The sequence below is a fragment of the Helianthus annuus genome, chromosome 5 (genome assembly GCF_002127325.2).
Source record: "Helianthus annuus cultivar XRQ/B chromosome 5, HanXRQr2.0-SUNRISE, whole genome shotgun sequence".
NCBI lineage: Eukaryota > Viridiplantae > Streptophyta > Magnoliopsida > Asterales > Asteraceae > Helianthus > Helianthus annuus.
In genome coordinates this window covers 1,974,720-2,046,808 of record NC_035437.2, presented here as the reverse complement: position 1 = coordinate 2,046,808, position 72,089 = coordinate 1,974,720, and the positions used below count along the sequence as shown (strand labels likewise).

The 72,089-nt window shown below is 36.6% G+C and overlaps 4 protein-coding genes and 1 non-coding gene across 5 annotated transcripts; 1 reads left to right on the top strand and 4 right to left on the bottom strand.

The window, feature by feature from the left end:
* Positions 1 to 10,379: 10,379 nt before the first annotated feature.
* Positions 10,380 to 11,824, bottom strand: LOC110878127 (scopoletin 8-hydroxylase). Its single transcript, XM_022126386.2, has 3 exons — positions 11,273 to 11,824; positions 10,855 to 11,200; positions 10,380 to 10,759 (listed from the first exon to the last, which is right to left on the bottom strand). Exons 1-3 carry the CDS (start codon positions 11,773 to 11,775, stop codon positions 10,517 to 10,519), a joined length of 1,092 nt encoding a protein of 363 aa, XP_021982078.1. The 5' UTR covers positions 11,776 to 11,824; the 3' UTR covers positions 10,380 to 10,516.
* Positions 11,825 to 30,857: 19,033 nt separating this feature from the next.
* LOC110878126 (scopoletin 8-hydroxylase) lies at positions 30,858 to 32,686 on the bottom strand. Its single transcript, XM_022126385.2, has 3 exons — positions 32,135 to 32,686; positions 31,393 to 31,738; positions 30,858 to 31,298 (listed from the first exon to the last, which is right to left on the bottom strand). The coding sequence occupies exons 1-3, from the start codon at positions 32,638 to 32,640 to the stop codon at positions 31,056 to 31,058; spliced, it is 1,095 nt and encodes a 364-aa protein (XP_021982077.1). The 5' UTR covers positions 32,641 to 32,686; the 3' UTR covers positions 30,858 to 31,055.
* A 10,750-nt stretch (positions 32,687 to 43,436) lies between these two features.
* Positions 43,437 to 43,781, top strand: LOC110876064 (uncharacterized protein PB18E9.04c-like). The gene has a single exon (XM_022124242.1). It carries the CDS (start codon positions 43,437 to 43,439, stop codon positions 43,779 to 43,781), a length of 345 nt encoding a protein of 114 aa, XP_021979934.1.
* A 10,814-nt stretch (positions 43,782 to 54,595) lies between these two features.
* LOC110878125 (scopoletin 8-hydroxylase) lies at positions 54,596 to 56,524 on the bottom strand. The gene is made up of 3 exons (XM_022126383.2): positions 55,964 to 56,524; positions 55,234 to 55,579; positions 54,596 to 55,138 (listed from the first exon to the last, which is right to left on the bottom strand). The coding sequence occupies exons 1-3, from the start codon at positions 56,467 to 56,469 to the stop codon at positions 54,896 to 54,898; spliced, it is 1,095 nt and encodes a 364-aa protein (XP_021982075.1). The 5' UTR covers positions 56,470 to 56,524; the 3' UTR covers positions 54,596 to 54,895.
* A 3,932-nt stretch (positions 56,525 to 60,456) lies between these two features.
* On the bottom strand, positions 60,457 to 60,563 carry LOC118492614. The gene has a single exon (XR_004894619.1). It is a non-coding gene; the product is annotated as a small nucleolar RNA R71 (small nucleolar RNA).
* Between the last annotated feature and the right edge of the window lie 11,526 nt (positions 60,564 to 72,089).

Genomic DNA, 72,089 nt, shown 5'->3' with positions numbered 1-72,089 from the left:
GCCAGATATAATGTACCCAACGTGCCTACTTGCCAGATATCAAGTTAACCCGAAGGCCTCACATCTTGCAGCTGTAAAAAGGATTTTTCGTTATTTGAATGCTTACCCCGACACCGGTCTGTGGTATCCTAGGGATAATAACTTTGACTTGGTCGCATTCAGTGATTCTGATTTTGGCGGATGCAAAATCGACGGCAAATCCACAACGGCTGGATGTCAGTTTTTAGGAAATCGCCTAGTCACATGGCAGTGCAAGAAGCAGACGTGTGTCGCTACATCAACATGCGAAGCTGAATACATTGCTGCCTCAAGTTGTTGTTCACAAGTTCTTTGGATCCAACAACAATTGCGGGACTACGGTTTTGAATTCCTAACTACTCCTATATACGTTGATAATTCTGCTGCTTTAGATATCACTAAAAATCCTGTGCAGCATTCAAAGACCAAACACATTGAAATCAAATATCACTTCATACGTGATTGCTTTGAGAAAAGGCTAATCGATGTTGTTAAGGTCCACACCGATGACCAACGTGCCGACTTATTTACCAAAGCTTTTGACAAATCTAGATTTGACTTCTTATTATTGGTAAATGGCATTAAGGTCAAGCAAGAGTAAACCAACATCGGAAAATCATTTTTGTAAATATCTTTGTGTGTTTTTAAATTTCTCTTAGTTTATTGATTTTAGGGGGAGTAAATCCAAAAATCTGAAAATCCAAAAACATCGAAAAATTTCAAAAACACAAAAACCATAGAAAAACAAAAATGAGTTTCCTGGCGAGCAAAAGAGAAAATGATAGTACATCAGTGGTCTATCCAAACCTCTTTAAACCTTAAATGCAAAACGATAAGCAGCTCTATATAAGATGTATCGGTAGGCTCACAATCATTTTAAAGTGTGCAGGGTGATATAAATCTTAATCGACTGAAGACCAGGTGGGAACCATTCATTGGCATATGGTCTTAGTACCGAAATTTCGTTTGATAGATTGCCGAGGTTCTGAGATATTCGGTCTTTATGCTGCTTATCATCTGGGTATCATGGTTGTATCTTTTACCGAAAAATAACGGGGACGCAAGTCTAGATCTTCCATGATACTATACATACGTGTACATATTACATACTGCATTCGACCTCAATAAGTGATAAACAATCACATTTTTCCGGGTGTCAAGTTCGTCTCTCTGCTGTACGGAAGTACTGACCTGTTCACGGACTTGCACCTGTGCCCTCATGCATACGAAAATCAAGTTCCTCATCAATAAGTGATTATATCACAAAGGGCTTGTTTTCAAATCAAAATAAGTGAGTATCTCACATTTTATACGGTCAAACAGATGATAATCGGTATACTCACCGGTAAGATGAACTCTCGTGCATACCTTGATACGGGAATGTGTCGTGATGTGGATGAACACCGGTCGGTAAGTATAAATCATACCTTAACGTATCCCCTCGCCATGATTACATCTGATAAGTTGAGCTTAAGTGGACAACAATACCGATAATTGTTATAGGATGCTTATCTCAATGTTAACTAACTGAACAACAAGAGTGTTTTGGCATGACCGTACACTGATATGATTCTCTTACCCTCGAAACTCGCAAAAAGAATGTCTGTATATATTTTTTTTCTGCTTAACTTTTATTGTTTTTCTTTTAAACAGCTTCGTCGTTTGGTGCATATCAGCACGACATTAGCGGTGATGTCGTTTGATAACACTCAAAGGATTTTAAATTGTTGTCTTTTAATTTCAAAAATACCAAAAAGATTTTAGGTGTGTTTTAATATAAACTTTATAAAAGCCAAAAAGATTTTCTTTCTACTTTATTTTCGATCGTACGATGTTGGAGCTCGAGTCTTCGTTACCTGAAACCTGAACGAAAACCGAATTGACTAAATCTTCATAAACGGTCGAAATTTGCAAGTTTTGAAAGTTAAAGTAAAATTGACAAATTTATTAAACTTTCAAACTGTCGGACGGTGTTTGATTGTGACATGGTCATTCGTGTGTCATTTGTTTATACTATATTCCAAGCAGTTGTTCTCATTACGCGTTTAGATTTCTTGCATGTGCAGATTCTAAAGGCTAGGAGAACATGGTCGATGACAAGCTTTGGAATGAAGACACGACGAGAAGGCGCTCAAAAGATGAAGATGATCGAGTTGCCGCTGGCCATCATCAACACCACAAGGATCTCACTTCATAAAGATAAAGTATTTCACGAGCATAACTCAAGTCGTACGATGTTGGAGCTCGAGTCTTCGTTACCTGAAACCTGAACGAAAACCGAATTGACTAAATCTTCATAAACGGTCAAAATTTGCATGTTTTGAAAGTTAAAGTCTAAAATTGAAAAATTTATTAAACTTTCAAACTGTCGGACGGTGTTTGATTATGACATGGTCATTCGTGTGTCATTTGTTTATACTATATTCCAAGCAGTTGTTCTCATTACGCGTTTAGATTTCTTGCATGTGCAGATTCTAAAGGCTAGGAGAACATGGTCGATGACAAGCTCTGGAATGAAGACACGATGAGAAGGCGCTCAAAAGATGGAGATGATCGAGTTGCCGCTGGCCATCATCAACACCACAAGGATCTCACTTCATAAAGATAAAGTCCATTCACGAGCATAACTCAAGGGGGAGCTTATGCCAAGGGGGAGTTTGTCAACACACTTCCTACATGATACGGGTAGTTTGTTGATACACTCTCTGCTTTCAAGACGTGAAGACTTTGAAGATCCTCCGACATTGAAGACTTGAAAGGACATCAGAGTTTTGGTAACTCGAAGACCAAAGACCGTCGAAGTTCGAGACGAGTCTACAACTATAGAAGATAAAGACAAAGCTACAGCCAAGGGGGAGTTTGTTGGTGCACTTGTGTCTGTACTTTGTCTGTATTCGGTCTGTATATAAACGATGTCCAAAGTTAGTCTGCAAGTTGACCAAGTCAACTATCCTCCTAGTTTGACTTGGTCAATCTGTTTGTAATATGCTAGTCTGAATCGAAGGATAGCCTCGAAGGATACTGTTGATCCTTCGAGGTACTCGAAAGATATGCTTCGAATTGTAGAACCTCGAAGGATCATCCTTCGAGGTCATTGCTTATCATTCGAACATGTTGTCTTCGATAGATGATCCTTCGGACCATCTATCGGATCCTTCGACCAAGACCTGCTGTGTATGGGTATATATACCCATGCAGTGTGTTGTATTTCAGTAAGACACCAAGAGAGAGCACATCCGAGAGATAGAGAGGATACTCTGCTGAAAACACACACACACACACTTTGAGAGTTTGCAAGTTAGGTTTGTAAACATTGTGCTTGTAACCGGAACCTTCATACGTATTAATACAGTGGTGTTAATCGGTGAATCTTTGTGTGTTTGTGTTTGTTCTTGCTTCATCCCGGTTTGCCTACTAGCTTGGATTCCGCACTCGCTAGTGGGTTAGTATAACAAGGTTTAGGTTCGTAATCCTCCGCGAAAAGGGACCTACAACGTCTTATAGGACCATGATGGTGGAGTTTCGGTCCACGTTCGTGTTTCGTCCACGGTCGGCTGACCGACCGAATTCGGATATGGACGATCCGAACGTGGAACCATCGCCTCCTGAGGTATCTTTCTATTTGTTCGGGCAGCAACAAAATATGTCGATGCGTCAGTTTTCTGTTGCCACCGGGTTCTACACGGACGATGAATTGGTTTAGGACATTTATACCACCGCGATCACGGCTATGTCTAATGATCAGTTGTTTGCTTGGTGGCCCACCCTATGTCCTGGACCCTTCGGTAGGAGGGCCCGAGTATCGACGATTCCTGACCCTCTTGTTCGTTACATACACCACTGCATTGCCACATCGATCTCTGCGCGTGGCAAAAGCAACGAGTGGGTCACGAAAGTCGACCTGTTCTTTCTGTACTGCTTATATACAGGCACACTGTGCGGCCTCCATCGCTGTCTGGCGGAGTATTTCGCCTCATACGACAAACGACAGAGGCGTAGCCATTTGATTGGAGGGGCGTTTATCACGCGTATTGCCCATCATTGCGACCGGTATTTTTCATTCCTCGATGATATGCCGCCAGCACCTTTCGAGCCCTTAGATCTTAGGACGATGATAGGGATGAAGATAGCGGTGAACTTTTCAGATATCGGGCATCGGTTTGTTGGCAATGACCAACAGATTTTTGTACCCGAGCCGTTAGTCCACCAGGCACTGCTCGAGGCTTGGGAGGTGGAGATGCCGCATGTTGCTGACATGCCTGTTATGGATGGAGACGCGGAGCCTGAGGTTGACTAGGGGTATCCGCAAGAGCCGCCATAGATTCCTCAACGTGTTTATCATGTTGTGAGGTTGCCTAAGTCCACCCAGCGTCTCCTTGAGAGGCTAGTGGAGGGTCAGACCGATATGATGGCGAGCGGGACACAGCAGTTTCAGCGTATGGACAGGCGGATGGACCGGATGAAGGAGTTGATGGAGTGGGTGATGGCTAGTGAGGCCGAGAGACGTACCCAGGCGGGGTTGGCGGTTCGACCTCCCCCTCACATCCACGAGTTTATCCGGGTACTGACATGGAGGCAGGCCCGTCCGGGACGCAAGCAGGCATGTCCACTACGCATATCCATATGACAGGTGGTGGTGATGATTCTGACGACACCGATGATGACATCGAGTTGTAGTATTTCTATTTGTTGGGTGAACTTTATTTGTTAAACATTTGTGGGCATGTATGAACAAATATTTATTTCTTTTTATTTATTTTGGTTATGTGTTGGGCATCTATGGACAAGAATTTATTTTATTTTGGTATGTTTAAGCATCTGTAACTTGATGAGTGTTTGTTCCTTTTGTTATTTATGCTTAGTCGACTTATTAAAAAAACAACATTTTTTTAAAAAACTTAATATTTATAATAATATTAAAAAACGACACTTATAATTAATATTCGATTACAAGTCTTGCATAAACTTAAATACTAAAAATGAAAAATAACAAGACAAACAACACAAAAAAAAAATCCAAGTGGTTATCAAACAACTTTCCGTCTTACGAACAACCTGTGAATAATTATCTTCCAATTCCGCGACTTGCAATTTATACATTTGAACATCCTTTTTCAAATACTTGACTTCGTCTTCAAGCATAGCCTTCGAATCCATCAGTCCTTTGATGACCACACATGCCCGATGGCAAATGGGAGGATCGTGCCACGCAAAGAAGTTGCACCTAGAACGTTGAAATGGAAGACGAATTAGTGTTTCAAAGTAGGGATGGCAAAAATATCCGACTATATACTCGATCGTATAACCGTTTTTTTTAATTTATATTTTTATTTTCCATGAATCCTTGTCTATTGGTGATTTATTTTAGTATGTTCATAAAGTAAAAAATAATAATTTTTCTTTTAGTATATGCATTCGATAATAGTATTTACATTTTGTATATTGTGAAGTATATACATGTAAGTGTATAAATATTATAAAGTTATTATTACTTTATGATAAAACTTATATGTATGTAATCTATATTTTTAATTCATAATAGTTGTTGTATCAATAAATTATATAATAATTATAATAGTTAAAAAATATATTTAGAAATCCCAACGTATATCTTTTAACAAACTAATGGGTATACTCGATAACCGCGGGTATACCCGATACCCGACGACAAATACCCGACGGGTATTTGGTCGGGTATGAGACATGATTTTATAACCGGGTATGGGTATGGGATTACCAATACCCGAACCGAACCTGACCCATTGCCATCCCTATTTCAAAGTGTTAAAAAAAACTGACGTCCGGGATTAGCTTCAGTCCAAGATGTTCTTAGTGCAACCGTCCTACCACATTTACAAACAACCATTGTGAATTTGTGATTGTGAAGATGGTTATGGCTCATTTGCAACTTCTTATACATATCACAAGCTTAAAAAAAGGTGATAAGCCGCTCATAGGGCAATATAACGCGTATGATTGTACGGATTCTGACACCTTTTAAGCTTATACGCTGCGTATAGCCTGATGAGCCATATATATATACTTACTTTTTCTAAAAAGTTGGCAGAAAGTTAACTTCTATATGCCTCTCATTGAGCTATGAGCGGCGTATTGAGGTTTTGTCTCCTTTTATAGTTAAAACGAAGATCCCTTGTGAGAAGTACACATGAAAAAGCGAATTTTTGGACCTGAGCTCTGGACCACACGATGACGATCCGGAAGGGCACACACACGCACTGATTCTTTGTCTGTCGTATAGTTTTCGCTCTCGTATCTCTCTATACGGTCGGAATATTCAAGGTTAGTTTTTTTGTGGTTTTATTTTGGCCGTTTGTGGTGGTGTTGGAGTTGTGGTTGTTGTTTTCGGTGTTGGGGTTTGACGTTGGTGGGGATTGACGGGCTTAGGGTTTGACGGTGGTTAGGTGTTTGATGGTGGGTGGTGGTGGTGGGTCGGCTGTGGTGGTGGTGGTAGTGGGTCAGATGGGGTGGTGGTGGTGGTGGGTCGGCTGGGGTGGTGGTGGTGGGTCGGCTGGGTGGTGGTGGTGGGTCGGCTGTGAGGGTGTGGTGGTGGTGGGTCGGCTGTGGAGGTAGATGAGGTGGTAAAGGGTGGTGGTGGGCTATGGTGGTGTCGTGGTGGGTGGTGGTAGTGGTGGTGCTTGAATTTATTTTTTTATTTTTAAAATATATTTTCGAATGCCGAGTCTAATGCTATAGTTGTATTTTTTATTAACAGGATATCGAAAGTCAGTGTTTTGATGGTGGTGGTAGGGTAATTCTTATGGAGAAACTGCGTTTGTATTTCAGATTCATGCACTAGAACGCCAATCTAGGATTACGTGTGATCGGAGTAGCCTGTGGCGTTGTCAGCTCCCAGTGACGCTAGCCAACGTGGTCTGCCCTGTCGCATGTCCTTCCAAGAAAGGAGTTCATTAGTGTTATCACGAGTCTTTCACCAACGGGAATGACACTGCGTTCACCAACCCGAGGGGGTGTGGAAGACAGGACGGTGGTTAACATAGGAAATCCCGACTCCACTGCTCCAACCTCCTGATCCCTTGTGCCATTGAAATGTGATAGATGGGAAACAGAAACCCCGTTGGAAGGTAGGCTTTGGCACACAATTTCGAGACAGTCGGCCTGTCTTGGTGTTTGTGTGTAACAACCATCGTTTTCCTTTGTAAGAATTCTGGAATATGTAACAACTAACGATTTAGGGTTTAGGGTTTAGGGTTTAGTCGTTACATTTTGTATGAAAGTGACATGTTTTGTGTATTAATATAAAACGATGTTTAATTACATTTTGAATTACGTTTTTTTGTTGCGTTATGGTTAATAAATAACAAGTGAAAAACAATTAAAGACATAATAATAATTGATAAATAAAAAAATTGACATTTAATAAAATGTTATAATATACTCGTTTAATATAATTTGACATTTAAAAATTTGACAATTAAAGACATAATAATACTCATTTAATAATATTTTATAATAATACTCATTCAATAAAAATTTGACAATTAAAGACATAATAATAATTCAAAAATAAAAAAACTTTATTATAATATATACAATTCGTTTTATAAAAAAAACAATTTGACATTTAATAATACTTATAAAAATTTGATATCTTACTTCTTAATCTTAATATACTAATAAATGAAAATCTTTTTGGGACACATGTCACTTTCTCATGCCTCTTGTCATTATTTTTCAATTTTTTTATTTTCTATTAAATAATAATTTTTAAACTTGTCTCCTATTTTCAATGATAATGATATTAAAATTAAATTAAAATAAAAAAATATCGAAGATGTCAATAGTGATCATCATCAACAACAATATGAATATTTTATAAAGAATTTTAAGATTACCTTACACTATTTTAGTTAAATAATATATCTAAAAACAATTTATGGCAATCGTTTTAATTATTTTGGAAAAGAAAATATTAAAAAAACAATTCGTGGCATTAATTTAAATTTATATTAATTAGAAAAACAAAATCACACATATTTAATTTATATCCGTCTAGATTTATCAATAACATAGTTTTTAGCATGTGATTTTTAACATGTTCTATTATATCTAGGTTAATTAATAGAACAACTTTTAGTATATGATTCTAACATATTCTATTGTATTTTTTTCTTTTATAATTACGCGAAGAGGTATAAGCCTAAAGTAGTCTAAGACTAGCTAATCTTGCACTGTGAGATACTCTACCTTAAATACTCGACCTTAAATATCCTAAATTCACAAATAATTAAACAATTAAATACCAAATCCTCCACTGATACATTAAATCTACCTTAAAGTATCCTAAAAACACTAAAGGCACATACTCTAGAGTATCCCGAAACTCTTTTCTAACATAAAATAAATTAAACATATAAATACCAAATAAACATAATTCAACTATATAAATAAATTATTCAACATAATACAAAATAAAAATAAACTATTCCTCATCTGAATCTTCTAAATAATGTGGATCTTAAATTGCAATATGTGTCACAAGATCAATGCGAAGTCAGAAATGCGTATGTGGATCCATAATCTCACCAATGGCATCATTGTCCAAAACGGGTTAAACTAAAGAATCCATCATGTGTACTGGTGAGAAGACATGCCCGTCATCCTTAAAAATCGTGTTGTACAATATCATGCACGCATATGTCATGCTCCTAATCCTGTCAACATTTGTGGTTCGCATGTGTCGCCTAAGTATGCCTCATTTTCCCTTTAGAACACCAAAAGCGTGTTCCACATCTTTTCTTGTCCCTTCTTGCAATTTCTTAAACTTATTTGCATATCGGTTGGATGTTGAAACGTTTTCATAAACGTTGACTAGGCAACCCATATCCCATTGGTTAAATAGTACCCACGTTTGTATAAGTGCCTGTTGACATTAAATGCCGAGATCATCGTTTGAGAAATTAGTCATAAAGAAATATGGGTATTTGAGAATATGGTGGAAGGTTTGATAGTTTGTGAATGCTATAAAAAAATGTGTGAGATGAGTATTTATAATGATTTAAAATAAATAAATTAACTTTTTCAATAAATTTAAGGGTCATATGATTGTTAACAGGTCACAACCCCCCCCCCACTTCACCTTCAATAAAGAGTAGCCGAGCTTCCCTAGCCATTCGCCTACCCGAATGAGGGGGTGGCGGGGGTGTTTCGCATGCGGCTTCGTAGCTGAGCACCCTTAACGGAGGATGCCCCTTCCCCCCTTATAGCCGAAAGTATTCAAGTAATTAATATTTTTTTATTCCCAATTCGATTTATATCATGGCTTATTTTTGCTCTTTGCATATGTTTATATATGTAATGTAGATGTGATAACTTCAAGTAATTTTTTATGAATAGATTTGTTCGAGTTATGTTTGATATCTAGGAGGTCAAATGTTAAAAACACTTATTTTTTCAACTATTTATGAATATTTCATTTATTTAATTATTATTTTTAAACTGCGGCGTATATTTTTCCGGCTTATTAATACCTATTTAATAATTTATTAATCAAACCCCGTGTAATACACGGGTTTTTAAACCTAGTTTTATAATATACACAATGTGTTATGGTTAATAAATGACAAGTGAAAAACAATTAAAGACATAATAATAATAATTGAAAAATAAAAAAACTGACATTTAATAAAATGTTATAATATACCCATTTAATAAAATTTGACATTTAAAAATTTGACTATTAAAGACAAAATAATACTCATTTAGTAATATTTTATAATAATACTCATTTAATAAAAATTTGACAATTAAAGACATAATAATAATTCATAAATAAAAAACTTTATTATAATATATACAATTCGTTTTAGAAAAAAAATTGACATTTAATAATATTTATAAAAATTTAACATTTTATAATATACACAATTCATTTCATAAAAATATGAAGGTTTTAATAATAATCCTTAATAAAAAAACATATGCATATTTTTTTATTAAAAAAACGATGATATTTTCTTCTAATAAAAACATGACGTTTTATAATATTACCACATTTTTATAACATTTTATAAAAAATCTATTAATTTTCTTATTTAAATATTTCACAACTTACTCATATTAAAACATCCATCAACTAAAATAAAGTTCCATATGTACATTCTAATCATTGGGTAATCATTGGCTGACACCCAATGATTGGCATTAATTAGATGATAGGTTCTATTTTCAAACGTATTGAGCTATGAGGGGCGTATGTGGAGGTCAATTTGTGGCGTAATAGGTAATTAGGAACGTGTAGAGTTTGGGGGATATGTAGATACTTTTAGGGGATGTGTGGATACCCTGTCCACTTTCATAAACTGTTTAAAAAATAAGAAAAATTACGGGAAAATTAAGGAAGACTTTGTCAAATTTCCAAATACTTATAGGCTCGCTTATTATTACAAAGAAATTGTTTTATTAAACATAAGAAAGTCTTTATGAGGAATAAACTTGGTCTCAAACGGTTCCGTGTTAATCAAATCGATGCAAAATCAAGGGACTTCTTTCCATCAAGAGACTTCTCAAAGTAGTTTTTCAGGTACTCTCCATATATGACCTCCTTATATCGAGCCACCCCATCACGAGCCACCAGCTCAGGAAACGGTCCAATTTTTACGGTGAGCAGTGGTGATATGAATCTTGGGACCGACACCCTTGACTCTACATCCGTGGTTCGCACTCTGTGTTCTGCACTTATGTATCTCCCATTGCTCAAAATCTAACATAAAAACATCAAAATACTAAGTTAACGACAGATTGTTCAATTTGTTTGGTAAGGACTATTAGTTTTTGCATGACTTCTATGTGTCTAACCTGTAGAGAATCACCAACATTAATGACCAAAGCACCATGCATGGGTGGAATCTCAACCCACACTTCATTTCCCACCGATGCATTTTGATCACCTTTTTTCACGTATAATCCACCAATTCCATCTTGTAGAAGCACTGTTAGCATGCCTGCATCCGAGTGACTCCCCACGCCTATGGTTAGGTCCGGGTTCGGACAGGGTGGGTAGAAGTTCATGTTCACCAGATTAAAACCCATAAGCTCATGGAGTCTTGAGTCGTCTAGTTTTACCCCAAGGCTCCCGATGAGTATTTGTAATAGCTTTTGCACCATCTTCGTTGACGTATTTATATACTCGAGCACCACCTCCCTACGGATCATATATACAAACATTAAATAGTTAATTATAACATAAACATAAAAAAAAACTTCGGATTCTTACTTGCAGTCATTAGGCCAAGACTCACGAGCATCCGCATCATTGGTATACATCATGCTAAGATAGTCTTTCCACTCCAAACTTTTTTCATTCTCAGGAACAAAACTAGTACCATACTTGACCAGGGGACTAGGGCTAACCTCCTTGAGATACACAGCCTTCTTTTCAGCTGGTTGACCGAAAAACTGGTGCGCTGTAACTTTAAGCGACTCCAGCACTTCCAAGGGCACACCATGGTTAACCACCTGGAAGAACCCTACAGTTTCAGATGCATGGACAATGGCCTTCACCACTTGTTCATGGTTAGGACCATCAAGCTCAGATAGATCAATGGTCACGATTTCAAGTGAACCAACAACCTCTTGCTGGTTGATTCGGCGGTGTGGTGGCTGGATGTATCGACCCGGTACCTCGGTAAGGCCCAAGTCAACCAGACCTTTGACACCATTGCCTTCTTTTACGACAAAGTTGAAGAGTGAGTTATCATCATCAAAACTGGGAGCCATTTCAAAGCTGCAATTAAATAATAAGTTTCTTAAATTGTTGTGTTGATTGAGTGTCTCAAACATGGCCATATATATAGCCATTCTTGGGCAATGGTCAGGAGAGACTACCACTTGTAGTTTCAACATTTTGTGAGTTACGTTTGTCAACATTCAGTTTCTTTTTTTGAATCCTAGATTTTCTATCTTTTTTAACGGTTTATTGAGTATAAAGAAAACTTTTTGTTTTAACATTTTATTGATGATAAAAAACGAAACGAGGGGGACCAACTGGCAACTCGAAGACCAGAAGCGGAAAACAAACATTAAAAAAACTAAGAAAGTAAAACGCATTATAGCCTAATGGCATTATATCTCCATTAGGTCTTGGGTTGATTCTCGCAAGGGCTTTTTCTCGGGTTTTCTTTTGAATTAGTGTATAGACGTTATAGTCTAAGATGGATATAACCGTGTGATTCCGCTGATAACACCATAATATTACAATGGTCTGTCAAGTTTGTCGTTAAAAAAAAAAACTAAGCAAAAAAACACCAATATCTCTAATATCCAATGGCACCATCTCACCCAATTTAAATTATGGTTTTTGCACCTACTTTTTATCCAAAGAAAAGTCTCATCTTTAACAAACTCCAAGGCTTTTGCAGCTGTGAGATACTATTATTCTTGAATTCCAACTCATTTCTACTTTTTCAAATGAGGCACAAAGTAGGTTACACCTAATTGTAGTTAAACACATGTTATTTAACTATTTTTTTTTACCGACAAACACAACAATTTAGTTAGATAGTCATCAAAAACTTATATTCTATAATAGTTTAAATTAAAGGGTCCATCTTTAAGTTTGTTCTTTAAAAACTCAAAATTTATAAATAAAAATTCAAAAAGTTCTTATGACCGGAGGGTCAACGGACCCGCTTGACCCCCCTCTGGTTCCGCCCCTGGGCGTACGGTTAGGATATCGCTAACTGGCTTAGTAGTTAGTATGTTAGTATCACCAAGTAAGTATTAAAATCCCCCTTGCCTGAACTTGATCTCAAGACCTCGAAGAGAAGCAAAGCTTCTCACCTCTCCCTTAACCACTAGGCCAAGAGATAACTCGTTGTTGTTTAACTACTAAATAATAATCCATCATTATGAATGAATGAAATGCTAGACTCGTTTAAAGTTACAACTTACTAGTTTTTCCCTTAAAGATATAACTAATGGATAATGGTAGATTACAGGGCTAACCCACTTGATAGAAACATATATCTGATATTCTTAACTATAAAACTTAAAAATGTGGAAAAGAAGCTCAATCAATTGCTTCAACCTTCATAAATCTATCAAGTACAAATGCAAACAAAGGTGGATAAATCTATCAAGTACACTGCCAGCCACTGCAAGTGTTATCAAACGGTGTAACTCCAAAACCCCACCTGATCGCAATAATAAAATCAGCTAAGAAAGTACACTCCATGTCAATAAAATTTATTGGATTGTTTATGTATTGAGCATCGCATGAATCAAACACGCAAGGTTCTATACGAAGTCCGTATGATATCGTTGCGCCATATCATTCTCTAGAAAAAATGACATTTTCTAGGAACACGAATTTTTAATTTGAGTATCACACTTTCCTTTGAAATAAGGTCATCTAGAAGAACTCGACTTCAAACTCATGTCGAAGATATATCAACCAAGCATTAGTTATGACAAATATTTTCCCTCACACATCTATTATTCAACTTTATTGTGTTTTGTACTCCTTATTTTTCATTTCTTTCCTAGTTTTTCATTTTCTTTCCTTAGAATATTAATAATTTTTACTTTTCTTCCCTTAAAATAAACACATAGTCAAACCTGAACAAACAATTTCTCTAGTGAGCTTCAACACAATCGCACCACCGCCAACGATTTATGTTATCATAACCCATCATCGATGTAGCAAAACCCTCTCACCATAATGGTAGTGCTGGTGGGTGTTGCAGAAAAAGTCAAGTATAATGGTGAAGCAAGAGTTAGGGTTTTATGTAGTTTATTTAAAAAAAAAAAAAAAAAACTAATCTTAAAAGGATAAGTAAAAAGACCAAAATGCCCTCACATGCTTTGTATGTGAGGTGACTTAACTAAAAAATTTAATGTCTTTTGTGTTAAAGGTTATACTCTGTACCAAAACATGAACATTGGGTATCGTGGATTTCATAATGAAAGATATGAAGTGTCGTTTAGATATAACATAAAGGTTGATTTGTGCAATTGTGTCCTTAAAGTATTAGTAAAAACATAATATAATCCTTATGATTTAGTTTAAATTTTAATAAACCTGATAATTTAAAAGTTTATTTAACTATTATTATTATTATTATTATTATTATTATTATTATTATTATTATTATTATTATTATTATTATTATTATTTTATTTAGAGGTTTTTATTTCTTTTTTACGTGGCTTTTAAATCATTGACTTAATTATTCTTTTTACGATATGTTTTACGCTTCATTTTAAATTTTGCGAGTTTATACGTTGCAACGTGCGTATATGATTCAACGCTTTTACGTCTATCTTTTTTTCGTTTAATGACCACGTCGCAACATGTGGGTCACTGACTTAGTTATTATTTTCTCTGTTTTACGTTTTTGTCTAAAACCGTCTATCTTTTTTTTTTAAATCATTTGTTTTTAAAATCGGTTGTTTATTAAAATCCTTCTTCTTAAAGTCGTTAATTTTTTTAACAATTTTTAAAGTCATTTGTTTTTTAAACTGTTTTTAGACAGTTCATTATTTAAAATCGTTCATTATTAAAATTATTCTTTTTTAAACTGTTCCGTTAAATCAAAGGAATAAAAAAGCGAACTATTTTAAACAAACGAACGGTTAAAAAAGACGTTTGGAAAAAAATATTAAAAAATGAATAAGTTTAAAATGTGAACGATTTTAATAAACAAGAGGTTTAAAAAGTGAACGAATTTTGAACAAACGAATGTTCTGGAAGATTTGGAATAAAGATGAACGATTCTAAAATAAGTTTGAAAAATAAACAATTTAAAAAAAGACATTTATAAAAGATAAATGCCTTTAGAAAATACATAGTTATTTGTATATGTAAAAGATGTTTGTTAAATAATAATTATAAAACTTACAAAGTATTTAAGAAATGGGACTATGTAAAATGGACGATTTTAAAAAAGAAGAACGATTTTAAATACAAATTAACTTATAGACGACATTTATAAAAAAAAACTATGTATTTATTTATATATTTAAAAATATATTATTAAATAATAATAGTTAAAATAAAAATAATAAAAAATAATTCAAATATGAGCAATTACAAAATAATCTTTTAATATTAAATAACTTTGTAGATTACAGAAACAACTCCTAAAGGAGCAAAACACCCTTACATTTAGCTAGAAAAATTAACATTGCCAATGTTAATGTTAGGGGCCAAATGCAATATTAGAGTCTCATATGTTATAAGATTAACTTCAAGGCTAAAATGGTTAAACCACATCAGCCAATATAGCCTACCATTGTTTTTTAAAGTTTCATTATATTTTAAACGTTTATAACTTTTTATACTATATTATTTAATATATATATATATATATATATATATATATATATATATATATATATATATATATAGAGTAAGGTTCATGCGAGAACCATCTTTATTTTTTCTACTAAAAGTAGCGATTTTTTTTATAAAAAACATTAAAAAAAATTGTGTATTTTTTAGCTATTTTTAGGCATTTTTGGTTGGGTTCACATTGGTTCTCGCAATAAAGGGTGGTTCCTTACGGATCTTTGTCCTATATATATATATGTATATATATATATATATATAGGCCGGTTATCATACAAATCCCCTAGTCGTACATTATGTACGCTATAAGCACAACCGTCAGATCATCTCATTTAAACCGTGTGTTTAACTATTAAATTAATCAAATTAAAATAAATAAATGAAACCGCCAAGGTTAAAATCGTCCATTGCGAAATCAAAACCCCTGATAATCAGCAAACAATAACTCACAATCATACCGTAAACCCAAAATCAACATTGCATTCTCCTTCCCCCCAAGTTCCCTACTACTTACCGTTGCGATTCAACGAAGATTCATGATTTTTTAGAAACGAACGGCAGACCATAGGCGAAGAAGATGAATCCAGGTATCGATTAACATTTGCGATTTTATAATGGGATATACAGGGACTTAATGACATATGTGATTTTGTTTGTTTATTAAGGTTTTTGACTGAAACCTATAGTTTTATAAGATTACGTATTGTTCATAACTACGATTTGGTTAGGGTTTATGTCTGGTATGGTTTTTTATAAGGTTTTATATGATTATGCAGTTTTGATAATGGTTAGCTGATATATGTGCGATATTATAGAGGGTTTTGTATTACAAATGCGATTTTATATGTTAAGTTTTGTTTGTTGAAGGTTTTTGTCTTAGGTTAGCTTGTGCATGCGAATTTATAAATACTCCATGCGATGATATATAATTAGTTAGTTTTGGTATATGCTTAAATTATACATGCAATTTTATAAATGTTTTTTTTTTGTTTAAAGCATGCGATTTATAGGATTAGCTAGTTTTGGTAATGCTTAACTAATACATGCGAATTGATAACTGATTCATGCGACTTTATCAACTTAATGAGTTTTTGTACATGATTAACTAATACATGTGATTTCGTAATCTTTTTAACTGATAGCATGCGATTTTGTAGAAATAGATTCTGATGATGACCATGGTTGCAAAAGTCGCTAGGCGCTCCCTAGTCGGTCGACCGGGGAGTTGAGAGTACTCAGCATATGCGGAGAGTACTCGAGGAGTACTCGGACATGTTAAATTATAAAGAAATTAGTTTCCGGAAATTAAATATATGTCTAATAACATTAATTTACTAATATTTATAACAAAATACGTGAAAATGATATTCAATATTTAATATGATAGTCATATAAATTATGTTTTATTATTTTTTAAGCCAAACTCGGCCCGAATTGACCTACTAGATCCGATTTTGGCCGAGTTTGACCGCGTTTGATCGATTCCAAGTAATTAGGCGGAGTTAGAGAAAGTCGCCTCGGCAACCTACCTTGTAGCGACTACTCGGGGACTACTCGGCCTTGGAAACCTTGTTTTACAACCATGATGATGACTTTGAAGACCCAATATCAACATTGAAAAAAGTTAACAAAAATAGAAAAAGGATTGTTGAAGGAAGTTCTGAGGAGGATGACTTTGTTAAGCCACTGCCGAAAAAGAAGAAAGATGACAAGAAATCTAAAATACAAACAAAAAAACCTTCAAAAAAGGTGGAACCACCTAGAACAGTACATACGGATTTCTTCGAATACAGCAACGAAGCAATACTGCTGAGATGCTAACCTAACTCCTATATGGATACTGTGAAAAAATTTTCAAAAAACCAGGTTGATGAGGTGAAGAATATGGAATTTGGAGCTATTCTAGATATGAATATCAACCATATTTCGACACGTTTGGCATATTGGCTAGCAAGAAACTTTGACGAGATGTTCAATACGCTAAACGTAGGTAGACACCAAACAAAAATTACATCGGACACAGTTTATGAGGTATTTGGAATACCAAAGGGGTCAAAGCCAGTTGAAATAATAGTCGATAAAAGAAAAGTAAAAAAGGTGGAGAAAGTTGAAAAGAGTAAGGAACCAGGAAATACTGTCATGGATACATTCACAAGTCAACGGGGGAAACGCGAGAATTACCCATGGCTTGATTGCAACTGCAATAGATAATCAAAGAGATGGGGGAGCCTGTTTAGATTAAATTTCCTGGTGTACTGGATGACGTTTTTTGCGAAGATTACAAAGGCAACAACTGCAAATGATAGATGTTTGCTTGGTGTAGAGACAGTTGAGGACATACCGCATCTAGATTGGTGCTCATATTTACTTGACACTTTGCGTCGTACACGAGCTGGCTGGAAGAACTATAAAATACAGTTCGTGGGACCTGTTGTCTTTCTTACTGTATGCATTACTACATTTGATAACATATTTACAAGACTAGTTTGTTTTGTTATATAATTAAATGATACATGCGATTTTAAAAATAATTTTGTTTGAGCCTGCGATTTATGAAATTATATAGTTTTTAGTGATGGTTAACTGATATATGCGAAATAATAACTAATTCATGCAATTTTATCAGATTAGTGACTTTTGTAAAATGGTATAAGAATACATGCGATTTCATACTTTTTTGTCTTCATAGCATGCGATTTTGTAGAAAATAGTATGATAATGACTTTGAATATAAAATAAATACACATTTTAAGAAAAATATCAACTCCTTTGTATATTTATACAGCTTCTATACACGCATGAGTACAACAAGAGGCTTAAACTGTTTGAGAAAGTCGTAGAGATACCGGTTATTCGTTATATCACATCTACGAAGATTGATAAAGTCGAGGAGCATATTTCGGATAACGGACCTGTGTGGACAACAAATGAGAGTGAAAATGAAAAAAAGAGGGTCGTTCAAATGAAAAAGAAGAGGAGTATACACTACCACCACCCGTTGACAACACAATAAGCTACAAAAGAAGGACTGCACGTGCAGTAAAAAACGTAGAAACCGAGGAAGACCCTAACGATAACGAGAACATTGATGATATGATGGATTTCAGTTTTGAACTCCATGAAATGTCTCAGTTGAACCTTGTGATGGGAGTTGGGACACAGGCACAGAAAATGATGGACTATTGCAACACTCCTGTTCAACTTTCACCGTCGGTAGTCTACGATTCAGCCCATCAACAAGCTCGAGAGCCTTTGAAAATCAACAAAAAGGTAAGCCCAAAAAATATTAATTTCACTTGATCATTTATTTTTAACATCTGGATTGATAGTATCTTAACTCGGAAAATATTACAGAACCTATTGAAAAAAATGAAAGCCAATGTCAAAAAATACATTAAAATGGTTCAAGATGTTCAAGGGATGAACAACTTAGTTTCAGAAGCAAAAACCAAGTGTTTTTGGGATCCGGAGATTATGGAGGCCTGTAAGCAGTAGGATGAAACACTTAGGAATAATCCCATTTGTGTGCCGCCTGATTCCGTTGAAGAGCCTGAAACTGCACCCTCGGATGTTCATCAACAGCATGAAAATGCAGCTTCTAAAGTTCAAGAGCCTGGAACTGCACCCTCTGATGTTCATCAACAGCTTGAAAATGCACCTTCTGAAATTCATCATGAAGATAATACAAACGAAGAAAGTAGACCGAATGAAGAAGCTCAACAAGTAATATCCAATGTTTTGGAACACATGGCATCAGAAGGTAAACATGCGATTTCAAAATTAACACATGCGATTTTATGTAAAAATTGAATTTCATATACACATGTGATATCTTAAAATACACATGCGATTTCATGCATACACTTGACATTTGATTTCGCATGCCATATAATGTATAACATGCGATTTTCAATCTGATGTATTAAAATTCAATAATTCATATCTATAGGAGTACTGCAGCCAGATGATTAAGGATTGACAAATAAAGATGATGGAGGAGTGACAGACACCCTTATTTCAAACATTCAAACTGTCGAAACGGGTGTATACGCTTACAAACCACCTCTCAAAAGTAAAAAAAGACTTTATATTAGAAAAAAATAAAAAGAAAAAAATATTACATTTTTTAACTTACTCTGGCCTGCAGAAAGTGGTGAAAACAAAACTGTTATCGAAGAAACAGTGAACTTGGCAGAATCTACACAAAACATTCAAGAAAAAGTTCAAGAAAAAGAGCCAGAAGTGGAAGCAGTTTCTTTAGGAGAAACTACACAAAAGGACCCTCAACAAACCGATTCAAGTATCGAAGTTGAGAAGGAACCAGAAGTTGAATGCCCTCAGGTGACGGCTGAGGAATTGCAATCAGTTGAGTCGCTTTTGAGCCTGGGACCCAACCTAGAAGAAAATAAGGAAAAAAACAGCTAGGGGGAGAAAAAACTCAAAGCCAAAACAAGTTATAGCAAATGGGTTAAATGAACTCCTTTATAAGACAATAGAAGCAGCCAAAATTCGAGCTGAGAAAAGATGTGCAGAGCTTGGAGACGCATTTTGTTCCCCTTTCTACAACAGAGTGGTAAACATGCACGAAGCACTCTTGAATTAAGAATTGAGTGTGATCCGATATACATTTGCTACATTTGCAAATATAGAGTAAGTAAAATGGTTATATCAACTAACAAACATCTAAATATATACACTCAAAATATTAGTTATTTAATTTTTGCCTGGAAGGGATGAACTTTACCTATCAAAAACTGGGGTTCACACGGTCAAAGGTATCTTTGAAAGCTTCTACAGGGGTCAGTACGTAGCATCAAAAGGAATAGATGCATTTGTGGATGTTCTAAACCTTGAAGAGAAGAAGAGGGATAGAAAATCATCACCATACAGACTCTACTTGTTTAACACAATGATAGTATGATTTTCTAAACATATTGGCATTTGAGATTAAAACAGAAAATGAATAATCAATGATTTCACATACTAATTATATTTAAATCGCATATAGAATATTAGATAGTTTTACTATGAAAACAAAAACAACATTTCGCATACTACTGTAATTTCGCATATGGTATACATACAATTCGTATGTGAAAATTTTCACACATTATTTTGCACGTACTAATTTCGCATGTTGAAATACCTTTTAATACATTACGTAACTTTGATTCTAATTACATAACATACAGCCGGATATGATGTACAACGAGGAGAAATACACAGACAACAAACGTCTAAACGTATTTGCCTCAAATTTTGAAGACATCATACAAATATATGAGGTAAAAAAACTTGATTCGGTTGACTTGGTGTTTATTCCGGTACTTCAAGGTGACCACTTCTATGTCTTGTGCTTCCACTTGAAAACCGGCAAAATTGAGCTGATTGACAATTCAGCTGCTGAACAAGAGTCTAAGGATAGATACAAGGGGCTTCCAGACATACTGGTAATACAAAAACTTCTTCATATACATGTTATATTTTATGTAAAAGCTACCGACACAATATTGCTATGTTACAGAGAAGGGTATTGGTTTTATACCTACAAAAGGCTTTAAAACCAACACCAACTATAAAAGAACTTGAAACATCAGAGACATAAAGAAAAGTGATGGAATGGAGGACGAAGAATAACGGAGTAGACTGTGGAGTGTTTACTATGCGTCACATGGAAACATACAAAGGAGAGAAAACACTATGGGTGACTGGGTTTATGAAAGAAAATGAAGTAAACAACAGACAGAATTCACAACTTCATCTCCTGAGGCACAGATATCTAAGTAAAATCATTCTATCCGAACACAATGTGCATCGTGAAAAAGTAATTAAATTGGCAAATGCTTTCGATAAAAGGCCAGACAAAGAAAAGTATATGAAAGATTTGGAGAAAATAATCCCAGATAGGTTGAGAGCATTTATTAGAAAGGACTAGTAAACTTGTTTGATGTTGGATTTCTGTTTAATATTTAGACTTGTTAGATAACATTAATGTTTTTAATTTCGCATATATTATGTATAAAATCGCATGTTTGACATTGAATTGCTTAAAATATGCAAAATGGGGAATATAAACATACGAAATCAAAAATCCATTCCATAACACAACATGCGAATTTAATGGAACATGTAAAGCTTGAATGTTTTATTAAAATAAAGCACTAAAATAAACAAAGTTCATTCAAAAGATGAAAGAAACTCCATTTTCATCTTTATCGAGCATTTTAAGATAGTTATTGCATCCGCCAACTCTTTCAACTTCTTCTCATCCCTCTCACCCAGATCAACCATGAACATAACAGCAATTTCTTGAAAACTACTCACTTGCATCTGAGATAGCAAGTTCATAATTTCTTGTCTTCTCTTCATGTTTTCTGTTACACGAGAAATGTTGGTTTCCAACATCTCTTGACATGATCGATCCTCTTGAATTTGTTCCTGAATCCTTTTTCTCAAAAACTGCTTGATACTTGATTCAGAAGAGGATGTTGGTAGGTCTGCCATTTTTAATAGGATGTTTGAAATGGTGATAAAAAGATAAACTCTACAATAAAAGAAAAAAGCACTGAAAAATTATTGATATATATGAATTATTGAAATCAATTATTGAACTGAATTATTTGATTTGAATTATTGAACTGAATTATAAAACACACTGTGCGAAAATACATATAATTACTTTTAAAGCGTGCGAAATATAGAGCTAAATATGTTAAATACTTTCTAGTCTGCGAAATGTCCAACTTAAACATGCGAAATTAAATATTAAACTTCATTGTGTGTGAAATGTCCAACTTAAACATGCGAAATTATTCATATGATCCAATCTTAAATACCTGGGATATATTAAAAACACAACATGCGATATTTAAAACAACACATGCGATATGATAAACTCAACAAATAAAACCAGAAACATCTTATCTTCAACCTCGTTACAATCTAATAAAATGAAAATACCTTCAAATCAAATAAAACCCAAACCTCAACCGTAACCCTATGATGAAAAAGCCAAAACAAACATCCTAAATGACGAATCCAACATTTTCGGAATCGCCAATCTGGGTTCGGTACATGAATCAATCAAAAAGCCTACAAATTGAATTGATACGAACAATAATTAGATGGACAGTTATGAAACGAACTCGTAATCTGCTTCCTTGTTGACGGAATTCCCTGATTAGCCCTTAGATGTTTGAACAGAATGTCTGATATACCCTTATCTAATTATATTGAATCAGGACACGTGTATGGCTGTGGGCATCACGTACATAATGTACGATTAGGGGATTTGTATCCTACACTTTACCTATGTATATATATATATATATATATATATATATATATATATATATATATATATATATATATATATATATATATATATATATATATATATATATATATATCTAAACGGTATCAGGAGAAAACGTCTAAAAGTATGAGAATGGATTCTGGTCGAACACGTGGCGCGCGATAGCGGAGGGGTTTTTTGTCTTTTCAATCTTCTTTTTTTCCAATGCGTGTGTCACAATACTGCTTCATTTTTGGCGTCTAAGATTTTTTTGGCGTTTACTTAGATTCAATAACTACCTGGCAATTTACTGGTCTTTTTGACCTGTCTCGTTGAATTAATCGTTTTTGTGTCACATAGATAATATTTTGGCGTTTATGGCGTTCCCAAATTCATTAAAATTAATTAATAATTCTAACATCTTGGCATCCATGGTGTTACCAAATTCATTATACACTTTTAATAATTCAAACTTTATAATTTTTTGGTGTTTTGTAGATTTTACCAGTTGAATTAATTCCATATATGTTTTAAAGGTAAACTTTTTGGCGTTCATGGCATTCTTAATAATTCAAACGATTGCAATAAGACAAAATCAAAACAAACTAATAGTCTTCTATGTACAGGATTACATCAGAGATGTACCCATCGCTATGTTCATCACTTTCTTCAGATTCATCATCATATTGCGCATTGGCGTATAACGCCATTATCTCGTCTCATCGTTACTGCAACCTATGCTTAAATATCATGACAACCCTGGATCTTGCATCGTTCAAAGGTGCTAAATCACAGAGTTATTCAAGAAGATGTAGTCTCTCTGTCTTTAGCATTTCGTCCATCGACAATGAATATTCCACCCCGTGTCGCTAAGTCACTTTAATCAGTATCGTCAATATCATCATCATCATCATCATCTGCTGAAAATTTTTTCTTCAATCTTCTTATTACCTTTCGAGTCCTTTCACAATCGTCGGCCCTTGGAATCCCAAGGGCCAGAATATCCCTTTGAACGGCTTCATCCATACTAAGTATGGTCTTGATTGTCTTGACCTTCACCCTTCTCCTATCAGAGAACTTTAGGACGAAACGTCTCTCCGACCTCTCAAACCTCCATGAAATAACCTGAGCCATTTTTTTAAGTTGTATGGAGTGTTAAGTTTTGTTTACATGTTTTACTTATATAATGACTTTTTTTGCCGCCATGTAGGATGCAATCCTATAATGTGACAGGTAATTTTGGCGTTTTGAAAAGATAAATAAAGTCAAGTACCCATGGAGTGGCTTTTAATATAATAAATGTTAGTAATAAAGTTTTCGTCGTTTCAGTTTACTATTTGTAGTTACTGTTTGTTCAGCTTCATCTGTTATGACTGGAACACGTCCCATCTTTTAGATTTTGGCGTTTTGTATTTTTAATGGCGTTTAGATAAAGATGACACTTTGTTCTATTCTCTTGCACATTGTTTTATACATTTTTTGGAGTTTTTAATAATACTTGTCCAAAGTAATTTTATTATAGTTTTGGAGTTTGGAGTTTGGCGTTTGTGTCATCTTGGCATTTTACAAGCATTTTTTAGGGAAATAATGTATTTTTTAGCGGAAAATTAGATAACAAACCACAGAAAAAAATAGAAGCGAAAAAAATAAATTAAAAATCCAAATCCAATTTATCTCCCAAATCTTCACTGTCATTAGTCTCTTTCTTCTTTTGAAACTACAAGAACTGTCACAAATATATGGCGTTTTGGTTTTGGCGTGATTTTATTGTTGTTCGTCGTTGAAGTAGCTTTTGTGGATGTTGGAGATATAGATCGACGCCGTGTGGGTGGATGCTATTTGCTCATAATCTTCCTTATCATCATGGAGTCCAAAATAGCATTTACACTGGGATCGGTCTCTTCTTCTCATCCAATCCTTCTTCAAGAACACAAAATGACATATGACTGTCATCGATCTCTTTTTCTTGATGATTTGTCCATCTCATGCAACAAAATCTTATTGAGTTACCCCCCTCATGTAACAATCCATTCAGTGAAACTTCACGAAGAATAATACTGAATATCCAAGAAATGATGTTTGTCATCTTTGATTTTTTAAACGTTTTTGGCGTTTTATAGTGAGTGGTATTTATGAAACATGGCGTTTGTTTTTTGGTGTGATCAATGGAAGGTGCTGAGACATTTCTCTTTATAGGATGTCTTTGGCGCGTAGTTTAGGCGGAATATTATTATAACAAATGCAATTAATAAAGTAACCGTCGTCTCAGTTACTGTTTGTATTTACTGTTTTGTTCAGCTTTATCTGTTAAGTCTGTAACACTCTCATCTTTCAAGTTTGGCGTTTTATATTTAGTGGCTTTTTGTAGGCCAAGATGATAAAAGACACTAACTAAAACACAGAAAAAACTACAGAGGAAAAATAGCTTTTATTATTTGGCGTTTTGTATTTAGCTGGCGTTTTATATTTAACGGCGTTTATGTAAGAAACGATGTTTACCTTTTTACCCTTAATGAAACACGTTCCAAGTAATAAAATTGATGTTATTTACGAAAACGCCACCGCGCCAATCTTGTCCATAGATTGTTTTGATCTGACGGTCCATAAGCGTTCTCACACTTTTCACCGTTTTCCCTAAATCCTGACACTATATATATATATATATATATATATATATATATATATATATATATATATATATATATATATATATATCTTAAAAACGAGCACTTTTTTCTCTTTAATACGAATATATACAATTTTTATAACTTTAAAAACTATAATTACACTGTGCGTGTAATAATGATGTTATGAGTTAATACGGTATTGAAATGTACCTAAAAGTATGATTGTAAAAATTCCGAGTAGGTGCCAATTAATCTGTAATTAATTATCAATTAATTGAAATTATATATGCATTTAATACTTTTAGTTTTCATTTAAGTTTGATTTTTCTATAGTAACTTGTGTTCGTTAATCTTTTTAAAAAAGTTAAATACGCAGGTGTGTTTAATTTTTTATCTCGACATTCTAGTATAATTTTTGTTGAAATATATATAATACAAATGATGATGAATTGTTTTTGTAATTTTTTTAATTAGTTATATACTATTAAATTATATATATTAAAAAAATTATTAAATTGTACTTTAAATTATGTATGCCCTTAATACGTTTAGTTTTCATTTTATTTGATTATTCTTTAATAACTTGTGCTTGTTTACCTTTTTTAAAAGGTTGAATACGCAGGTGTTTTCAATTTTTATTTCTCGAAATTCCAGTATAACTTTTTGTTGAAATGGAGTTGTATTGAAAATAAAGTTTTTTTTAATCTTAAGCTATAACAATTGGCAGTAGTGTAGTAGTGTACTGACATTCATTTTTATGATCGGTGCCCGTATTGTTATTATTGAAACAGGTGATGGTATTTGTTTTTAAGGTTTCCAATATATATAAAAAAGATTCATTGTGCATATCATGACTTTAAATCTGAGTGTCAAATACCATATTGAAACCGTCACGAACCGAACCGATACCAACTGAATTCTCCCGCATCGTGCGGGAAAATTTCACTAGTTAATAATTAATAGCAATCGTTGAAAAAAATAAAAAAGAAAAAAGAAAAGAAGAATGGAAATGCAAATGCACAATAACCTTAGACAAACTAGGCCCTTAGGTTGGGCGACTGACAATAAACACCAATAGGTGGTCGGCTTCCCCATGTATCTTTAATTTCAGGCAAGTCCAACGTGGCTCGAAAACGATGAACTCGGGTGCGTTTGAGTTAGTCTAAGTCTACTAGTATAGACCTAAGACACGTACCAACTAATTAATCAAGTCCGATGAGATCACACATCAAAATATATAAAACTTGAACTTTATTAAAGGTTTTAGCTATTCACACATCCCAGTTGGCCTTTTAGACACACATATGTGCTGCGCTTTGGCCCAGCACATAGGTGGTTTGTTTGTTTTTTGATAGAAAAGTTGGGGTGTTGCTTTGTTGTTCGGTTGTGTTTTTTTGTTGAAAAGTTGTAGATTTGAGTTTTATTTTTATAAAACATATATATAATTTAAAGTTGATTTATAACGGTCGTTTAACGTGAGTGTACCAGTTGTAGTTGATTTATAAAAGTCGTTTATAAGATACGTTTCTTTATGCCATTGTTTTTATAAATGTTAACCAATCTTATTTTCTTAAATTACACGAACATGTTTAATAAAAACACCGTACAATAAGTTGCGCAAGAGACGTATGAAATAAGCACAAACAAACATGGTATACATATATATATATATATATATATATATATATATAGGGGAAGGTTCATTTGAGAAGAAGTTTAATGTGAGAAGAAAAAGAAGAAAGGGCATATTAGTAAAATACTATTTCATTTATAACCCATATCATTAATTTTTAACTTTTAATTAATTAATCAACAAATCATTAATTATCCTACATATAATCTACAAAACCTACACATATCAAAATTTTCCGACATATACCCTACACATTATAGAATTTTATCCTACACAGTCCAAATTATCCTACACACCTCGAAATATATCCTACACAACTCGTAATTTATCCTACACAACTAGTAATTTATTCTACACTTTAAATTAAGTTATTTTTTAATTTGGAAAAAGTATATATATTTTGAAAAGGAGTTACAAATTTAAATTACTTAGTTATTAAAAGGGAAGAATACGAATTAATGATTTTTGTAAGTTTACCAAAATACCCTTATATTAAAATTAAATGCAAATATTAAATAAAGTAAAATGAAGCATTCTTATTGGTTTTTCTTCTTACAAAAAAATTCTTCTCATTTGAACCCTCCACTATATATATATACAACACATGTAAAATTAATTTGTACACACAAAACATAAGTACAACTGAATGTCTAATACAAAATAAATACGATACAAACAAAAGCTACTGATCCTCTGGCGGTAGGGACGGTGGCAGTGGATGGGCGACAATCCCGTGGGAGAGCCGGGAGCTCCATGAGCGTCTCAATGATCCACATCTGGTATCGCTAAGAACGTTAGAGGCGCCGATCGAAATCCCGAGCCACCGCCTACGCAGCAGAAGACAAGTCGGCATAGACGTGTTGTGGGTACGGTGGCGGCTGCGGAGGTGGCGGTGGCGGGATATCATCACCAATGACGTGATCAGCCGGAGGCGAATGCGGAGGCGGAGGTGGAGGCTTAGTCTGAGCCTGGGCCTGACCCAGAGCCTCAAGCTGAGCGAGCTGAGCCACATCCTGAACATGTGGTGGCGCTAGTACTCCGTGCCTCAGCTTAATGACAACTGATATCACCTCCGGCGACACCTCTAGGTGATAAACCTGGTAATCTCGTGTCCGAAACCGCACACCAATCCCGTCAAACGTGTGCGTCAGCTGTGCTTCAATGTTTGCTAAATTATACTTGTATATTTCCTCTATCGAAGACTCACAAAATGTTGAAAATGAATGAAGAAATTATTTCCACTCCTTTTTAGTAAATTTCTCCCTGTTGTTCTTATTAGTATCTTGATTAATATGGAGTCGACAAAGAAACTTGTACGCTTTTGGGAAAACTTGTTCACACGCATTCATTAGCGTCAAGTCCCTGTCTGTTAAAATGAGACGCGGCTCCATACAGTCTACCAACATAGACTTTATCCTCTCCAACACCCATATGTAGTTTTCTACCTTCTCTGCATGAATTAATGCATGAGCAACCGAAAATGGTTGGTTCGTCGACGTCATACCTAGGACCTGAACAAACGTAAGATTGTATAAGTTTGTTTTATAGGTGGCGTCAATCATTAGCACATGCGGGAATGCACATCACATAGTAAATGAAAGTTTGTGGACAAAGAAAATATCTTCAACTACGTTCGTGGTCTGATTCCCGCGTATGTAATAAGTGAAATCTTTTTTGACAAGAAGGTTTTTGAGTTATTGCATTGGAGATTCACCGACCCTCATTCCGGCATTGATCTTCTGAAAAACACTGTGTATATCTTTCGGAATAATCTTTTTATCTGGGTTCTTTTTCGTCAACGTTCGACAGATGCTACAGTTTGGAATATCTTGATTTGCGAGCTGCAATCAGTCTTTTATCCTCCGAAGAAAGCCTTCTCGCATACGCGTGACCCTCTAAGTTTTCAATAGGAGTGTGGTTGTGCGTCGACTTCATCACCTCTAACCTCCAAACACTTCCCTTTGATTCCGTAAACCTTATCAACTCAAACGGGCAACCTATTTTCTTGCTACCTGTTTTCCTCACTGTAGCTACACTCTTATACTCTCCACCAAGAGTGCATTAAAACCAAACCTTGAAATTATTTCCTCTTTTATTCGATCTTTTAATCACCATAACGTAACTGTTGTCCTTTCCCGTCTTTCGTACCCAATCCACCAACTCATCACGTGACGAAAAGGTCCGGTTTGTCTTAAATGAAAATATAATTGGGTAAGAGCCTTCCTCATCAACTAACAGATCCTCCTTCTCACCATCGTCTCCCTGGCCCGGATAGTCTTGTTGTACAAAGTTCTGGTCACCACTATCTCCCTGGTCCGGATAGTCTTGTTGTACAAAGCTCTGCTCACTACCGTAACCGTAGTCGGGATAGTCTTGTTGTACAAAGCTCTGCTCACCACTATAACCGTGGTCGGGATAGTTTGGCTGACCGTACGGGTATTCAGCCTGAGGATATGGTTCACTTCCGTATTCGTAATTCGAATAGTCGTGTTGTGTGTACGAGTCTTCCACAGGGATATTCAAGTCTAGCTGCACCGTATTGTAACGATAACGAATGCTAAAGACAACCTCCTCCTCCCTCATATTGGACGGGACCGGTTTCTCATACGAGTCAGAAATAGCGGTTCATTCGTAAAAATCTGGAACAACGGACTCGTCAGAGTATTGATTGAAAAGCTAGTTGCTAAACCACGACATCGTATTTTGAAGAAACGCCACTAAAACAACAAAACACACGTTTGTTTGAAACACTTTTGCTATTTGGAATTTGAATGAAATGTCGAATGCGTTGTCTGCCTTCTTAAAGCACCAACATTGGGGTCCGAAGCGTCGCGCTTTGACCAAAGCGCAGCGCTAAGGGTTCCTTATGACCCGGCTGACAACATCATACCGAATCAAATCCCGTATCAAGTCGTATCAAGGTCACATCTCCTTTTTTTCTGGAAAAGAACCCTAAACGTCGCGTCTTGACCAAAGCGCGGCTCTTCAAGGGGCGTGGAAATAAGGATGCGTATGTGAATATCATATTCCTTATTAAATTTCGTATATGTTGTTCATCTTATGTATTGAAACAAAACGCTCATCGTTGTGTTATTATTGCAAAAGTTATACTTAGACCATGCGTAGTGGGCAATATTCACCCTTGGACGTTTTGCGTCATGTGACAGCCCAGTCAGCAATGCGGCATTATTAGGCGTTTTTTAAAATGGGTGTAGTGGGGATGTGGAGATTGTGGGGCATTATGTTTGTAATAAAATAAAAAAACATGCAAAAAATCTTATTGGCCAAATAATAAAAACTGAAATGTGATTGGACAACAAAAGCCCCCTTAGGCGTGATTTAAAAAATGCCCATACAACAAAACTACCAAACACGCCCATGCGTAGTGGGGATGAGGTCGATATGGACGTGATTGAGCCTCAAAAACGCCCAAATTTACAACCACTACAGGTGGTCTTACGTGTGATCATAATGATGTGTATAAACGATTGAATATACAAGAAATGCAAACAATTAAAAAACCTAAATGTGCATTCAATTGTTGTTGATTTAATTATACAAGTAAAGCAGACGATTAAAAAAACTAAATGTCCATTCAACTGTTGATTACAGTTTTGTAAAGAGTTTTTTTGTCACTACCAAATTAATAAATAGTCATTTTCTCTTTGGTTTAGCCACGATGAATTGATACAAGACAAATTTACTAATGAAATGTCGAAAATAAAAGATGAAAAACTAATTATACTTTTTTATTAAAATATTACGTATCATTTATTATTTTAATCTGGAAAAAGGGTACTCTTACATATAATAACTCGTTTAAATAATAACATCTTCGTACATTTTGAAAAACTTCACTTCCATAAACTCTTGCAGTTTAGCAATCTTTATTTCACATACTTGTATATAAATTTACATCGAGATAGTTAGTAAATGGATAACAAGCTGCACCACTACTTTTTTTTAAATAGCAATCTTTATTTCACATAAACTTGTTTATAAACTCTTTAAAATAAGAAAAATGATGGAAAATTAAAGAAGACTTGTGGAACTACCAACTACCTGTAGGCTCGCTTATTATTATTATATTATATTATATTATATAAGAAATTCTTTATGAGGAATAGAACTTGGTCTCAATCGGGTCCTTGTTAATCAAATAGATGCAAAATCAAGGGACTTCTTTCCATCAAGAGATTTCTCAAAGTAGTTTTTCAAGAACTCTCCATATATGACCTCCTTATATCGAGCCACCCCGTCACGAGCCACCAGCTCAGGAAACGGCCCAATTTTTGTTGTGGGCAGTGGTGCGATGAATCTTGGGACCGACACTCTTGACTCGACGTCCGTGGTTCTCACTCTGTGTTCTGCACTTTTGTACCTTCCATTGCTTAAAATCTAACATAAACACCTCAAAAGACTAAGTTAACGACTAATTGTTCATCTATTTGGTAAGGAAGATTAGTTTTTGCATGTCATCTAAGTGTCTAACCTGCAGTGAATCACCAACATTAATAACCAAAGCACCATGCATGGGTGGAATCTCAACCCACACCTCATTTCCCGGTAGTGCATTTTGATCACCTTTTTTCACGTATAATCCACCAATTCCATCTTGTAGAAGCACTGTGAGAATGCCTGCATCTGAGTGGCTCCCCACGCCAACGGTTAGGTCCGGGTTAGGACATGCTGGATAGAAGTTCAGGTTCACCAAGTTAAAACCCGTAAGTTCCTGGAGTCGTGAGTCGTCTAGTTTTACCCCGAGGTCCCCGATGAGTGCTTGTAGTAGCTTTTGCGCCATCTCCGACGAGGTCTTTATGAACTCGAGGACCACCTCCCTACGTACGGATCATACAAACACTAAATAGTTAGATGATGCAATTCCAACCCACACCTAAAAACATCTGGATGTTGTCACATAAGTAATCAGACTAAATTAGCAAGATTTTACAGCTAGTGGTTTTGGATTCTTAGAATTTTTTTTATGTGTAGCTACTAATTTACGAATTGATGTGTTTGCATGTGGTTTTTGGATTATTTAGGTTTCTAGGGAGTGCTACTTTCATAAGGGGACTCACTGTGTTAGATCTATTTAGACTCCCACTTATAGAAACAAAAAAAAATCTCAAAAACCACCTACAAACACTTTTACAAAACCCTAAACCACCTACACATAAAAAAAAATAAAAAATAATAAAATAATAAAAAAAAAAAAAACCTTTGGATATTCTTACTTGCAGTCATTAGGCCAAGACTCACGAGCATCTGCATCATTGGTATAAATCATGCCAAGAAAGTCTTTCCACTCTAAAGCCTTCTCATTCTCAGGAATAAAGCTAGTACCATACTTGACCAGGGGACTAGGTCTAACTTCCTTGAGATACACAGCCTTCTTCTCCGCTGGTTGACCGAAAAACTGGTGCGCTGTAACTTTAAGCGAGTCCAACACTTCCAACGGCACACCATGGTTAACCACCTGGAAGAACCCTAGAGTTTCAGATGCATGGACAATGGCCTTCACCACTTGTTCATGGTTGGGACCATCAAGCTCAGATAGATCAATGGTCACGTTTTCTAGTGAACCGGCAACCTCTTGCTTGTTGATTCGGAGGTCTGGTGGTTGGATGTAACGACCCGGTACCTCAGTAAGGCCCAAGTCCACCAGACCTTTGACACCATTGCCTTCTTTCACGACAAAGTTCAAGAGTGAGTTATCATCATTAAAGTAGCTGGGAGCCATTTCAATGTTGCAATTAATTGGTAAGTTTCTTATACTGTCGTGCTTCCTGAGTGTCCCAAACAGGCAATATATATGGCCATTCTTGGACACTGGTAAGGGCCGCCACCTGTATATATTTTCAACATTTGTGAGATACGAGTCAGCATTTTGTTTCTGGCCGGGTTAATAAAATACGGTAATTTGGAAGAACCCGGTTGACTTTTAACTCATATATAACGTTACTAGGTTATCACCCGTGAATACTTACGGGTTGTGAATCTATTTTTCTCGCAAGGGATGTGTCATATTTACCAGAGGAGAACCGAGTCATTTTGGAGGTTCGTAAGGCACAAATTCGAGCTAAATATATGTATTTTTTTTAAGTATGTTGTCTTTTTTCTTTCTAGTATGTTATGTTTTTTTATGACCCTGTAATGTTTTTTTATGAAATTATGTTTTTATTTTTAATTTTGTAGTTATTAGAATTGTCATTTAATTTTAAAAAATAAATATTTAAATAAATAATTAGTTAATCAGGACATGGGCTCCATCCATACCCTCCAAATTAAAGGGGGCACGATAAAGCCCCCATGCTGACATGGCAATGACGTGGATCCTAGTTGGCATGATAAAGCCCAAGGGGGCTCCATCCACACCTCATAACCTAATAAATGATAATTGCATAATGAATAACGTAAATTAATCAAATGATAACGTCTGTAAAATTAAACAATTATAAAATGTAATACTGACAAAAATAAAGTTGTTTTACATTCGTTCTATATCATAGCTTAAGGAATACTAAATAATTTAAGCGGCAACTTCTTCATTAACTTCTTCTTTAACTTCTACTTTAACACGTGCAAGACGTCTAGGAATACGGATCATAGTTTCTGCGCCTCTAAAAACCATCATATCAAATTTTGACTCGGAAATCATGTCGAAGATAATAAAGTGTTCATCTTGAATTTTCATGTCTTCTTTAATGCGATTTCATCCTTTAGTCATATAAAAATTTTGACCATATTTTTCCATAACAACCAATCATGTACGGTTAGGAAAAACGGTTATAGTAACATGTTTCGTAGGTAGTATGTTCTTCAACTTATATGATGAACAAAAAATCTATCGATAAGCTGCAAGTACAAAAATAATTATTTATATTAAAGAAAGTTTTATAAAATTTGTCAAATACTACTATAGTACAAACTTAAAAAAACAAATAAAATCTTTACCAAATGTTCTTTATGTTCAGAGAATTGCGATGTTTGGCAATATAAGAAATCACCTTGAGCAAGTGTCAAATCTTGATAAAAGTATATTAATCTAAAAGTTAGACTACTTTCGTACTGAAACAAAAGCAATGAATTCTTTGGTAGTATTAGTGACTGAATCATATTGGACCATCCGTCGTGGAAAAAGTATGAAGAACCTGCTTTCCTAATTTTGAGTGTAAAAATTCTTCCATCCATCGTAATGATTCGAACCATACCATTAAGAGCTAACTTATAATCAGTTACCCAATTGTGGTAACTTCTTAGTAAAATCTGTATACAAAGTAAAAATTAATACAAACATATAATAAAGAAATAAATTTGATAATAAGATCTACATACCCAAGAATTCATCTTGTTGTTTGATAGATGACGTAAAAAACAATTAAGCATCTTCAATGATATATGAACTTCGAATTGGATGAAGATGATTAGGTATGATGAATATTTATAAGACAAACTTATTTATGGTTATAATAATAGGCTCAATTATGGTCCAAGTAATTGTCTATTATTTGCACAAATATATCATGATTCTATAAAAGAAAATATATTACTAAATTATAATACATAAAATTTGTAAATACAAATTTAAATATATAAATACAGTTATTCACGAAATTATGTATTATATGAAAATTTATAAAAAAAAAATTCGGATTGTGTTTTTTTTTCGGATTGTTTATTAACAAAAAAATAATTTACAAATTTGTTATTAAATGTATTTAATACTTTCTATATATTGATTATATTTTATATTTAGAAACAGTTTTATTAACTACATAAATATAAATTGACTATCTATTTAATACTTTTCATAACAGTGTTAATAAAAAAAACAGTTTCCAAAAATACTCATACAAGTTTATAATCAAACATAAATCGTGTTATTTATGAAGAGAAAGGCATCCATAAGTAGATTAATTGCCATATAATTTAGTCTTTTGAATGTTTAAATTTAGATGTAATTACATAAAAAACATGGAAACTATTGTATGACATACAAATTTAATTAATGTAATAAAATAAAATGATTATTTTATATTTTTAAATTTTAATATTCAAATAAACATAAAAGTATTGACATATTAATAAACAACCGAAAAAAGAATCATACAATACAAATGCATAAAAATTTAAAAGAAACGTAATGCATATTAAACAATGGCCAGGGGCCGCCACTTGTATATATTTTCAACGTTTGTGAGATAGAGTCATGGTCAGGGGCCACCACTTGTATATATTTTAAACATTTGTGAGATACGAGTCAGCATTTTGTTTCTGGACGGGTTAAATAACGTTATATTTCATTGTCTTCGAAGATTTAGGAATAGGTAAGAGTTTTTTATTAAGTGCATAAACACACCTCTCTTTCATAATAAAGAAGTCATTTTTCTATTAAGCATTATCTGATCTCATGTAAACATTAATCTCTTATACAAAAAGCAACTTGCGTCTCTTCGTTAATATATCCTTTTTTGACGGAATCGTTGTGACGTTTCCTTTTTTTAAGCACCGATTCACCAACAATTTACAGTTATCTGTTAACAACACCGTTTCCTTCTTCCCACATCCCAACCGCCCAATCTTGCCATCCCTATTTTCTCCCAGCCTTCAAAATCTTTGATCCAAAAACTTCCGCGTTTGACATAAAGGTACGTTCTTAATCTGTACAATTTTGCATCCCTATGTGTCTCCTTCACATCGCTTCTCTAACTCCTTCACTTCTCTATCCCCTGTTTTGTTCAAAACAACACTTTGGAATCGAAAATAAATTTTATAAGCATCATACATCAGCTAATATAATATGAATTAACGGTTTACTGGACTGATTTTGAACAAACATTTAAAACATGTATCCCAAAATCACTGAACAAACCCTTAATTAACATGTATCCCTTAAACCAATTCATTCTTTGTAATCATCGACCAGTGATGAACATCCAACCAATCGCAAACAGTAATCTATCAATTTGTGGCGAGTCAAAAATGATAAATAACGGCAAACAAAAGAACCCCAACATCGCTCTGTATATTCAAGAAGGAAATAAAGAGATAAACATGGAAAACTCAATATCTTAGAGATGTTACCATGATGTAGAACTTGTCTGATAACTTCTACAAAGGATGGATTCGATTTACGACTGGAAAATGGAATCAGAAAGGAATTTAGGTAACCGGATGAAATTGATTAAGGTTGAAGCGGTGGACCGGTGGTTGTTGACAGAATCATGGTGTTTTATTTACTATTTCATAGTTACTAAACTTGAAAGATGATTTTTGATCCACAATAGCTATTTATTATTTGACATTTTATTTTTTATATTGTTTATATTAATACGTATGTAACAAATAAAGTGGTTACAAGAGGAATATTTTATTTCTGTTAAAGCATATCTAACAAACACATACATATTAAAATCTATGTTCCTTTAGTCTTCACCGTCACAAGATATGATATGATCATATGTTGTATAAAATCCCAAAATAATGACTTTCTTCATCTTCGTTCTTTTGATTTTGATGAAATTCTTTTTTTGTTTGTATACGTATTAGTTTGGAATAACCATATAAAAAGAAATGCAAACACACCTGTTATAATAAACTAATGGACGCCTACTGCTTTTTTTGTATGGATTATATTTTTTGGGATTTTATTAACAATAATTTATCTAATAGTTAGCATTGTATGCTTTCTGTGTTCAAGTTTTTGGACCCACAATCATATTATTATACATGAAAACTAGAAGCATAGTCAGAAATGTAAAACCGTATAACTAAATCAGAGCCAAACCATTACTAACGATTTGGTTTGGTTCGGTTTTAGTTTTGTACAGTTCGGTTTCAGGTTTTTTTTTTTTTTTTTTTTTGTAAAAAACCATTATCAATGGTTTGGCTAATCACGGTTTTAACTAAAACCGTCAAAACCAGATCGTGAACACCCCTATTAAAGACATTCATAATTAACGCCCCGCCGCAACGCGCGGGTTAACGTCGACTCGTTATATATAATTAGTGTTGAGCACCTCGCGTTGCGGTGCAGGTGAACACCAATGCCACACTACTGCCAGCGACTATCAAAACTTAAGTTACGGCGTGTTAATGCGAAAGAATTAAACCGAACGTATCTAATACTAATAAAAGAGTAACTTTAATGCCACATGGCATTTTCTTATATCAAAGGATTTCACCAAAATGCCATATGGCAATTTATCATGCTACCTCAACAATATAATAAATAATAAGTAAACTAATATAAAGAATATTAAATGGTTGAAGTTAATATATATTAGAAATAATCTTATATTCATGAATATAGCTCTTCATTATTCTTAATTCTTAATAACTAATATTAATTATCTACTTACCTATACTTTAGTATAATATCTTTACTTTAGTAAATAAAAACATACTTATCAAAGGAAGAGAGTAACTTTAATGCCACATGGCATTTTCTTATATCAAAGGATTTCACCAAAATGCTATATGGCAATTTATCATGCTACCTCAACCATATAATAAATAATAAGTAAACTAATATAAAGATTATTAAATGGTTGAAGTTTATATATATTAGAAATAATCTTATATTCATGAATATAGCTCTTCAATATTCTTAATTCTTAATAACTAATATTAATTATCTACTTACCTATACTTTAGTATAATATCTTTACTTTAGTAAATAAAAACATACTTATCAAAAGAAGATGAGATAACCAAAAATTTATATACCCGTCACTATTTGACGTAACCAAAAATTTAAAACCTCATCACGTTTATAATTTGTTATTATCGTTTTCACAAATGTTAAACATATGTATAAACAATATATATATATATATATATGTATGTATATGTGTGTGTATGTTTAATATATAATCTTAGATCATTAACTAATTACATTCTATCTTCTACTTTGATAACACTTTTAAAATTAGAAAATATTAATTTGAAACAAAATATACTAATTATTTTGTATTAAAAAACAACATTCTTACTTCGTAAATGCATCATTTAAAATGAGTAGTGTTATATTTTCTTTAATTTTGTATGTATAGTTCATATTAGGGTTATTTGTATTCATATGAAAATTTATATTAATTATGCATGATGCAAGAAATAATATGAAATATAAAAAATAATTTAAAACTTATAATCGTGATATCCTTCAAACACAACCAACCTCAACAATAATATATATTTTAAAAAACTCATTTAAGTTTATATAAATAGAAAACACACTTATTTCCCTAAAGAATTCGATCAACTCCATGATTATTTTAAAGACTTTCATTTTCTATCCTCAAACCCATGTAATACATGGGTCTATAAACTAGTAACATATAAAAGAATAACTAAGTCGATCTAGGACCCTTGTGCTACGATGAACCTGTCAAACGGGAAAAATAGACGATGTAGAAACGTTTAACCACACAAGCACGTTGCGCCGTGTTAACTCGCAAAATTTAGAACGGAACGAAACGAAAATTTTGCGAAAAATGAAAATTATAGAGGACCAAAGTTTTGGGGTTAAAAGTAAAATAAAAACAAATACTTTTGGTTTAAAAGTAAATAATCAAATGGTTTTTGGTTAAAAATAAAAAAATCAATTTTTTTTAAAACTCACAAAGCATAAGTTACAACACTCCTGTACCTGAAAAATGTTGCAAATTATTGTATTAGGTAATAGGTAATAGGTAATTAGGTAATAGGTATATTGTTAAAGCTATTAATGCACTCCATGTATATATAGAAAATTGATTAATGTTTAAAAATGTTTGTAAGAAATACTTAATTTTTTTATAAAATTTTGCTAAAACGATTAATATTGTATAAAATGTTTGTAAAAAAACCCTTTATATACACCGCATATAGGCCTATACGTGACGTATAGGAGCAACCAGACCAGAACTGACACAAATTATAAACTGATTTTTATGCAACCCTACGTGATGTACATAAACCCTGAAGTGTGCAAATAGACACTTTGGTTTTGACAATAGTGTGAGCCAAAATTAAATGTAAACAATATAGACTTTTTTTAGATTAAGGGAAAAATTAGCAGTTAAAGAAAAACCACTTGTGGTTGTCGGCCCCCCCCCCCCCACCCCACACTTGATTAGCATATAGAGGTTTGACCAACTTGATTATCATGAACGTGGTTGGTTGTACGTGGTTATTTTCATCATAACAGAAAAGCAATAATTTATGAAGAAGAACACCGGGAACATGGGCGGCTGTTTGACTTTTTCATAAGAGACGGGGGAGATGACAAGAGATATGTGGGCTTGATAGAACATCAAGTGGAAAGGAGAGTGTGGTACAAGTTGAAGAAGACAATAATGGTAGGTTTATGTTTTATGGTAGGTAATACTATGTTTCACATAATTTCTTTTTAAATATAAATGGCCCCGCATTTTCTAATATCTTTTTTGCATATCTTAAAATTTGGATAGAAAAGTTAATGGACATATGGAAAGGGGAATAAGTGGCAGCCCGATCGGGTGGCAGCCCGATCGGGTGGCAGCCTGATCGACTGGCAGCTCGGTCGGCTGGCCACTCGATTCGAGTGTACGGCGCGATTAGTTTTGCGATTTCGGTTCGCGTGCTAAGCGTTGCGATGCGACATAGTTTCCTATTTAAATTACTTTTAATCCCAACTACTATATCAACATACAATCATCCTATTTTAACTTGCATTTAGCGTTTGCGATTCGATTGCGATTGAGTTTCGATTGCGTCTCGATTAATCACCACAACATAAATAAACATGCACAAGTAACACATAAAAGGCACACACACAAGTAGTCAAGTACCATAATCAGAACGCGTAATTCGAGTTGCGAGTGCGATTGCGATAAGCGATAAAGCGATAAAACACGCGATAAATATGGATTAAACCTTGATTATTAATAAGTACTCCACATAATACAACTAACGTAAAAGCATAAAAAGACTATCTACAAGTCAAAGAAGTCAAAACAGGAATTGAGCAAGGAGTAATAGATCGCAATTAGCAATCGTGTCTCCCTTTGACTTCAATCTTGACTTTGACTTTCGAATCACGGGGTGTTACAATTAGCATTGGCAACCTTGGGGCAGTTTTGCTTGAAATGATTTAAATCACCAAAATTGAAACATGCTCTTGGGCGAGTCTGAGTAGGGGTTGCTTGACTCTGGATACAGCAGGTTGCAGCTGGATGTCCAAATAGACCACAGATTGTATACTGGCGATATGGAGAATTTATTGCATGATGATACTCGCAATGGTTGCACCGAGGTTGCTTTCCATGATAAAATCCTTTAAAGGGTACCGAATTTAGTGGAACAGGTGCAGGAATTGCAAAACTCTTTGAAGTCTTGCGCTTCCTAGAATTTTTTAGAAGATTCGGCCTTTGTTCTTTTTGAATTCTCATTAGTAGTTTTGGCGTTTCGTTTCTTGTACTTAGAAAATTTAGCGTTAACTTTGATTTAGTCAAATCTTATAAGTCTCGTTTTTGTATTTAGAATATACAGTGTTGTGGTTTTTGTTTTGAAATAAGAGTTGTTTGAAAATAAACTTTTGTAATATTTTTGGATAAGAGAATACAAACCGAGATAATGGTTTGTATTATAAAATTCTTTACCCGTTAAAAATTTATTGTTTTTAAGACAAAATATTTTGAATTAAATTTTTAAAACAAAGAAACTTTGTGTTTGAAATTTTGAAAATTCTCATCCAAATGGTAAAAATTTGAAATTTTGAAAGACAATTGTAGTGTTTTGAAAATGAAATAGGATCTCGTAGTGTCGTGAAATGAAATGAGATTTATTTCAACTGTATTGAATCAAACATATCACCGAAGGTAATATGATGAAATAATACTGGGAAAGGAAAGTTGTTTCGATTGTCGCGAAGAGCAAACATATTACCGAAGGTAATATGAATGAGTAGTGTTACAAAGGTCGCTTAAAAATCATTCGGTAGGGTCAAGATTGATAGGTCTTTATAATGCTTCACGAAGACATGCTTTAGCATATAAGTGGACACTCACCCTAAGAGTTCCCAGGTAAGAGTGACTGGTCCGAAAATGCGGATTTGTACGAACACTCTAGCTAGCCTTAGACAGAAAACTCGGGGTACAGACATCCACCCTTCCAGATTGCATGTGTTCACATTATTAAAACCCAAGATTTTGACGAAAACGTTTGAGGAAAACATTTAAGAAATCTTTTGATACAAATCGTTTGAGATAAAACATGTTGTAAAATATTTTGACAAAAACATTTAAGAAAACATTTTGAAAAATATTTCAACGAAAATGTTTTGAGAAAACATTTTGAGGAATACCCTAAGGCATGAAGCCTAAGGTTCAGGATAAATCATCTAAGGCTAGATGATTTGTAATTCATAGAATAGTTATGGCACGAATAAAGATGAGGATTTAGGACAGAGTTCCTGATGGAGAGCGTGAAACCCGAGCTTTAGAGTGGTTAATTATCATGTTTTATGTGTATTTGATGTGTTTACTTGCTTAGAATGAAGTAACTATGAGATTTTGGTGATTTGTAGGTAAAACACATAAATCGGTGCATTTACGATGGTTTAAGATGAAGTTGTGAGCTTTGGATGGGATATTGCAGTTCGAGGATGAATATTGAAGTTGTTCTGGTGATATGAAGGTTCACGAGTGAAAGGAGTATGCAAGAACAAAGTTCAGGAACCATTCGGTACTTAATTGGAAGTTGCTTTGTGCCTTAATATGCACAGAAACACTATACCATAGGCCACAGTGTACACCGTGACCCACAGTTCAGGACATCTGTTCATCAGCAACACTACACTGTGACCCTCAGCATACACCGTGACCCCCAATTCAAGGTCCCTGTGGTGCACAGTAACATTACACCGTGACCCACGGTTGGGAACCGTGGCCCCCAGTTCAGAACCTCTGTTAGCGCAGCAAAGGTAGACCTTGACCCACGATGTGGGACCGTGAGCCACGGAACGGCGTCAACATCATGGCAGCATTGGGTGACTTATTTTGGAGCATCACGTGCACTGGAGACCAAGGGGATTGATTCATTTATCAATTGGTAACATCATATCAATTCAATACACACATTGACTTTGGCGATGCATCTTAGACTTGTTGAGAATAAAGTGGGCCGACATAAGGGACACACAAGTCAACAAGCATCACTTTTGGGGCCTTGGGGAGAAGTAATTAAAAACACGTGAAAGTGGGCTTTGTGTGCACTTGAGAGGTTTGGAGAGGAAATTAATTAACTATCATCACACTTGGGCCGAGAGGTGCACTGGAGAAATAATATCATCACAATATCACGTGAAGGTTTTTGGGGTCTTTGGGGGTCTTTGGGGGTCTTTGGGGGATCGATCACATCATCATAATCATCATCGGTTTTGACGGCTGTTGTGGTTGACTTCTTGGAACAACATTAACAACATCAGGAACATCATCATTATTATCATATGAGCCATCATCACGACATTAGCAAACATCATCATCATTGACATCGAATTGATTTTTGGGGGAACGAAATTCTTAATTATTATTATTGTCTTTATTATATTATAATGAGGAGGATGATTTTAGTTATTATTGAAGCCCTTGAAGATCATTCAACCAACATGAGCGGCTAGTCGTTTTATGGTTTCCTCCGGATGGAGGGTTTTGTAAGTTAGATAATTTTATGTGTTTGTGACAATCGTATAACTCGGTGATCTAAGCATTCGATGATTTTCACCTTGATTTGATTTATTGGTTGTAAACAATTGCATTTATTTAAACCTTAATTTCTAAGCATTCAGTTCCCGAGAGTTCTAGTAATTAGGATATATTTGACTGGGGTTAGGGTTTGTAATTGTAATTGATAATCATTCGATAACCTCCCGTTATGTATTGACCGGAGTACTTAGTCGTTGGTTATCACAATTGATGAATTAGGTTAAACATTTATGTCTATGTGAGTGTTTCGATTAAACACATAATTGAATCTAGCTATAAAACTTGAAATCTAGAGGAACCATCTTTCTTCCAACTCATTTAAATCACACTTTTTACTCGTTAATTTAGTTCTTTCACATAATCAAACAAACCGATTTCTCAATTCAGTAACAGTTAATCAATACTTAGCATAATAACGCTTTCCACAATCCTCCTCTGGTTCGATATCCGACTTACTCTAGCTACTAGTTTATTTCGGTTTTTGCATGTCACTAACGACAGACATCAAAATGGCGCCGTTTCCGGGGAGGCGTGCGCAAAGTGCTTAGTGTTAAGTTCTTGTTAGTTAAATATACAAAAAATCCAAAAATAGTGTCTTTTTAGTTTGTTCTGTTTTGTTCGGATTTACGCGAGGTTTTCTTGTTTTTGTTTGTGCAGGTGATCTAGGAAGTGTATGCATCACACTCGGAATTCCAGGAAGTCATCACCATTGGTGTTCGACCTAGAGATCGAGAGAACAGTAAAGCATACCAAACGAGTACTACATCGTGAGAACAAGATTCTACAATCACCTATACCAACATCTAAAACAATGGAGAACTTAGCAACAACGGAGAAACAACCCGCAACTTCACAAACGCAACAATTCTCGCCAACACCTATCCAACCTTCACCAAACACTACCATACCACCACCACCACCACCACAGTCTACACAGCCTACTTCTACATCTCCAATACCGTCATTCTCAACCTTTTTCCCAAACCTTGATAACATTCAACCAACTTCTACCCAAGCAACATCTCTTCCACACCCAACTACGACCCAGACTGTTAATTTACAGCAGTCGTCTCCTTACGTTAGAATCATTCCTGATGACACTCCATTGAGTCAAACTCAAGCACCTAATGCAACATCAATTCCGCCAGCCGTCTGACAAGTTATTTCACAGCAAAGTCAGCCAATGCCAAATCTTTATAGATCAACCATCTATGATCAAGGAAATAACTCAGGAGATTTTGATGATGGCTATGAGGAATATGATAACTACATGGGTCAAAACGAGAGACAAGTGGTTAACACGGGTAACTATGAGAGGCAAACAGTCGGATTGGGTGCGGCCGAGAGAGTCAATCAAGGGAACGTAGGGTATCAACAATATGTGCAACCAACGCCAATACAACAACAGATACCACAAATATTATCAACCTGACCCACTCAATCAGCAGCCTGCTCCGAGAAGGCCGGTGGTGGACATTCCATTACCACCACCAGTACCTCAGATGCAGCGTCAAGCAAGACCGCTACCACGAAACTTACACCGACCGGTGATTTTACCAGAAGGAATTCCACTACGAAATAATCAAGGTCCAGTTCGAGGCATAGAGAGCCACTTCAGGCCTGCTATAGTTAACAACCCATCACCGGTTGTGATCCCGCAATTACAAGGGGGCGGTCATTCGAAGTACGAACACAATCAATATCCAGCTTGCCTAAGTTTCATGGTCACGCACATGAAGAACCATATCTACACATTTCTGCATATGATGCATGTTGATGATGTGAAATTGGTACTTTTCCAATTCACACTTGAAGACAAAGCACAACAATGGTTTCATTCGCTACCGTCAGCTTCGATCTTCACATGGGGCGAAATGCAGCAACAGTTTTAAGATGAGTTCTATACTCATTTGCGTACTAACAATTCAAGGAAGGATATTCGAGCGTTTCGACAACAACCCGGTGAGTTATTTCACGAAGTGTTCAATCGTTTCAAAATGATGCTCAAGAACTGTCCACATCATGAGATATATCTGTGGGAGCTTATTAATACATTCCACGAAGGCCTAACAGATGAAGATGCCAGGGATGTAAATTCAATATCCAATGGTACTTTTGGAATGAATTACGAAGAAGATGATTGGGAATATTTGGAAAGAACCGCAAGGGCGTCAAAGCGCAAGGCTCAATCTTCTAGAAGTACACGACAATCGGTAGTGAGAGCGGTGGACAATCCACCAGATTTTAGTAGACAATACCCGTTGTGCGGTCATTATGGGGATATAGGGCACACCGCTGATCAGTGCCCTAATATAATTGGTAAGCAGGATGATGTGAATATGCTGCAAAGTAGTGGGATCAGGTATTCGTGTTCCCAAGGCAACAATCAGTATTACCAGCCCCGAAATCAAAATAACTATCAGAGGGAAAATAACATCGGTTATCAAAGGAACTACCAGCAAGGTAATGGTCAGGTGAATAATGATATGATGGAGATGTTGAAAGCAATTCAACTTGATTTACAAAATCAAAGGCTTGAATTGAAAAATTTTGCTCAAAAGGAGGAGATGCGAGATAAAGCCCGTTCAATCATTAACCACACAAATGGCCCAACTTGCAACCGATGTGAAGGAGCTGAAGCAGCAACAAGGGAAACTGCCAAGTGATACTCAACCAAACCCCAAGAATCCACGGAGCACATTGATCAGTGGGGTAAATCCAGTTCCTAATAATACTTGTTATGATAATGGTTTTTCTGCTTCGAATGTGATTGCAGGTCTACATGAAGCGGTTGTGGAAGAAAGTGGAATCGATTTGGGGGAGCCGGTTGTCTCCATCGGAGTTGGGAAGTTCAAAATCCACAAGGCATTGTTGGACTATGGAGCAGGAGTGAGCGTGTTACCTGGTAGCTTGTATGACCAGTATGACTTCGGTCCGCTACAAACGTGTGATAGCATGGCCATGTTCGCAGATGCGAGTTTGAAACGACCACGGGGGGTTGTGAAGAATGTGGTCATCCAACTTGGCAATTTTTACTACCCGGTTGATTTTATGGTGGTCGATTATGCACCATCGCTTACACACGAGCAGCCACAGGTAGTTTTGGGTCGCCCATTCCTATATACCGCGAACGCCCAGATTGATTGTCGAAGCGGAATGGTCACCATGAGCTATAAGAATCGTAAGTTGTACTTTAATGTGTTTTTAAAAACTATTTCTTACGATCCTGTTAATGATGCTTGTCACACAGTTGCTACTAATGAACATGATTCAAGTGTGACAAGGGACAGGTTAGAGGCGAGTGGATATCGGGTGAAGAAGTCAAGTGTGAGAAGGCCATTTGGCGGAGGAAAACCACCTGATGGTGGGTTTGGATGGGGTAATGAAACTGTAGTTAACCCCAACCGAAGTGAAACGGTGACCCTCCCTAAAAATTGGATGCATATGTGTGGAGAGACATGGGAGGGAAAACGTGCAGCTGAACCACCTTGAACATCAGGTACGGTCTGGCTGAAGACCTAAAACTTAGCGCTCTCGGGAGGCAGCCCGAGGATGTAGAGTAGTGTACCTTGTTTTGTGCTGTTTTGTTTTGGTGTTGTGTTTGTGTTTTGACAGGTTCTTGATTCTATCTTCACGGATGCAATAATTCAAGTGTGGGGATGTTTCGCAACATCCCCGGTAAGATATCAAAGAATTGATGGAATGCGTCTATTCTGGTTAAAGCACAACAACAGCATCACTACATACACGCATGATCAGGTGCATGTGTTTATCTATCTTACCTTATTTTTGGTGTGTTTTGTTGTTTTTGGTGGTGTGAAACTTTGTTTTGTTTAGGGGATGTGTTTTGTTTGTTTTGTTATGAGTTAGCCGCTCATTTAGGATAGTTGGTTTGTTTTCCCGGGCTTATATTTTAAAAGCACCATACATTGGGGACAATGTATCCCAAGTGTGGGGATGGGGGAGCCTGGGAAGGGATTTGTGGATAAAGCTTGAAGAGATTGAAATGTGATTGAAATCCATGAAAATTGGTAAAAATTGAAAATTTTGAAAATTTTAAAATTTTTCATTGCCTTAAACAAGCTAATTGGATACGAAAACCTAAAGTTTCAATCACTAATAGGCTTCTTACCGGTAGTAAGCTAGATTAGTCCCTTGTCATGGTTATCCCTTTAAGTTTCATGAGAGTAAGTTCGACAAGTGTTTTATAGGAAATGAGTTAAAAAGAGATGTCTATCTAGGGGTAACATGTTTTAATTGCATATGCTACATGTCGTCAACCTTTTTACCTTTTCTTGGTGAGATCTTGAGCCTGTAGACGGATAGGATACATCATATGATGAATTCGTTTGTTGAGTGCAGGCTACGTGTTATTCTGTGTTAGAACTTGTGTGATTCGATGCATGCTGAGACTGGGGGTTTGACATGTGCACATAGATGATAAAGGCATTAGGATTTCCCTGTTACACCCTTTTGTGTTTGTGTTTCGTTCGTGTTATTCACCAATTTCCCTTAGTAGCCCTGTTGAGCCTAAATACCTTTTGTTTGTTCGTCCATTATGTATTGTGAAAAACCGACCGTGATAATATTGCTATGAAAAAGAAAAGAAATGAAAAAGAAATGAAAAAAATAGAAAAATATGTGAAAAAAAAAAGAAAAGAACAAAAACAGAAGTATTGTGAATATCGTCTATGTTCTTGGGTAGAAACCAACCCAAAAGTATAAGTTGTGTTTGAATAAAGTATCACGGTTTGGTTATTGTTTGTGAGCCAATTAGGAAAGAAAAAGAATCTAGAAATATATTCCTACCTTTACCTTAAGCCCAAAACCCGAAAGTCCTTTTGATATGTGCCATGTTAGATGATACAGTGGAGGTGTGATTGTCATACAAGCCTATGATTACAGGATTTCATGTTTGCTTTTTGAGTGTTTATATACTAGCACATTACACGCTAGTCCAGATATTAGCCCGAGAGGAGAGTACATTGTGAGGGGTGTGCAGCATGTGTCCAATTGTAAACATGTTAGTTTTAGATAGACAAGTCTTAAGTTTTTAAAAGTGCATCATTTACTTGTCAAACTGTCAATCTCGATTGTGTCAGTCTATGGGATGGGTATGACTTGGGACTGAACAGGTTGAACCGGTTAGGAAGTTTAGAGGTGTTGTTGCTATGGTGACTAGTTCTAGTTGGTTTGCTTGGGGACAAGCAAAGGCAAGTGTGGGAATGTGATGGAGAGGGTGAAACCCGAGCTTTAGAGTGGTTAATTATCATGTTTTATGTGTATTTGATGTGTTTACTTGCTTAGAATGAAGTAACTATTAGATTTTGGTGATTTGTAGGTAAAACACATAAATCGGTGCATTTACGATGGTTTAAGATGAAGTTGTGAGCTTTGGATGGGATATTGCAGTTCGGGGATGAATATTGAAGTTGTTCTGGTGATATGAAGGTTCACGAGTGAAAGGAGTATGCAAGAACAAAGTTCAGGGACCATTTGGTACTTAATTGGAAGTTGCTTTGTGCCTTAATATGCACAGAAACACTATACCATAGGCTACAGTGTACACCGTGACCCACAGTTCAGGACATCTGTTCATCAGCAACACTACACTGTGACCCCCAGCATACACCGTGACCCCCAATTCAAGGTCCCTGTGGTGCACAGTAACATTACACCATGACCCACGGTTGGGAACCGTGGCCCCCAGTTCAGAACCTCTGTTAGCGCAGCAAAGGTAGACCTTGACCCAAAGTGTGGGACCGTGAGCCACGGAACTGCGTCAACATCATGGCAGCATTGGGTGACTTATTTTGGAGCATCACGTGCACTGGAGACCAAGGGGATTGATTCATTTATCAATTGGCAACATCATATCAATTCAATACACACATTGACTTTGGCGATGCATCTTGGACTTGTTGAGACTAAAGTGGGCCGACATAAGGGACACACAAGTCAACAAGCATCACTTTTGGGGCCTTGGGGAGAAGTAATTAAAAACACGTGAAAGTGGGCTTTGTGTGCACTTGAGAGGTTTGGAGAGGAAATTAATTAACTATCATCACACTTGGGCCGAGAGGTGCACTGGAGAAATAATATCATCACAATATCACGTAAAGGTTTTTGGGGTCTTTGGGGGTCTTTGGGGGATCGAGCACATCATCATAATCATCATCGGTTTTGACGGCTGTTGTGGTTGACTTCTTGGAACAACATTAACAACATCAGGAACATCATCATTAGTATCATATGAGCCATCATCACGACATCAGCAAACATCATCATCATTGACATCGAATTAATTTTTGGGGGAACGAAATTCTTAATTATTATTATCTTTATTATATTATAATGAGGATGATGATTTTAGTTATTATTGAAGCCCTTGAAGATCATTCAACCAACATGAGCGGCTAGTCGTTTTATGGTTTCCTCCGGATGGAGGGTTTTGTAAGTTAGATAATTTTATGTGTTTGTGACAATCGTATAACTCGGTAATCTAAGCATTCGATGCTTTTCACCTTGATTTGATTTATTGGTTGTAAACAATTGCATTTATTTAAACCTTAATTTCTAAGCGTTCAGTTCCCGAGAGTTCTAGTAATTGGGATATATTTGACATGGGGTTAGGGTTTGTAATTGTAATTGATAATCATTCGATAACCTCTCGTTATGTATTGACCGAAGTACTTAGTCGTTGGTTATCACAATTGATGAATTAGGTTAAACACTTATGTCTATGTAAGTGTTTCGATTAAACACATAATTGAATCTAGCTATAAAACTTGAAATCTGGAGGAACCATCTTTCTTCCTACTGATTTAAATCACACTTTTTACTCGTTAATTTAGTTCTTTCACATAATCAAACAAACCGATTTCTCAATTCAGTAACAGTTAATCAATACTTAGCATAATAACGCTTTCCACAATCCTCCTCTGGTTCGATATCCGACTTACTCTAGCTACTAGTTTATTTCGGTTTTTGCATGTCACTAACGACAGACATCAGTTCCTAAGTCTACTCATGTTTGGGTCCTAGGAAGGTTATAGACTAGGTTTAAGGCATGCTAATAACCTAATTTCCTATAACCAGTGCTCTGATACCTATCAGTAACACCCAATCGCGTAATACAACAACACGCGGCGGAAATATCGGGGAGTCACGTTACAAATTGCTCACAACTACTGGTACTAAATTGTTTCAATATCATTAACATTGTTTTACAAACAAAGAATACATGTAATTGTTCTTTTATTTTAGAAGCCTAAGGCCCGTATGCAGTCCTATGCGTTGCATGCTTGAACAGTCGAAAACCTGAAACATATGTGAAAAATAGTCAGCATAAAAATGTTGACGAATACATAAGTTTTATTAGCCAAGTACATGGCAAAACATTTGGTATTGCAATACTTTAAGTCTTTAACAGCTACGGAAGCTGTCAATCGAAAATAAATCTTGAAGCCAAAGAATGGAAAAATTTAGTATTGCAATAAATAATCTTAATTGTGAAAACTCGTGATAAAATAGGTTTGTATATGGCAATATGATTATTACTAAGTCATTTTATGCCTTACATCTTAATCTCGTTTAAAGCATCGTAAAAACTCGTTAATATGTTATTAGAAATCCAATCGAAGATTAATAATAACTGTTTTGAAATAAATCAAAACTAATGTAAGTATTATATAAATCAAATCAATGAGTCATGATAATACTTCATATATCTTTCTAAGAAACTAACATATAAAAATATGGGAAATTCTACGAAGATTTCGATACTCGAATATTGAAACAATCATACACAAAATCCTAAAGTGATCTAGATAACGCTACAAGAATAATAAAATAAGAACACTTATATATAGTAAGTACCAGCGGCGTATCCACCATGTTCTTATTTTATTACACCCGTTTCGTTATCTAAATCACAACTACCACATAAACACATAATCGCCAACTTGTTCCATCTCGTAAACATGCATTAAAGTACACAATGAATCCAAACAAGGGCTCCAATATTAGTACTCTAAACAACCCATATAGGTCTAGCTATGAAGATAGATAGATACTACAGGGATCAGGTTCTCGTTGCCTTGTCTAATCTAACATGCATTAAAGTACACACTGAGTCCAAACATGGGCTCCAATATTAGTACTCTAAACATCCCATATAGGTCTAGCTATGAAGTGTTAGTGCATTCGTCTGTCGACTTCGTCTTGTATCGAGTCTTGTATTTAGATAGATAGATCAGGGCACGTTGTACGAGAAAATGTCAAAAATGTTAAAGTGTATATCTTGCTGAATTGACCTTGATACGCTTGTTTCCGCCTCTCGTATCAAGCAATAACTCTTCTGATCGACTCGTTTGGTCGGCAAATCGATCCTACATGAAGATAGATAGATACTACAGGGATCAGGTTCTTGTCACATCGAATCACTGTATCACAACATCCTACATCCTAATGGTGATTCGGGATAACGCCACGAAAGGTAATATAATAAGCACACTTATATATAGGAAGTACCAGCGGCGTATCCACCATGTGCTTATTGTATTATCTAGTTTCGTTATCTAAATCACCAACAATCTACACACAACCAACCATCGAGTCGCAAAGTACTTCTTAAAAACCTTACTATGAAGATAGGAAGATCTAAGACTGTACCTCAAATATCTTATAAGAATCTAACTATGAAGATAGGTAGATCACTTAAGGATTCAGATAAACTTCGCATTTGCATAATCAGAATAATACACATAAAAGCACTTAGTGAACACATATATGCCATACATTTTGAAAACCAATCGATTACACATATGAATCACCCCAAAACATTTGAAAACGGTAAAAGAGGGGAACTATGTACTCTCCTGGGATTGCATATAGTTCCGGTTCAAAGGATATAACAAAGCTCAAAAGACCAAGAGTTCAAGTGTTGAAGCGGTTCCTAGGGTAATGGATACTATGTTTGCGAATCGACACCTAAATCGGAAGATCGGGTAGAATGAGGTCTTGTAAATCGGATGAGTATTGGAACTCATGTGATATGGTTTAACAAAGCCTACATTCTAAATCGGAACCTATCCTAAGTGCTTACGACCCATTACGACCCATTAAGGTTGCTAATGCTACTTTAACGCGTCGTTTGCGCAAAAGCGCGTTCGGACCGCCTAACTAGTCCTATGACAAGTATTATATGCCTCAACATATCTAATTAGGTTATATAATCAGTTTAGATGTCAAGACATGTGTTACATATGCTTAAAATGAAATTATGCGCAAAAGGGCATTTTGGTCATTTTCCTAAGGCATATAAACTACTTACCATATGATTAACTACACGAAGTGACCATAAGGTATAACCTCGGAAGGTTATTCCCTATACAACTATGGTCACAATATATGTTTGGTCGGATCCTAATGATCGACCAAACCTTGTCGGGTTCAGAAGTCTAAGCAGTTGTTTAGACCGCTTATCTTACGAGCCTATACAAGCACTAAACTAAAAGTGACGAGTTAAACATGTTAAAACATGTTTAACGAAGTTAGAAAACAAGTTTGATATCAAAACAAAGGGTTTTGATACCCAAGAATAGTTTGGTTGCAAAATACGCATAAACGCGCATTTTGACCGAAACTATGACTCGTCACTATGCCTAAATAACGTGGTAATCAGTAGGTATAGTCACAAAGGACTATGACCGTCGTGATTACGCTCACGTTGCGAAGTTCAAACGAACTTCGTGTTGACCAAAGACTGGTCAATAAAGAAAGTCAAACATTGTTTGACTTTTACGCTTGAAAAGTAATAAAAGCACGAAATAAACTTACAGAGGGTCCAAGCTAGGAAGTTTTGATCTAAAGATTACTCAGGTATGAAGTATACGCTCCAACTTAGAGCAAAAATCAGATCAAAGTATGAGAAACCAAAGAAACCAAGTGGGTATTTATAGGATTTCAAGAACCGTTAGAATCGTTTCTCATAATCCGTGCTTGAATCTTGGCCATACATGTGGGCACAATGTTTTCAAAACCATGGGAACATGAAATACCATCAAATGGTATTGCAAATCTATGATTAAAACCATCAAAAATAGGTTGGAAAGCCAGATTCAATGTTTCTGATCTAGGCTGCTGACGCAGGCCGCGTAAGAATAAGCTTAGGCTTATGCCCCAGGCCTAGCAAGTTTCACAGATTTACAATTTTAGTCCCTGAATGCCCAAAACTTGGAGATATAGATCGATGTCGTATGGGTGGATGCTATTTGCTCATAATCTTCCTTATCATCATGGAGTCCAAAATAGCATTTACACTGGGATCGGTCTCTTCTTCTCATCCAATCCTTCTTCAAGAACAAAGAACACAAAATGACATATGACTGTCATTAGTCTCTTTATCTTGAAGATTTGTCCATCTCATGCAGCAAAACCTTATTGAGTTACCCCCCTTAAGTAACAATCCATTCAGTGAAACTTCACGCAGAATAATACCGAATATCCAAGAAACGATGTTTGCCATCTTTGATTTTTTTTAACTTTTTTGGCGTTTACCAGTGAGTGGTATTTAGAAAACATGACGTTTGTTTTTTGGTGTGATCAATGGAAAGGTGCTGAGACGTTTCTCTTTATAGGATGTCTTTGGCGCGTAGTTTAGGTGGGATATTATTATAATAAATGCAATTAATAAAGTAACCGTCGTTTCAGTTACTCTTTGTATTTACTCTTTTGTTCAGCTTTATCTGTTAAGTCTGTAACACATCTCATCTTTCAAGTTTGGCGTTTTATATTTAATGGCTTTTTGCAGGCCAAGATGATAAAAGACGCTAACTAAAACACAGAAAAAACTACAGAGGAAAAAATAGTTTTTATTATTTGGTATTTTATATTTAATGGCGTTTATGTAAGAAACGATGTTTACCCTTTTACTCTTAATGAAACATGTTCCAAGTAATAAAATTCATGTTATTTACGAAAACGCCACTGCGCCAATCTTGTCCATAAATTGTTTTGATCTGACGATCCATAAGCGTTTTCACCGTTCTCACACTTTTTACCGTTTTCCCTAAATCACACTTGTGACCCGGCTGACAACATCGTACCGAATCAAATCCCGTATCAAGTCGTATCAAGGTCACATCTCCTTTTGTCTGGAAAAGAACCCTAAACGTCGCGCTTTGACTAAAGCGCAGCGCTTCAAGGGGCGTAGAAATAAGGATGCGTATGTGAATATCATGTTCCTTATTAAATTTCGTATATGTTGTTTTTTTTTTTTTTGAACGGCAAATTTGGATCACTGACAGACCACTGGAGTATCATCGTGCCACCAGCAGAACCACCCGATCATATCCATCTCCACTATACACCAATTCAGGAGGAAACCCAATAAATCTGGGAAAACCCCCTTTGTGGGAATCGAACTCATGACCTAATGGTCATAAGCCTTATCCCACCACCAAGATACCACTAGGCTATAATGCCATGGGTAAATTTCGTATATGTTGTTCATCTTATTTATTGAAACAAAACGCTCTTGGTTGTGTTATTATCGCAAAAGTTATACTTACGTGTGATCATAATGATGTGTATAAACGATTAAATATACAAGAAATGCAAACAATTAAAAAAACTAAATGTGTATTCAATTGTTGATTTAAATATACAAGTAAAGCAGACGATTAAAAAAAACTAAATGTCCATTCAACTGTTGTTGATTACAGATTTGTAAAGAGTTTTTTTGTCACTACCAAATTAATAAATAGTCATTTTCTCTTTGGTTTAGCCGCTATGAATTGATACAAGACAAAATTACTAATTAAATGTCGAAAATAAAAGATGAAAAACTAATTATACTTTTTATTAAAATATTACGTATCATTTATTAGTTTAATCTGGAAAAAGGGTACTCTTACATATAATAACTCGTTTAAATATTAACCTCTTCGTACATTTGAAAAACTTCACTTTCATAAACTCTTTCAGTTTAGCAATCTTTATTTCACATAAACTTGTTTATGAATTTACATCAAGATACTTGGTAAACATGCAACAAGCTGCACTGCTACCGTTTTTGAATAGCAATCTTTATTTCACATAAACTTGTTTATAAACTCTTTAAAATAAAAAAAAATAATGGAAAATTAAAGAAGACTTGTGGAACTACCAACTACCTGTAGGCTCGCTTATTATTACAAAGAAAGTATTATATTATATAAGAAATTCTTTATGAGGAATAGAACTTGGTCTCAATCGGGTCTTTGTTAATCAAATAGATGCAAAATCAAGGGACTTCTTTCCATCAAGAGACTTTTCAAAGTAGTTTTTCAAGTACTCTCCATATATGACCTCCTTATATCGAGCCACCCCGTCACGAGCCACCAGCTCAGGAAACGGTCCAATTCTTGTTGTGGGCAGTGGTGCGATGAATCTTGGGACCGACACTCTTGACTCGACGTCCGTGGTTCTCACTCTGTGTTCTGCACTTTTGTACCTTCCATTGCTTAAAATCTAACATAAACACATCAAAAGACTAAGTTAACGACTAATTGTTCATCATTTTTGGTAAGGAAGATTAGTTTTTGCATGTCATCTAAGTGTCTAACCTGTAGTGAATCACCAACATTAATAACCAAAGCACCATGCATGGGTGGAATCTCAACCCACACCTCATTTCCCGGTAGTGCATTTTGATCACCTTTTTTCACGTATAATCCACCAATTCCATCTTGTAGAAGCACTGTGAGAATGCCTGCATCTGAGTGGCTCCCCACGCCAACGGTTAGGTCCGGGTTAGGACATGCTGGATAGAAGTTCAGGTTCACCAAGTTAAAACCCGTAAGTTCCTGGAGTCGTGAGTCGTCTAGTTTTACCCCGAGGTCCCCGATGAGTGCTTGTAGTAGCTTTTGCGCCATCTCCGACGAGGTCTTTATGAACTCGAGGACTACCTCCCTACGTACGGATCATACAAACACTAAATAATTAGATGATGCAATTCCAACCCACACCTAAAAGCATCTGGATGTTGTCACATAAGTAATCAGACTAAATTAGCAAGATTTTACAGCTAGTGGTTTTGGATTCTTAGAATTTTTTTTATGTGTAGCTACTAATTTACGAATTGATGTGTTTGCATGTGGTTTTTGGATTATTTAGGTTTCTAGGGAGTGCTACTTTCATAAGGGGACTCACTGTGTTAGATCTATTTAGACTCCCACTTATAGAAACAAAAAAAAATCTCAAAAACCACCTACAAACACTTTTACAAAACCCTAAACCACCTACACATAAAAAAAAAATAATAAAATAATAAAAAAAACCTTTGGATATTCTTACTTGCAGTCATTAGGCCAAGACTCACGAGCATCTGCATCATTGGTATAAATCATGCCAAGAAAGTCTTTCCACTCTAAAGCCTTCTCATTCTCAGGAATAAAGCTAGTACCATACTTGACCAGGGGACTAGGGCTAACTTCCTTGAGATACACAGCCTTCTTCTCCGCTGGTTGACCGAAAAACTGGTGCGCTGTAACTTTAAGCGAGTCCAACACTTCCAACGGCACACCATGGTTAACCACCTGGAAGAACCCTAGAGTTTCAGATGCATGGACAATGGCCTTCACCACTTGTTCATGCTTGGGACCATCAAGCTCAGATAGATCAATGGTCACGTTTTCGAGTGAACCGGCAACCTCTTGCTTGTTGATTCGGAGGTCTGGTGGTTGGATGTAACGACCCGGTACCTCAGTAAGGCCCAAGTCCACCAGACCTTTGACACCATTGCCTTCTTTCACGACAAAGTTCAAGAGTGAGTTATCATCATTAAAGTAGCTGGGAGCCATTTCAAAGTTGCAATTAATTGGTAAGTTTCTTATACTTCCTGAGTGTCCCAAACAGGCAATATATATAGCCATATCTGGACACTATTCAGGGGCCGCCACTTGTATATATTTTCAACATTTGTGAGATACGAGTCATGGTCAGGGAACGCCACTTGAATATATATTCAACATTTGTGAGATACGAGTCGCATTTTGTTTCTGGCCAGGTTAATAAAATACGGTAATTTGGAAGATCACCCGATCGACTTTAACTCATATATAACGTTATTTCATTGTCTTCAAAGATTTAGGAATAGGTAAGAGTTTTTTTTATTAAGTGCATGAATTTGAATAAACACACCTCTTTCATAATAAAGAAGTCATTTTTCTATTAAGCATTCTCTGATCTCATGTAAACATTATATATAACTATAATTGAGCACCCCATGTTGCGGAGAGGGTGAACACCAATGTCATACTACTACCAGCGACCATTAAAACTGAAGTTACGGCGTATTAATGCGAAAATATTAAACCGAAACGCATAACATATAAAAGACTAACTAAGTTGATCTAGGACCCTCGTGCTAGATGAACCTGTCAAACGGGAAAAAATAGACGATGTAAAAACGTTTAACCACACACGCACGTTGTGCCGTGTTAACTCGCAAAATTTAGAACGGAACGTCAAACGAAAATTTTGCGAAAAATGAAAATTATAAAGGATCAAAGTTTTGGGGTTAAATTGCAAAAGATGAAAAGTTTTGGGGTTAAAAGTAAAAAAAAGTCAAATAGCTTTGGTTTAAAACTAAAGAATTAAATGGTTTTGGTAAAAATAAAAAATTATTTTTTTTAAAACTCACAAAGCATAAGTTACAACATTCAGTACTTGAAAATGTTGCAAATTATTGTATTAGATAATAGATAATAGGTAATAGGTATATTGTTAAAGTTATTAATGCACTCCACGTATATATAGAAAAAATGATTAATGTTTAAAAATGTTTGTAAGAAATTGTAACACCCCAAAAATATTAAATTATATATATGTGTATACATGTATTAATTAATTATATTAATAATAAATTTGCGAAAAATAAAACTAGGGATATTTAACCTAGTTAATTTTATGTATTTAAATGATCAAGAATCAAGGGATTCTAACCTATTTTACAAGTCTTAAGTACTTCTTTGATCAAAAGGAGTTGAATATGAGACAAAGACGTTGGCTAGAGACGGTGAAGGATTACGATTGTGAAATTCCCTATCATCCCGGAAAAGCCAACGTAGTGGCGGATGCATTAAGTCGAAAAGAAGAATATTCCCCCATTTTAATGCGGTCAATGTAATTAGTAGTAATGATGTCTGTAAAATGCAACATATAAATAACATCAAATGAGGCATAAAACTAACCCTTTTTTAGTACTAGTGTTGGAAAAAGTGTGCTTTTGTCTTCCTTTTGTATTATCAGGATTAAATGAGCGCAAATGAACAAAAGAAGCAAAAATACAGCCAAATCTAACATAAATACAAGAAAGGAATAAACGTGGCATGCCCGACCCTTCGACAACATCTTCCCAAGCAAAAACAAGAGATCAGAAGGCTGAACACGCCCCGTGCCCAGTGGACACAGGGGCGTGCCCAATTGTCTGCAGAAAAGACAAAGTTGTAGAAGCTTCAATTTCCCAACACGGCGACGTGCCCAGCTCAACACGGCCGTGTTCAATGCTAAGATTCGCAGAATCCAAGCAAATCTTGATAGTACAGATACGCTTCTGAACACGGGGACGTGCCCAGTGGACATGGGGGCGTGGTAAACTAATGCAGACAAACTGCAATTAATGAAGAAAGAGAAAGTGGATGGACACGGGGCCGTGCCCAATGGACACGGGGCCGTGTTCGGGCTTCTATGCAGGCTATAAATAGAGGTGCTTGGTTCACTTCAAAAGCATCCCTTGGCAAACCACCTCTCTCCCACTTCACCCACACTCCACCACCATCACAACACCCTCATCCACCACCATCATCCATCATAGAGTGTGTGTAGTAGTCTCGGGATCCAAGATTGATAGTAAGAGTTCTTGACAATCAAAGGCCATGTTTGCCTAAGTCTCTTACATCACTTGGTGAATACAAGCATTTAGTGTAATACTTTTGTTTTTTAATCTTTTCGCACTTTTTATTTGGTTTGTATTAATGACTTTAATAACTAGTTTCTTATGTTGAAGGTGAAACTTCCTTATCATTTGTCTGTGGTGTCTTGGCGTTATTTTACTGTCTATATAAAATAAAATATTTACACCATTCATATCTCTACGGTCTATATAGAGATATGTTGACTACTTGGTCGGGGGTTAAGGGACTGGTTTGGTAAGGTTCTTGCCTTGTTCAGTGTATAGATCCTGCAAGGACCTAGTTCAAGCTTACTAGGACCTCCTTCAATACCCACTGGTATTGGATAGCGGGGGTGCGAATGGCTTGATCCCCTCATATGTAAACTACTATTAATACATTAACCCGGCTACTTGGGATTGTATCCCTGCTGACTCAAACCACTTAGCCGAGGGTAACGTCACCTTCAAAAGAGGGGTCTACCACATTACACATTAATAACTTAATATCTTTCAATAATCCAACCCTTTAGGATTGTATCCTTGCTGACTCAAACTACTAGGTTGAGGGTAACGTCACCTTCAAATGAGGGGCCTACTACTATAACTAAGATAATCTGTTAAAAAGTGCAAAAGTACGGAAAACCATTAAAGGTTACACTAAAGGCGAGTCGGATCCAAGTGATTCATCTTGTCTATCTGTTTTTATTTTATTTTTATTTTCAGCATTTTTAGTTTTTATTTTCATACTTTAAAAACCTTTTTCTAAACTTTTGATTTCATTAGACGTTGAGGATAAACGGGTACTAAAAGCTCTTGTGTCCTTGGACGACCTCGGTATCTTACCAACGCTATACTACGCTCACGATGGGTGCACTTGCCCATATGTTTGTTTAGTGTTAGTAAAATATCGTGTTTTATAAATTTAAAACTTGACTAAAGTGTTAAAAAGGGCTAAAAATATACATAAAATTATATAACGCTACACACGCATCAATTTTTTGGCGCCGTTGCCGGGGATACAAGGATTTTAAGAAAGTTAGGAATCAATGGCCTAATCGTTTTTCTTATTTTTCTGTTTTTTTAGGATTTTTTCTTAAATTTTCAGCTTCTGCAGACTGCAGCACGGGGCCGTGCCTGTTCGGACACGGGCCACACCCAGCATTGTTACTGGTAGTTTTTATTTTTCGAGTTACAGAGAGCTGAACACGGGGCCGTGTTGGTGCAGCACGGGGCTGTGTCGAGCTCTCCAGTAACAGGGATTCGGAAAATAATCACCGTAACTCCGACCACAGGCCGTGTTCATCTGAGCACGGGGCCGTGTTGAAACTTCTTACCAACGTTCTTTTTGTTTATTCGCAAGACTTGGAACCCAGGCGCCACACCTGAACTTTCTACGCAGTGTATGAGCTCCAGTTCCAGCAGGGACATAAAAAAACCTCTAGACGAACCCAAACGCTTTCTAAGAAAAAGCCTTAAAGCTAAAATCCAAGAGAAAGTTTCGGGGGACCCACTTCCAATGGCGGATCAACGTACCCTCATGGATTACCTACGACCCACTGTAGGTAATCTTGGCGCCGCTATCAATGCATCGAATGTCGATGCCAACAACTTCGAACTTCGGCCACATTTGATCCAAATGCTCCAAAACTCCGCAACTTTCCACGGGCTTGCTGACGAAGATCCCCATTTACATATTACCAACTTTTTGGAAATATGTGATACTTTTCGGATCAATGAAGCATCAAATGACGCCATCCGCCTACGAATGTTTCCATTTTCACTAAAAGACCGAGCTAAGGCTTGGCTTAATACCCTCCTAGTTGGTTCGGTAAACACCTGGGATGAACTAGCCCAAAAGTTTCTATGTAAATATTTCTCTCCTGCTAAAACGGCTAAATTAATGACTGAAATTAATACATATTCACAAGAGGACGGGGAATCCTTATATGAAACTTGGGAAAGGTTCAAGGAGCTATTAAGAAAGTGTCCTCATCATGTTCTTGCGGTATGGTAACAAGTATCCACTTTCTACAATGGGTTGCCGCCACACACAAGACAAACACTTGACTCTAGCTCCGGGGGAATTTTAGGTAATCGTCGCCCAAATGAAATCTATAATCAAATTGAGGAAATTGCTCAAACCAATTTTCAGTGGCACACTCCCCGAGGCACAAATCTATTGCCCCGGGCGCCCATAAGGTTGACGAAAGCACCTCTTTGCAAGCCCAAATCGAGGCCCTTTTTTCGAAAATAAAAAAGTTAGAAATGGCAAAAACAGCCTCGGTTATGGCTTGTGAAGGGTGTGGTGGGCCACATGAAAATTGGAGTTGTATGAAAGAAATGGATAATCAAATAGAAACGGTAAACTACATTGATAATAGACCTAGGCCGTCAGGTCCTCCAACGGGTACCTACAACCAAGGATGGCGTAACCACCCTAACCTCGGTTGGAGAGAACCCGGCAGTAGTAGTAACCAACCAAATCAAAACCAACGAACAAACTTTCAACAACCAAGAAACAAGTCGCAAAATTTCTCTCAACAACAACAAGGAGGACGAGAGAGGCTTGAAGATACTATCTCTCGCCTCATCTCCGACACCGACAAGAAAAACTCGGATCGATTTCAACAACTGGAATCGAACTTTAGAAAGCAACAAGCTAGTATTCAAAACATTGAAAAACAATTAAATCAACTAGCTCAAAATTTCTAGGAGAGACCACAAGGCGCATTACCTAGTAATACCGAAACCAACCCGAAGGCGCAAGTACATCTCATCACATTGAGAAACCGTATCGTAGGTCCCGAGGAGGCTCCGATACCCCCAACCGATAAGAGCCCGTCTATCTAAGCCGCAACTTCACCAACACCCCAAAAAGAGACGACTCCTCCCCCAAATCAAGAGCCTACCAAGACTCTTCCGGTACCGTACCCCAGTCGGTTACTTCGCGAAAAGACCGATGAGCAATTCACAAATTTCATAAATTTACTAAAACAATTGCTTGTTAATATTCCATTTGTCGAAGTCCTAACTCAAATGCCTAAATATTCAAAATTTATGAGGGACTTCCTCACTCACAAAAGGAAAATCGAATCATTGCAATTAGTAAATTTAAGCGAAGAGTGCTCCGCCTTGCTACTCAACAAACTCCCACAAAAGATGATCGTTCCCGGAAGCTTCACCATCCCTTGTTCGATTGGGGAATCACCCATACGCAATGCACTAGCGGATCTTGGGGCTAGCATTAACCTCATGCCCGCATCAATGTTCGACCGACTCGGCCTAGGGAAAACAAGCCCTACAAAAATGAGCATACAACTCGCCGATAGGTCCGTTAAATATCCACAAGGTGTCGCTGAAAATCTATTGGTTAAAGTCGGAGACTTTGTCTTCCCAGCCGACTTTGTCATACTAGATATGGAGGAAGATACCGAAGTACCACTCATCTTAGGGAGGCCATTCCTAGCTATGGCCCATGCAGTGGTAGACATGATTTGGGGGACACTAACATTAAGGGTTGGGGACAAGGAAATGAAGTTCGGAGTGGGGAAAAGAGTAGAAGTTGATGACCTGGTCAACTACATGAAAGTCATAGACACAAGTTTGGATGATGCTCTCAGACGGTGCAACATGGGATGCAAACCATCCCACTTGGGTAACATATGACTGGCTTTGGGTCTAGCCAAGGACCCTTATAAACGTGGCGCACCACGGGGGCATTCCGCGGAGCTATCCTTAGTTTAGTTTAGATTAACCTTTATGCTTTCTAGTTTAGTTTTAATTTTCACGAATAAAACACACTTAGGATGGTGAAGGATACTAAGGGAAGCTTGAACCAACACCCCATGCACAAAAAAAACAGAGCCTCCCGACAATTTTTCTTCATTAAAGCAAGTTCAGCACGGGTCGTGCTCAGCCAACACGCCCCGTGCTCAAGGGTCTACAGAAAAACGCCCAGTTCATGTAATTGGAGATGGGGCGTGTTCGCTGAACACGCCCCCGTGCCCAGCCTTCTGTTACTTTCTGTTACTGGCAATCTGAACACGGGGCCGTGCCCGGACACCACGGCTCGTGTCCAGATGTCCAGTAACATAAATTTTTGTTTTAACACACCTTTTTACACATTCAATCATCCTAAAAACTTATTTTTGGGACACTTTGAGGACCATGTGTAATTTAAGTGTGTGGGGATGCTAAAACCTTGAATTTTGCAAGTCCTAATTACAAGCCTTACACAAAACTCTATTGGAACCGCTAAACACCCCAAAGTTTTTTCAAAAACTTTTCATTTTTTTGCTTGTCTTGTTTTAAATTGGGAATAACAAGTTCTAAAAAAGGTTATATTTTTACGAATTTACAACCGATAGCGTCGTGATAAAAAGAACCAACATAAGAAAATTATGAAACGGCATGACAAATCTAGTTAAAATTTAATTATATATACTTGATCACATTAAAAACTCATTCCCACAAAAAGTGAGTTTTGAGCCTTTAATTGAGCATACAAATACACATCTTTAAACTAAATGTTCATCTTTCGTTTCTTGTGTGAATAGCCGCTTGGTTTCTTACGACTCTAGAACTTGCAATGACGATACATTCCCGGTCCTTACCAACTTAAACCCAAGTAAGTAAATGATGGAGGCATTAGGAGTAACCCCTTTTTTTTCAACACCATTATTTTTCTTTTTTTTTTACCACCTACCCAAAATCCCCCTAGTTAACCCCTTTGAACCTAAACCTTTTCATTTCTAAACCCACAAAACAAACACCCTTTACCCACCAAAACCCTTTTTCATTTTAAACCCTTTATTTTAGTAAAAAGCTCGGTCTTCGTGAGACATTCCTCATCAAAAAAATCAAAAAATCAAAAAAAAATGATGAAGTCTAGCAATAAACAAACAAGTTCCTCAAAAGAAACTTTGTTTGAAAAATGTTTCGTTTGAATAAAAAGTAACAAAACAAAACGTTTTACGAAAACCAACGCTTTTTACGTCTTTCGCCCTTTTCTACTAACCACTAAACCAAAACCACCTACCTTTAACCCAAGCCTAACCCTTCCCCAAGTCCTCTTGATATTTACAAAGGTTTATAGTTAAAAAGGAGGAGGATTGATTGCTTGGCAATCATATGGTAGAAGTAAGTTCCATACTTGAAGGGGTAAGGTCCCAAAAACCTCGCTTTAAGTACTTGGGACCATACCACAACCTCATCTTCTAACCTTCATTAGACCTTGCACGGCCGCGCACTGGTCTTACAAAGGGAACATGGAAGAAAAACAACAAACAACACTTGCGCGCCAAAAAGGAGATTAATGAATCCTTGCGCCTATCCCCATAACAAACAGGGATAAAAATCCCAACAAGCACTCCCGCTTAAATAATATCCACACTTGGATATTATTTACTTCACAAATACCACATGATAAGGAGTCACACTTGATTACGGCAGTAATCTTCTAGAATACTCAATCGTGCACCACCAGACGGTTATAACCATCTGGCCACGTGTCATCATCCTAGGGCTCCCTTGAAGTCACGATGATGGCATGGAATTGAAGAGAAATCTCCACTTGCCCGCTTACGGAGTTAGCATTTTCCGTCAATATTTCAATAACAGGTTTTCCCGCCCAAACTCCCGGCCATAAATAGAAAAGTAATTCAGGTACAATCTTCAAGTTACACTCACTTCACTTATACTTCTTCTTCTTCATATACTGATACTTATTCTCACGCCGGAGGGTGGTCACGGAGAGAACCCTCATTCTCCCCGTGGCGAGTCTGACGGTGTCTGTTTTGCAGTTATCAAGAAGAGGAGAAGATCTGTCCCTTTGAACTGAACGAGAAAGAACCAACCCTTTTTATGCAGAACCTAACCCACTGGTTTATCTGATTCCGATCATTTAACCAGTGTTTCTTCATTGGCGCCCACCGATTTCTCAGTTTCATCTGGTTTTTTCTCGTTTCAATTCATATTTTCTTCACTCTCTGTTTCATATGACAGAGAATTCATCATTTCACCCATCAAGTCCTCGATCTGAATTCAAGGGTTTTGCAACTTGAGATATCCAGGTCGACGGAATCATGGGGAGTAAAGGAAGCAATAATAGTCATTCGAAAGAAAATGACTCCATGATACAAACAGGAGTTCATAACCGTTCAGATCCACTCCTAGAAAGAACTCCAGAATACTGGTCCAACAGATTCCAGATCGCTATGAACCAAATTTTCACACAAAACATCAGATCTGAGTTGTCAAATGTCAGATCTGATACTTTGGCAGAAAGAAAAGGTAATTTTGACACTGCAGTATTGGACCCACAGATACTTAGTCAGTGGGACATCCAATCTAGTAGCCATGCCGAGATGATTCAAAAATCAGAAGATACCAACCATCAGGAAGCCGAACCAAAGCAGATAAACATGGTGCAAGGAGGTCCTTCACGAAGGCCGAACAAACAAAGCCATAATCAGCATTGGAGAGAGCAGCAAGTTGTATTTCCTGTCGTCCCCGGAGGTCCTCAGGAAGAACGTCCAGTAATTATCACCGGAATCTTCGGCCACTACAGAACCGACTACATGTTCATAGATCCAGGAAGCTCGATGGATATAATCTATGAACAATGTTTCAAGCAACTTGATCCAGAAGATAAAGCACGTTTAGAGCCAGTTGATTTTCCTCTCACTGGTTTCTGCAACGAAGCTATTTTCCCATTGGGATAAATTGCAATTCCTGTGACTCTCTCAGATGTCGAACATTCGCGCATAGTCACAGTAAATTCCATGGTCATGCCAGCAACATCGCGCCATGATGTATTGCTGGGAAGAAGATCGCAAAGAGAATTCATCATGATTACTTCCATTCCACACGCTGCTTGCGGCTTTCCAACTGAAACCGGAGTAGCAATTCTGTATTCAAGCAAGGAAGTCATGTACGTGGACGATGAGCCACCAGCGAAGGTTACCAAACCATCAGCACCAAATGAACCGGGAAATGGGTTCTCAATGAAGAGTATCCAGAGCAGACCATCTTACTAGGGCACGCCATTTCACCGGCAATACGGATACAGTTGAAGGAATTACTTTCAAACAATAAAGACATCTTCGCCTGGTGCCCAGCAGATATGACTGGAGTCCCACGAGATATAGCGCAACACTGTTTGAACGTCCGACCCTCCGCGGAACCCGTCGCGCAAGGAAGACGCAGTCTCAGCGCTGAAAAGGCAGAAGCAATGAACGAGCAAGAAACAGAGCTACTCAATGCTAGGATCCTGCGCGGGGTACAATACCAGACCTGGGTCGCCAACCCAGTAATGGTTCAAAAACACAATGGCGGATGACGCATGTACGTCGACTTTAAAGACCTCAACAAAGCTTGCCCGAAGGATTGTTACGCGCTACCAGAAATAGACAAGAAGGTTGACTCTCTAGCGTCTTTTCGCTGGAAGTGCTTTCTGGACTGTTACAAGGGCTATCATCAAGTCCAAATGAAAGAGGAAGACGAAGATAAAACATCCTTCCGCACAGATAAAGGCATCTTTTGTTATACAAAAATGCCCTTCGGTCTTTGCAATGCAGGAGCTACTTACCAGTGCTTAATGGATACAGTCTTTGGGGAAGACATTGGTAAAACAGTAGAAGTATATATGGATGACCTCGTCATCCTGAGTCAAGAAGAGGAGACCATGCTTGCAAATATTCAGTGTCACGGCCCCCTACCCGGTTTTACCCATTTCAGGAGCCGCGGGACAGAAACCCGTGGTATTGTTTGTTTTGGCAGCGGAAATTTTAACAGGATCTTTTAAAACTTGAAAATGCCCAATTTATTTATTTCACAATTTGGAGATAACACCCATAATTTACAATAAAGGTGATTTCTCAAGGAAATCCCCTATTTTACAAAAAAACATGTTTATTTATTTCACTGAGCCACTTCTTCAAGCTTGGAGTGCTACACGGCACTTTTTACTAGATCACAGCAGATCACCTGAAACATGTTTTAAAAAGGTTTTGTCAGCGGGGAAATACTGGCGAGTCATTCAAGTTGCACAAAACGACACATTGTTATAATATACAGTATTAAGGGTGATTATATTGTTTCTATCTACCAATTACCCCAAATCGATATTTGTCACTCGACAGTATCTGTGACTATGGTCGGATCACCCATTGGCTAACCTGTTGTCCAATGGTGACGGGTATCAAGTAATGTATACAAAACCCTACATACCGGCAGTAATTGAAGATTACAAAGACTTAATCCCTGTAATTATAACTTTGGAAACAAGTAGAGTTTTAGGAAAACAATTTGATAAAAAGAGAATGACTCACATTGCAAGTTTAGACGGGCAGAGTTTAGCCTACTGATCTTAGCCTGATTAACCTATTTCAATATAACAATGCACACGAAAACTAGGTCAATAACTTAATACAACTTTTACGACAACTCACGAGATCAAAACCCTCACGACGAATGACAAAGTATAGCCCAAATACGGGCAGCACTTAAACATCCATCGGATTGGTTTTTATCGATCGGACATTGAATCATAGCAGTGATCGAGTTATTACCCTGTTATCGTGGCAGAATTTCGTATTTGTGTGTGATTTTGGACTGAACAGATGATATCTCAGCGTACGAATTGAATTTGAACGTCGAACCAACACCACAGTGCAAGTGCCAAGCCCCTAATTTATATGCTGAAAAATGGGTTCCCCCGCATGGCGCGCCAGACCCACCTGGTCCTGGCGCATGGCGCGACGGGTTAGTTTTAGCATTGGGTAGCCTTGTGTATTTGTAGCCTGGGTGAGTCAACCGTTCGATGAAATTCGCATTTGACAACAAACTGTAAGGATAATACTAATTAGGGTTTACCCCCCCCCCCCCCCCCCCCCCGAGTTATAGGGGCCCTGATCCTAGTCCCAACTGTTCTGAAATTTTTTAGGGGTCATGCAATATTACTTGAGGGTCTCAATTAGGGTTTCCTATTGGACATAATAAAATAAGGATTAGTAATTTTAGCGAGAGTTGTTACATTCATCGTACGTTTGATTCCTTGCGCAACGTTAACCTGAAACTTAACCCAACAAAGTGCTCCTTTGGAATGGAAGAAGGAAAATTTTTGGGTTTCATAGTAACAAGAGACGGTTTTAAAATCAACCCGGAGAAGGTACAAGCCATCCAACTAATGCCGTCACCTGTAACAGTGAAAGAAATGCAACGACTCGCGGGACGATTAGCAGCCTTGAACAGATTCTTTGCAAACCACGCTGCAAAGTCTTATCCGTTCATTACCACGCTGCGCAATTGTGCCAAGAAGAGCCACTTCCAGTGGACACCAGAAGCGGAAACGGCCTTCAAGCAAATGAAGGAATGTCTAATTCAGTTACCAACACCGACAGCACCGCGAGAAAAAGAGCCGCTAATCTTGTATTTGTCTGCAGCAGAGGTAGCGGTCGGCGCAGTATTAATGGTTGAACGGGAGAACATTCAGACCCCAATTTACTACATTAGTAAGATGCTAACAGGCCCAGAGACGCGCTACTCGATGATACATGGTCCTCGCGCTAGTACATGCATCACGACGACTCCTCTAGTATTTCTCAGGTCATGTTATTACAGTTCTCACTAATTATCATCTAGGCCAAATCCTATCTAAACCCGATGTTGCGGGAAGATTGGCTAAGTGGGCCATTGAGTTGGGAGGATACAATATCCTATATAGACCTCGGCCAGCAATCAAAGGGCAAGTTTTAGCAGACTTCGCCATAGAAGTTCCCATAGACAAAGTGCAGGAATGCGAGGCGATCCAAAACCCTATTCCAGTTTTCGACGATAGAGTTTGGATGTTGCACACAGATGGGGCTTGTAATGACGATGGAGCAGGCGTTGGCCTTTGATTGGTTAGCCCAGACGATCACGAGCTTACATACGCTATACGCTTGAATTTCAAGAGCACAAACAATAAGGCAGAATATGAAGTGCTCCTGGCAGGCCTCTGTTTGGCGCTTAAAATGGGAGCAAAAAATCTTGAAGCTTACGTCGATTCAAAGTTAGTGGCCGAGCAAGGTAATAGGCACTATGATGCGAAGGGTGAAGCCATGGCGTTATACCTGGAATAAGCGCGAATGCTTATCAGCCAATTCCAAAGGTTCAAGATAATTCACATAAACAGAAGTGAGAATAAGCATGCGGATGCATGGAGCAAACTGGCCGCCACCAGTTTCAGACATCCAGCAAAGGAGGTGCGCATCGAGTTATTGGCCGCCACCAGTTTCAGACATTCAGCTCAACACGGGGCCGTGCTCAGCGAGCACGGGGCAATGTCCAGAATGGTCAGCCGTGGCACAAAAGACAAAGTGGTAGAAGCTTCTATTGCCCACCACGGGGCCGTGCCCAGCGGACACGGGGGCGTGGTCAGAGTGCTGCAGGTGCATTTATTGTAATTGCGAATTACAATTAATGAAGAGAGAGAGTGTCAGACGGCCACGGGGCCGTGTCCAGCGGACACGGGGCCGTGCCCAGGCTTCTGTTCAGCCTATAAATAGGAGTGCTTGGAGCCATTTCAACTCATCCCTTGGCACACCACCTCTCTCACACTTCATCCACCACCCACCACCACCATAACACCATCATCCACCACCATCATCCACTGTCCATCGTAGAGTGTGTGAGTCATCTCGGGATCCAAGATTGATCGTAAGAGTTCTTGACAATCAAGGCCATGTTTGCCTAAGTCTCTTACATCACTTGGTGAAGACAAGTGTTTAGTATAATACTTTTTATTTTTAATCTTTTGCACTTTTTATTTGGTTTTGTATTAATGACTTTAATAACTAGTTGCTTATGTTGAAGGTGATCTTTCCTTATCGTTTGTCCGTGGTGTCTTGGCATTATTTTACTGTCTATATAAAATAAAAGATTTTCACCATTCATATCTCCACGGTCTATATGGAGGTATGTTGGCTACCTGGTCGGGGGTTAAGGGAACGGTTTGGTAAGGGTCTTGCCCTTGTTCAGCGTTTAGAGGTCCTGCAAGGGACCTGGGTCAAATTTAGTAGGATCTCCTTCAATGCCCATAGGTATTGGATGGCGGGGATCCAAACTCTTTGACCCCCTCATAAGTTAACTACTATTAATACTATAACCCGGCTATTTAGGACTGTATCCCTGCTGACTCAGACTACTTAGCCGAGGGTAACGTCACCGCCAAAAGCGGGGCCTACCATAAGTTGCATTAATAACTTAATTCATTATCTTCCAATAATCCAACCCTTTAGGATTGTATCCTTGCTGACTCAAACTACTGGGTTGAGGGTAACGCCGCCTTCAAAAGAGGGGCCTACTACAATAACTAAGATAATCTCTTAAACAAGTGCAAAAGTGCGAAAATAATCAAAGGTTATACTAATACACGAGTCGGATCCAAGTGATTCATCTTGTCTATCTGTTTTTATTTTTATTTTATTTTTCAGCATTTAGTTAGTTTTTATTTTCTTAGTTTAAAAAAAAACCTTTTCTAACTTTTTGATTTGATTAGACGTTGAGGATAAACCGGTACTAAAAGCTCTTGTGTCCTTGGACGACCTCGGTATCTTACCAACACTATACTACGTCCACGATGGGTGCACTTGCCCATATGTGTGTTTAGTGTTAGTAAATATCGTGTTTTATAAATTTAAAACTTGGCTAAAAGTGTAAAAAGGACTTAAATATACATCTAAAATTATATTACACTACACACGCATCAAGTTTTTGGCCCCGTTGCCGGGGACACAAGGATTTTAAGAAAGCTTAAAATCGACGGCCTAATCAGTTTTTTTTAAAAACGCGCGCACATTTTTCTGCATTTTAGTTTAGTTTGCATTTACAGTAGCCTGAACACGGGGCCGTGCTCGCTGAACACGCCCCCGTGCTACATATTTTTAGTTAGATACCCAGATACAGAGTCTGACCACGGGGCCGTGCTCACTGAACACGCCCCCGTGTCCAACGTGACCAGTAACTTTAATTAAAACGCCCAGATACAGATCCTGACCACGGGGCCGTGTTCACCAGACACGGGGCCGTGTCCAGCTTCTGTTTCCGTCTTTATTTTTGTTTTCTGGTCCCGAGACTCAGTTGTGGTCTGTTGAGTGATTCTTATGGATCAATACTCAAGAGGCTACAACTACACCTATGATGAGGATGATTATAGGGGTAATTATTGCACTAATTGTCGTAACGCACGCTCGGTTCAATATAATACTTCATATCAACCATCCAATTCATACAACTATTATGAGGAGCCCAGGTACGAGCCATCAACTTCATATACATCCTATGAAGACTAAAGGTATGAACCTCCTCCCTCATACTCATATTTTGATGAACCAAGGTATGAGCCTTCATACTCATACTTTGAAGACTCAAGATATGAGCCACCACCTTCATACTCTTATTATGAGGAACCATGGCGTGAACAACCCACCTCATATGAGTACTATGAAGAACAAAGTTTCGACTCTTATCCATCATATACTTACAATGAAGAACAATGGTGTGAACCATCTACTTCATATGAGTACTATGAGGAGCCAAGGATCGAATAACCGGATTCAAGCTTTGAGGATCCAAATTCTTTTTCTCTCACCGAAGTGACCAATAGGATATTAGAACACATTAAAACTATCGAACGTTACATGAAAGAATCTCGCGCAAGGGAAGAGGAATCCCGCGCAAGAGAAGAATTAACTTGTAATAATAACGAAGAGATAGTTGAAAGTGTAAAAATGGAAGAACAAGAAAGTGAAAAACCGACACATGAGTTAAACAACGAAAGGGGTGAGGTCGATAACGTTAAACTACAAGAAGAGTCTAATTTTGAAGAAATTAATCTCTTGTCACCTACTTTCGAAAATCATTGTTTAGTAACCCCTCATGCAAAGTTTTTAAAAGAGTTAAACACTAGTGCTAAAATGAAAGAAATGGTAAGTGTTAAGTTAACTAATGATCAAACCTCGCTAATAAAAGAAGATCCTTTTGAAATTAACATTACACCGGTTCCGTGTTTCTTTCAAAATTCAATTATTAGTAAAATCACCATTGATAAAGATCTTTGTGTTAACATAATGCCTAACTACATTTTTGAAAAAATAAGTATTAGTGATTTTTCTCCACTTCAAATACCCATTTTTCTATCCGATCGGAAAGTAACAAAATCAATCAGTGTAGTTGAGGATGTCTTGGTTCAAACAAATCAAATGGTAATCCCAACTGACTTTGTCATCCTCGATGACGCTCCTCTAATGTTGGGACGACCTTTTGTAAAAACTCATGAAGCTTTGAAAAACCGGAAGTACAACAATCTACCTCTTCAATTAGGGGCATTCAAAAGGAGCATAGATCTTGAGCGCTCAATGAAATATCCTTTTGGCAATGACGACCCCCTAATTGAAGATGAGCCAGAGCCACCTGATAAGGTGGGTCTAGCCAAGGACCCTTATAAATGTGGCGCACCACGGAGGCATTCCGCGGAACTATCCGTAG

Coding starts and splice junctions, on each gene's coding strand:
- LOC110878126 (XM_022126385.2), bottom strand. CDS start 32,640: ATGGCTCCCAGCTACTTTAATGATGATAACTCACTCTTGAACTTTGTC. Junction 31,739..32,134: donor TCTTGGCCTAATGACTGCAA/GTAAGAATATCC, acceptor ATCCGTACGTAG/GGAGGTGGTCCTCGAGTTCA. Junction 31,299..31,392: donor ATGTTGGTGATTCACTGCAG/GTTAGACACTTA, acceptor TGTTTATGTTAG/ATTTTAAGCAATGGAAGGTA.
- LOC110878127 (XM_022126386.2), bottom strand. CDS start 11,775: ATGGCTCCCAGTTTTGATGATGATAACTCACTCTTCAACTTTGTCGTA. Junction 11,201..11,272: donor TCTTGGCCTAATGACTGCAA/GTAAGAATCCGA, acceptor TATGATCCGTAG/GGAGGTGGTGCTCGAGTATA. Junction 10,760..10,854: donor ATGTTGGTGATTCTCTACAG/GTTAGACACATA, acceptor TTTTTATGTTAG/ATTTTGAGCAATGGGAGATA.
- LOC110876064 (XM_022124242.1), top strand. CDS start 43,437: ATGGAGAACTTAGCAACAACGGAGAAACAACCCGCAACTTCACAAACG.
- LOC110878125 (XM_022126383.2), bottom strand. CDS start 56,469: ATGGCTCCCAGCTACTTTAATGATGATAACTCACTCTTGAACTTTGTC. Junction 55,580..55,963: donor TCTTGGCCTAATGACTGCAA/GTAAGAATATCC, acceptor ATCCGTACGTAG/GGAGGTAGTCCTCGAGTTCA. Junction 55,139..55,233: donor ATGTTGGTGATTCACTACAG/GTTAGACACTTA, acceptor TGTTTATGTTAG/ATTTTAAGCAATGGAAGGTA.